At 39.0% G+C, this 69569-nt stretch overlaps 7 protein-coding genes across 11 annotated transcripts in view; 4 read left to right on the top strand and 3 right to left on the bottom strand.

Moving 5' to 3' along the window:
- Nucleotides 1-6031: 6031 nt before the first annotated feature.
- On the bottom strand, nucleotides 6032-12134 carry chst3b (carbohydrate (chondroitin 6) sulfotransferase 3b). 3 transcript variants are annotated; one of them, XM_005471387.4, is made up of 4 exons: nucleotides 11631-12134; nucleotides 9552-9607; nucleotides 8382-8590; nucleotides 6032-8222 (listed from the first exon to the last, which is right to left on the bottom strand). In XM_005471387.4, exons 3-4 carry the CDS (start codon nucleotides 8459-8461, stop codon nucleotides 7007-7009), a joined length of 1296 nt encoding a protein of 431 aa, XP_005471444.1. In that variant the 5' UTR covers nucleotides 8462-8590; nucleotides 9552-9607; nucleotides 11631-12134; the 3' UTR covers nucleotides 6032-7006. The 3 variants fall into 3 exon arrangements, with proteins under 3 accessions (XP_005471444.1, XP_019217633.1, XP_003441838.1); XM_019362088.2 differs by lacking the exon at nucleotides 11631-12134 and adding an exon at nucleotides 9700-11622; XM_003441790.5 differs by lacking the exon at nucleotides 9552-9607.
- Nucleotides 12135-13368: 1234 nt separating this feature from the next.
- On the top strand, nucleotides 13369-20021 carry ghitm (growth hormone inducible transmembrane protein). Its single transcript, XM_003441789.4, has 9 exons — nucleotides 13369-13527; nucleotides 13801-13962; nucleotides 15105-15207; nucleotides 15834-15945; nucleotides 16058-16199; nucleotides 16403-16511; nucleotides 16725-16913; nucleotides 19069-19240; nucleotides 19356-20021. Exons 2-9 carry the CDS (start codon nucleotides 13831-13833, stop codon nucleotides 19441-19443), a joined length of 1047 nt encoding a protein of 348 aa, XP_003441837.1. The 5' UTR covers nucleotides 13369-13527; nucleotides 13801-13830; the 3' UTR covers nucleotides 19444-20021.
- Nucleotides 20022-23501: 3480 nt separating this feature from the next.
- LOC100701351 (cadherin-related family member 1) lies at nucleotides 23502-39028 on the top strand. Of its 3 annotated transcripts, none has more exons than XM_005471388.4 (18): nucleotides 23502-23855; nucleotides 24099-24101; nucleotides 24304-24399; nucleotides 24752-24897; nucleotides 24987-25037; nucleotides 25293-25382; nucleotides 25516-25602; nucleotides 26833-26949; nucleotides 28409-28552; nucleotides 28640-28718; nucleotides 28837-28937; nucleotides 29966-30169; nucleotides 30818-30970; nucleotides 31544-31708; nucleotides 32347-32414; nucleotides 33640-33868; nucleotides 34550-34804; nucleotides 36724-37357. In XM_005471388.4, the coding sequence occupies exons 1-18, from the start codon at nucleotides 23795-23797 to the stop codon at nucleotides 36919-36921; spliced, it is 2247 nt and encodes a 748-aa protein (XP_005471445.1). In that variant the 5' UTR covers nucleotides 23502-23794; the 3' UTR covers nucleotides 36922-37357. The 3 variants fall into 3 exon arrangements, with proteins under 3 accessions (XP_005471445.1, XP_025765772.1, XP_003441951.2); XM_003441903.5 differs by lacking the exon at nucleotides 36724-37357 and adding an exon at nucleotides 37364-39028 and having other exon boundaries at nucleotides 23511-23855; XM_025909987.1 differs by lacking the exons at nucleotides 24099-24101; nucleotides 36724-37357 and adding an exon at nucleotides 37364-39028 and having other exon boundaries at nucleotides 23510-23855.
- A 2323-nt stretch (nucleotides 39029-41351) lies between these two features.
- On the bottom strand, nucleotides 41352-44347 carry LOC100701077 (leucine-rich repeat, immunoglobulin-like domain and transmembrane domain-containing protein 2). The gene is made up of 3 exons (XM_003441902.5): nucleotides 44133-44347; nucleotides 43134-43915; nucleotides 41352-42919 (listed from the first exon to the last, which is right to left on the bottom strand). Exons 1-3 carry the CDS (start codon nucleotides 44240-44242, stop codon nucleotides 42132-42134), a joined length of 1680 nt encoding a protein of 559 aa, XP_003441950.1. The 5' UTR covers nucleotides 44243-44347; the 3' UTR covers nucleotides 41352-42131.
- An 890-nt stretch (nucleotides 44348-45237) lies between these two features.
- On the bottom strand, nucleotides 45238-48607 carry lrit1b (leucine-rich repeat, immunoglobulin-like and transmembrane domains 1b). The gene is made up of 4 exons (XM_003441788.5): nucleotides 48330-48607; nucleotides 47554-48014; nucleotides 47001-47306; nucleotides 45238-46868 (listed from the first exon to the last, which is right to left on the bottom strand). Exons 1-4 carry the CDS (start codon nucleotides 48449-48451, stop codon nucleotides 45787-45789), a joined length of 1971 nt encoding a protein of 656 aa, XP_003441836.1. The 5' UTR covers nucleotides 48452-48607; the 3' UTR covers nucleotides 45238-45786.
- Nucleotides 48608-53739: 5132 nt separating this feature from the next.
- On the top strand, nucleotides 53740-61884 carry rgrb (retinal G protein coupled receptor b). Its single transcript, XM_003441787.5, has 7 exons — nucleotides 53740-54133; nucleotides 54431-54587; nucleotides 55946-56067; nucleotides 56500-56653; nucleotides 56799-56916; nucleotides 61089-61202; nucleotides 61390-61884. Exons 1-7 carry the CDS (start codon nucleotides 54058-54060, stop codon nucleotides 61528-61530), a joined length of 882 nt encoding a protein of 293 aa, XP_003441835.1. The 5' UTR covers nucleotides 53740-54057; the 3' UTR covers nucleotides 61531-61884.
- A 4622-nt stretch (nucleotides 61885-66506) lies between these two features.
- slc18a3b (solute carrier family 18 member 3b) overlaps nucleotides 66507-69569 on the top strand; it is a 3136-nt gene continuing 73 nt past the window's right edge. Inside the window, exon 1 of the mRNA XM_005471389.4 lies at nucleotides 66507-69569. This exon is cut by the window's right edge and continues 73 nt beyond it. Within this exon, the coding sequence (XP_005471446.1) occupies nucleotides 67320-68888 (1569 nt within the window). The 5' untranslated portion in view covers nucleotides 66507-67319 and the 3' untranslated portion in view covers nucleotides 68889-69569.

Genomic DNA, 69569 nt, shown 5'->3' with positions numbered 1-69569 from the left:
ATACAGTAGTATAATCCAGTAAACTTTGCTATGGCATCTATAGTCATAACTTAAAATTATTAAATGCATTTTTAAAGAGTTTTAAGACAAATATTTATATTATCTGTGCTGAACGATGAACATATGTGCTAAATGAACCAAACGTGTTAAATTACTTCAGAAAAATACATTTCAAATATGAAATCTCAGTCAAACTCAGACGATTTGAACTCACACCAGAGGCCAACTTGGCAGCAATCGACTGCTTTAGTTAACAGTTCTTTACCTTGGAAAAAAACTTCACGGTCGAAAGTAGCAACAACCTTTTTAAGCTGCGGAATAATTAACTGAACCAAGATTTAATTTCATCAAAAATAATATTTTCATTCATAAATAACAGCCAAGGAATGGTCACTAACTAAATTTAGTTTAAGCTGTTACTAGTGCTAAGTGCATCTATATAGTTACTTTTAAGGTTATGTTGAAGAAAGGTTCTTTGTTATTTTATGAGTGGCTCACCTTACCTTACTGACTGAGAATGGCCATGCAGCACTAGTAATGGTGTCACATTATTTAAAGTTAGCATAGAGTATAGCTGCTGTTGACTGGCACTGTATGAAAAAATATCTTTTGTCCATTTTTTACTAACTCTTGCCCTTTGTAAAGGATACAGTGTAGCAGATACATGCAGCGCAGCAGTTCTGCTGCAGTATTGTTACTGTAAACCACTTTGGCTTACGTAAGGCAAGCTTACTTCTTGCGGTGGGAATAATGTCAGTAAATCTTTCCAATGTCCTGTTCACAGAGCACTTCAATTTTTTGATAAGAATCTTTCAATAAAAGAAGGTAAATGTTGGCTCACTCAAAGCATTGGCTCTCCTTATATATAACGTGTTTTTCTCAAGTGGGTATTTTACCCAGCTTTATCGTCACCAACATACCGTATAAGACCACAGCCTTTTGCACTAGAAATAGGGAGGCTTTTGTGTATGAAAAGTGGCAGAGGGAAAGGTATGAAAATGTTCTTTTCCTGCTCCTGCAATCAGTGAGTAACCACTTTGTATAAGGCTGGCTTGTTTTCTCCCATGTTGACTCCTCAAACAGTTTAAGAGAGGGTATATTTAAAGGGACAGAGATAGAACAGGACAAAAGACGGCTGTCTGTCTGCTATAAAGCTTTCTTTGCAATTTCATTGTTTGGATTTTATTTGATTGGATGTCCTGAAATTACCTGTTGTGATTGCAGGTGGTTTGCTTTCTTGGCATAAATGCACAGAATGTGAATATAAAACATTTTTAGACTTCCTTTTTATTCCACAGTTTGACGTTTTCTAGATGTGAGAATGTATAGTCCCTGTCTGGCCCTTGTGGTTATTTTGGTCTGTTGGACAATCTTCTCAGTAAACCATGCAGTAGAATCACATGGGTCTTGCACACATGACTTGTGGTTTGTCAAAAAAGACCTGTCTTTGCACTGCTGAAGCTGGAGATTAATCTGTAATTGGTAAATGCATCAGCACCACTTCTTATAGGAAATGAGGAGATTCAGGGATGCATAATGTTTCTCATTAGCCACCCCTGCTCCTTATAAAACCTCAACTGTAATGCCTGTTTTATTGTGACTAGTAGCGGCAGTAGAAAGGCACTTTGTGTTTGGAGCAAAGCCAGCAGAGTGGGACAAATGGAGTGACCCATTCAGTAGCTCTAAATTCTTTTTAAAGACCTCCTCGTTCTAGCTTGGTGCAGGCACAAAAGGAGGTATTGATGTAAGGAAAGACTGAAGCTTTGTGGCATAGGAAGCCATTCTTTCGCAAACATGAATTCAAAATGCAAATGGTGGCACTTACAGTGGGCCCATTTTATTTTAGCTCTGCTGCGTTTCAAGAACAAAAAGTAGAGACTTGTAAGAAATAACAGTGTTTTTTGTGATTTGTGATGTTGATTGATCTAGCGAATGATTAAATTCTGGTCCTGTTGGCGGTTCTCATAGTTTTCTCAACTATTATGTTATGTTAATGTCCCCCACACAGTCCTGTTTTCCAACAGCACTGCAGTGTTTATGGCGTAAACTTATCCTCTGTGAAGCCTAAAGAAACAAAGTATATTGAAGGAAGGAAATAGTGAACACCCGGTGTTTTCCACAAGTTAGTTTTGTGGTTGTAAATTATATTTAAAAGCCATATTTCATAGTAAGTGCAACGAAAAAAGAATGCATGAGTATTAGCATGATACTTACTCACAGAAAAACCAAAGCATAGCTTTGTCAGCTTCTTTTCTTTGCACCACCTGCAGACCTCACCCCAAGTATTTGCTTTAACTCTCCCCTCACCCACACACCCATTGTTTGTGTTGCAGGGGCCCGACTGAAAGTAAATGCCACACTAGTTTGACATATCCATGAAATGTTTAAGCTGTTCTAAACTAGAATGGATATCTAAATTTGGAATGAGAGCCATGCTTTATGTTTTCCTATGGGAACGGGTAAGGGTTGGCAGTACTGTGCATAAATACTGAGGTCACAATCAAACGATAAAGGGTGTTCCAGAGAAAACAAATGCAAATAAAAGAAAACTAAATGAGGTAGTCAAAGATTGTACTGTATTTGGAAAGAAAACCCCTGGTGTTCATCTCCTGTCACATGCCCTATAACAACTGTAACCAAATGTTTTAGCAGCCAAGGGGTCATTCAACCAAAAAAAACCAACCAAGCATAAAAAAAATATATTAGTCAAAACACAACCCAAAGTTGTGTTCTGCTTTGATTTTTTTATGAATTCATTTGTTGTCAGAGTATTTTTACACTTATGAAAACACATCAGAGAAAGAAACTAGACACTTTACTGTTTTGAAAAGTGGATACTGCATTTTTTAAGCTACCACAATTCATCACAATTATTGTAATTTTGTGCCTTTATACATCCTGTCGACCATAATGGTCATACAGTGCGAGCTCATGCCCACATCTCTCAGTCACTTTTCACATGTTTTGTAAAGTCTAAATCCAGAGAAAATGGGCATTAATTTCCGTTCTGTCAAAGGCTTTTATGTTGTGGTCAGCCACAATGGAGTTCCTGAAAAACAAACTAAAAAAAAAAAAAAAAAAAAGCAGAAAAATGTTATGTCACACAGAAATTTGAAAACGTTGCTCAGTAGTTCAGTATATTGTGATTTCACAAGTCTTCCATGACACGGCGTGATAAAGCATTTCCTACCATCTTACTGGAAGATCAATGGACACGTACATAGATGCAAACAAAAAAAATGTGCATATGTACAGAAAAGAGAGAAAAAAAGGTATTTTTTCTCATTTTGACATTGCTTTTAGAAACATTGTTAACAGCAGACACACCAGTGCAGCTGTGGTACAACCACAGATCTCTGATGTCTGTCCCTGGCCGTATGTGGTAAAAAAAAAGAACTGAAAGCAGTCATAAACCCCGAGGTTACTGCACAAAATAGGTCTGGCTTTGCAGTGTCAATAAATGACAGATAAACCTTTCAGCTTTGCCTCTACAGCTAATAAGTTGTGTACTGAACGACTTCTTGAGTGAAATTCTGTTCTCACTTCACGTAGTCACTCATTATCACATGCAACAACCTGAGTTTTATGAATTGCATTCCTCAGTGTGAGATAATTTGCTGTGTATTTAGATTTATGTCTCCTGCTAAACCATCATTATCGCCTACAACAGTTTTATATGTTGCTCTGAGACATGTCTGAATTACCTCAATTTTGTGTCTGTTTATCACAGTTCTTACAACACGCTATCATTCGGATCAACGGCGCAGGGTTGTTTTGCATATTTCAAACCCCTCATGGTTGATGTGGCAAAACACCATATAACAGAGTGCGAGGGTGTGGTTACCTAAATGCCCTTATTTAACTGCTGAGGAGGGGGGCTGAGAAGGCTTTAATTCAGTGGAAAGTGGTTATTCTATATTTGCCCCAACCATACAGTGACTCCACCCTCCACATATCCCACATAAAGTCACTCCACTAAAAGAGTTTATGAATACTGAACCCATTAGGTTTGGACTCAGATGCTGCGGACCTGGCAGCTCTTCATTACTTAAATAGAACGACCAAAATAACCAGATAATGACCTGTTAATATGAGTGAATGCACTTGCAGTGAGTTGGCTTAGCTCAGCAGTAGAGGGGGAATGGATAAATGAATGATCCCTTTTTTTAAAAAAAAAAAATCTCTCTATTTAATATAAAAAGATGGATAGAGAATCTTTATAAACTGTCTCTCTGCATTTCTGTATGAGGGTGTGGTCAGGTGGACAAAAATGACTTGGACCACATTATATGTAAAGTTTGGGTAATTACTAGGTTGAAAGACATAAATAGCTGGGCCCACAGTGGTAAACACACTGGAAGTCAAGGCAGCTGCCTCTGCAGTATCCTTCCTCCTTGCCTCCTTAAAGACAAACATAATATACCAAAAGCTTAAATGTTTAGATATGACAACAAAGCAATGGTCACTTTAGTTAACCACTCATACAGGAAATAAGTGAGTGGTTATGTTTCACAACTCAAACAATGAAATTAACTGTGAATGTTTACCGACTTTTTTTTCTCCATGGATTACTTACATGTACAGATTTTTAATTAAAAAAAGCTTTCCAAACTCAAAAGAAAAGAAGCAGTGGAAGACAATTGCTAGAAGTGCTGTGAGGAATTCAAGTAACACCCTGCCACAGAACCACTGGAAGAAATAAAAGGTGAAAGAATGAAGCCAAATTAACTTGAATCTGATCACTGAGATATAGCGCAGTGTCATAAGTCAGTCTTGCTTGGTTCTTATTTATATCTCAAGTGCTGATTGATTCAGAGAAAAAAAGGCCAGACAAAAACAACAACAATAAAAACTGGGTTGAGACTGAAATGAGACAAAAGCATTTTCTATTGAGATTTATAAGAGAAAATAGTCAAATTGTTAATGATGTTAAGATAAGGTCACAAGAAGAAACATGCTGGATCTTTTTTTCCCCTTGTATAGTAAATGAATTAGATATTTTACAGCAAAATGTCTCAACAATCATTGTGTTTTCTATATTTATTTTTTTATTTATTTTATTTGTCCTGTATTCCTCCCATCATCCCCAACCGGACACGGCAGATGACTGCCCATCCGTAAGTCTGGTTCTGCCTGGAGGTTTCTTCCTGTTAAAAGGAAGTTTTTCTTTCCCACTGTCACCAAGCGCTTACACAAAAGGGGTCATTTGAGTCTCTCTATTATTATATGGTCTTTACCTTACAATATAAAATGCCTTGAGGTGACTGCTGGTGTGATTTGGTGCTAAAGCATTAAAAGAGATAGGAAAAAAAAGAATGTGTTTTTATTTCATTATTTTTGTCGTGTTCTGTCCCTTATATCCACAGATATCTGTACCATATATTCACTTGACATTCAACCTGACATTGAGTTACTGGCATGGCACCATCAGGATAATTTCTATGATTTTTCATGTAGCCCCAACATCTGGTCAAAGTTTCAATCAGTCCAGGGGATTTTTTTTAATGGTGAACAACTGTGCCCACTGTACCCACGCAAAGTCTCTTCAGATGATAGAATATTGTCGGAAACCATCTGGAAAACACCGATTTAACTGTGATCTTTTTTTAAAGACCGCAAAGAATCTTTCAGTGTCCACTTGTGTCCATCCTTCATCATTCTGCTAAATTAATGTTGCTGCATAAGCAAATACAGGATGTAGCTACAAGCAAACCCCCGCTAACACTGATTGAAGTGGGATTCTACAGGAGAGCTGTTTACTGTGTTTGTTTTATTTTACGCCATCTGTGTTGTTTTATTTTACACCATCTGTGTATGTATGGCTGTGATGTGCCATATTTGCTTCCTGTTACACTGTCATTGTTTAGCCTCTTTTAAAAAGATATCTGACAAAGATGACAAAATGGGATGTGCTCGTGCTCAATATGCTCCTGTCAGCAGAATGTAAAACTTTTTCAGACAATTTATTGAATTTTAACACTCCTGGATGGAGTGTTTTCATGTGAAAAATGTGTCCTCCTCAGAAATAAAGTGTTTTTCAACTGTAAAGATTTATTGCAACAAGCTTTTTCTTTTCAAAAATAAAAAAAAGAACAGGTTCTGTGTCAACAAATTGCCCGACAGGCCACAGTGTCAAGGCCTGTTACCACCAGCCAAGAGGCTTGTGTCAAATGACAGAGACCTCCTGACAAACTTTGCATGATTCTGCAAACCAGCTGCAGTTGGAATGCTAACATAAAGTAGCACTGTTACAGTCTGTTTTACAGGATGGGTGCTTATATTCCTGAACACATTTTCATGTACAAAAAACTACAGCATACATGTGCAAAAACACCCCTGCATAGTGGGGTAGAACCTGTGGAGCACATTCAGACACTGTGTCATAATGACCGTTTAGCAAATGGAAAAAATAAATAAATCATCACGGGACATTACCTGTAAAGGACACAAAAGTGAAGTTGCCTGGCAAGACACTGGTATTTCCTCTCAAGTACATGAGCATTGCTATACAAAGCAGTTTCTGCAAGGTTCTTTGGCATAAGAGCAGCATATGATGCTAACTAAGGAGTTACTTTACAAAAATAACTAATTGAGGTTCCTGGAAGTGTTTGAAACAGCTCATTGTTGCTCAAAAGCTCTCCCTAATAACTTTCTATATTTGCTAAGGAACAAATATGGGAGTGGTTTGCAGGACGAGCTGAAAGCACCATTTGTGTGAGACAGGAAAAGAAATTGTGCAGAGTGCAAAAACAAAGATGTGTTCTATGTTAAGGTTTTATCAAAACTCCAGACTCTTGCTTTCATAGTTAAAAGTTTCATGCGTATTTTCTGCTCAACAGTCTGTTTTCTTTGTCAAATTGTCTTAAATAGTAAAAAACTTTAAATAGGACATTATCAACAAATATATCCCTCTGTATCAGGATCTTCATAAAAATAATTTATCACAGAGGCTTTAGAAAGGTTGAAATTTTCTGCATCAAGTGTTGGAGTTAACATCTTTTAAAGTCTATAAAAAGCTGAACACTTTATCCTCAATGAGACTGATAGATTTATCTGTTAGCATTTCCTCACTGCTCACAAATTTGTACCCAAAAAGCTTCATTGTTGGTCCACAAACTCTCTGTACCACTTGGGCTATCTTGAATGGTAGCTTGAACCTCCATTTCTCCACTTGTTCAGATGAGTTTTTCTGTGTAGAGTAAACTCCGCTTGTCTCCTTCGAGGCCTGGGTGTTCTTCAGAATCCAGGATTTCACTTGTGGAGTGAATGGGATTCCAGTAAACCTGTACATCTCGGTCGCTTTCTTCATGGGGAACCGAGCAATGTCCTCATACCGCACCAGCATGTACCGCCTGCGCAGCCAAAATGGCTGTCTGAGGCCGATCTCGGCAGACATTCTGATATTGTCGCAATTTCCTTTCAACTTCCTCACCTCGTCATCGTCAATAGGAACATTTCCACCCACGGCCCACTCCTTCCAGTTCTTGTATTTGGCTGCAAAGGCCACCATGCGTGATGCCAAAATAGCCCGGGGATCGCGAACCAGCTGGATGAATTTTACATCAAGACGTGGGTCCTCAGCCAAAGGACGCAGAGTCTCGAGCTGGCGCACCCGTACCGACTTGATGGCAATGTGCTCTTTCTTAAGGCAGGACTCAGACGCCATTGTCAGGTTCAGGGGACCACAGCGTCTGGTCTTACAGCGATATCGTTCAAAAACCCCTTTGACAACAGGGCTGCAGACAGACTTCTCACACAGAGAGCTGCTGGACTCCCTGCGAAAGAGGGCTGGGGTGATGTGGTCCACGGGAAGGGGGTCGATGAAGGTTTCTAGCAAAGAAAAGTCACACAGGAAGAGTTTTTGGAGCACATCCCGGTATGCTTTGGCTGCTGCTGCAGCATTGGTGCCTTGAGTGTCCAAAGTCAACATCTTTTCCACGTGCCACAGAGGCTCAAACAGGTAAAACATGTTGTCTCCCTGCTGGTTGAAAAACTCGCCCACGAATGAAGAGCCTGTCCTAGTCGTGGCTAGCAGGAGAATGTGTTTTCTACCCCTTCTCAATGCCCCTCGGTGCTCGCTGTAGTCCTCCAGCCGCGGCTTCATTAGCGTGACATTCCTCTTGCTGATTGACAGACGGAAACTACTGTGCTTCAGCAGTACGTTGGACAAACTACTGGGTTGTTGAGAGGTTTGTGGGGTCTGCTTTAGCTTATCTGACACCCTGAAAGTGAGAGAGAAACCAAACGTATGTTACATTTCAGGTTAACATAAAGTCAGAGCTTTGACATCTAAAGCATTTTTTAATATTTAATTCGCGCTCAGAAAAGACGAGCAAACTGGTATAAATCCAATCCTCCTTTCACGATTGAAATGGACTTACCTTGAGATAATGTTGTTTTCTTTCTCAATGATAACAAGTGCCATAAAAAAGACAATGGGTATAGTGTATTTGATCTTCATTCTTGGATGCGGCTGAGCCTGGATATGCTTTTACAGACTGCTTCTTAATAGCTTCTGCCAATCTCGCCAAGTCACCAGTTGCGTTCTTAAAGAGTTTTTTGTGTTCCTGGTTGTAGACAATGTTTTATCCTGCAAATGAAATGAACATCAAACTGTCAGCTACAAATTTTGCACATTTGAGCAAAGCTGTGGTAGAACACTCCCTTCACTATTTTTGTAAATGGGGAACCTAACATTGCACTGTGATGCTGAGTCACAGAGGTTCCGCTCTTTTATTTCTGAATTTGTTAGTTGCATACAGCACCGCTGTGTTCTAGAAAACTATAATGAAAGTCACTTACTAAAACAACCCCACCTATAATAAGATTTTAAAAATATAAAAAGGTATAACACATTGTTTCCCATTGGAATTTAAGCTAGTCCTTGCCGTGAGGAAATACTTGTTATCTTTAAGTGCAGCAGTGCGTTTCAGGTACATGCCCACCCACCACTGCAAGTCTGAGGGATGGTGCAAACTGTATTTATGAGTTAGTCTTTGTAGAAGTTGCTTTCAAAAACGAGTGGATAAACAGCTATTAGGGCACAAAGAAATGTGGGTACAGACTGCAATCAAGGACAATTTTGTCAATTAAATTGCAATCCCACAGCTGTCAAGCTGCTTGCCAAAAAAACTCCAGAGTTGTCTGGCTTGGAGTGAGATCCTTTACCTCCCACTGATGTAGATAACAGAACAGTCCAAATTGCCAGCTACTCCTCCATGTCAACACCAGGAGGATATCTTACACAAGGACTGATACAAGTCCAAATGCTAACAGGTATAACTGCAGAGTCCTGGAATTGAAAGGGGAAATCCTGCTTGTCACTGAACCATAAATTGCCTTGCTCTGAGCCTGGAGGCCATTCAGTAGTTTTATAAGTCTGCAGAGGGCAAGTGGTGGGTAATCAAATGAAGATAAGGGTGGATTTAATGGGGCCTATTTGTGAATGTCTTGCACATTCTTGAAAGATTAATATTGGTTCACTTTTAAGATAATGGCAGCTTGACTCAGATCCCTGACTAATCTTGAGAATTAAGCATAATCCTGCTTACCTTGTCTGCTAGTGTTGGGTCAATACCACAGCAAGAGCAAATGAGGCAGCCTCCACCTGGAGGATATTTGCAAAGCATCATCAAACTGCTGTTTTTTGGGGGGTTGTGGGGAGGGGTTAATCAGCAGATCCACAAGTAACAGGCCAACCTTTTCATGTAACTGCATCAGGCTATGATAAGATGCCAAATCCTGTTGGAAACCCAGTTGGATGACCATTATTTTCTCAATTCTTTAATGTCTTTGCCTTTCTGTGTTTCACACCTGGAGGTCCGCTTCTCACATCCTGTTACAACTTCTGTCCAGGGCCATGTTTGAGAACAGAAGCCAGTTCAGATGACTGCAGTCTAAACACGGGGAATGGTTAGACACTCCCTGTGAAATTCTCTGAGTGGGAATGGGAAGTTTACAGCTCCAATAGAGCACTGTTGACGTGGAACGGCACGTAATGAAAAGGTGAACAGCCTGTGTACTGAGACACGTTTTCACTGGAAGGAAAACTCAGCGCTGTCTTGCACCACCTTGCCGCATGCCACAACCACAAAGGCCTCTTTACACATGGAGTGAGTTTAAACCTCCCTTTGGGTAGAGATTGCAGAACATAAACTCTCAGGTCATTCAGACGTCACAGGGTCAGTGACTAAGCTCGTGGATGTTCCAAGTCATCTAGAACTGGTCAGATAAGACAACTGCACCAAATTAAATGGGTGAGTCTTCAAACCCATGGGAGTTTTTAAAGTGAGCAAATGAATTCCCAATGCCTGACCAAGCCAACAGATCTTTAGCACATGGAAAGTTAGAGTACAGCTGTTGTGCACTCTGTGTAATACTGTTGTGCATTAACAAATTATGACATATAGCAAAAATGATTTAGCTTAATAAATAAGACACAAGTGGATGATTAGCAACAAAAAATGTCTCTTTCTGTAACACTTATAGTTCTATGGGACTGAGTGTGTAGTTCTCCTCATATATGATTCAAAATAAACAAAAATATTCAACATCAACCATTCATCAAGAAAATAAGTAGTCTGATGTTTTGTCATTTATATGGTAAATTAGATGTACACCAATTATCTCAGCCTATTGCATCTGCTGGGTAAAGTAGAAAAAAAGAAGCTGACATTCTTGAATATTCACAAACCACTGAGGCATATGACACGTTTGATCATCTGCTCATAACAAAACCGCCACTGCACCATTTATCATCTTGTTACAAATGCTTTTAATAGCTGCCTCTTATTTAATGTAAATCTTATGTGGAGACAAATTAAACACCAGCCAACCAAACCCATCTTGCTCGAGATTGCATTGCAAATGTGCACTGCGGTGTCCAACACATTTTTCTGATAGATAAAAAAAGATAAAGGGATTACAGTGGCAAATATTTTTGTATATATTTGGTTGCATTAAGTCATTATGGGAAGTTTTATAATCATTAGCGGAAATATTGTACTCTAAGTTATTTACTCAGTAACTAGAAACTTTTCCAATAGTTTATTGAATTAATAGTAAATGAGTTTGGGCTACAAACCTGTAGAAACTGTTAAAATCACTCGAGGTGTAGATGAGGGATGGAGGCAGCCCTAACTGGTTTTAGTTTAAGGGTAAAAGTCTGAGTAAAATTAAGGGGAAACGCAATTAAGATTATGCTGGGGGATATGCACGTGTGTTGAGTCATTGTGGTCATTTCAGAGCAGCTGTGGGGGTCATGCAGCACATCTGTAAGCCATAAACACATGCATGCATGTTTTACTGTAAATAAATTGCGCTAATTTGCCGGCAACTTTATCTGTTAGTTTATAAAGACGCCACACTAAAAGACAGAAATGCAGAGGGGGAGAGGAAGTCAGACTAAAGCAGCAGTGTCTCTGGAGATCATGTGCTGCATTAAAAGGTCACAAGGACGAACTGAAATCATACCTTCTTAATAAAAAAGAAAAAAACCGAATGAAAAGTCACGAGTCACTTGGAGTGATGTCGTTGTACCCAAGTGTTAATGGCGTGTTAGGTTTTCTTTATTCGTTTCTAAAATATCATGCGAATATGTAAAGAACAGCTTGTCCGCTCTCTGTACCCACCATTATAAATGAACTGCGGTCTCTGAAGGCGTCCCGCTTTTCATCCACTTGATCAGCCTTCCCTCAAAGAGCGACTCCGGAGAGAAATTAATTCCATTACTTTGCCAAGACTGCTTCACTTGTATGACAGAAAACAATCGAATTCAAAAGGAGAGGCTGGCCTAGTTTCAGTGAGCAAAACTCGTAGATGAGATGAAATCATGTTTGAGGGGGCTGCAGGTCAAGCCGCTCGCTGATCTGAATGACAAATCTATCCAACAGTTGCGAGTCACTGAATCACACGGGGAACTTTGGTCCAAAGGAGCGGGGCTTCAGGGAGCACTGGCGCACTGCCACGGCCCCTCACGGACCATTTCTTTAAAGTAAAAAGCTAACTTTGCACACATAAACCACATGGTAAACAATATAGGTTAAATATAGGGATGCTACCCAAATAATAGCCTATGTGTTCCTTTTGGGAGTCAGTTTTAGGTTTTACTTTTTAGTTTTTAATGTCGTCGCAACAAAAAGGGCGAGCACTCCACCTAGTGGAGAAAAGTATAACAGAGAGGTTACAGAGAGAACAAGGTGGGCTGCAAATAAACATGGTTTTCTTTTACATGATGTGATATCATAATAGCGTCGTTAAAGATAGGCTGGGTCAATCTTACTTTACATTTTTACTCTAGAGTAACCTAAAGAGCAATTTTGTATGGCTTCTTTGCAGGATGATATTGTTTTTGTATACATGGATAACGTAATATTTCAACATATGACCTTTTAAAAGTGGTTTGAGTACACAACGGTATGGAAGTGTCAATTTAATGTCAGTTTTATTTATATGACACATTTCATTACATGTAAACTTAGCATGGTTAATATCAAGATTAAAACTTAACATTTACAGTAACATTAAAGTAAAAACAAAAAAACAGAGGAATATAAGTTTACAAAAAATAAACGTAAACACACGCACACACAGTTATGTGTATCATCCGCATTGGATATTTTCTTCTTCCTTATTTATTATTCTTTATGATAGGACCAAGAGAGAGGTGGAAGATTCGAGAGTAATGGACCAAGAACAGACACTTGAGGAACCACTGATTGAATTTTTAAATTTGTGCTGATCTCAAACTATTAATCGAAATGTAGAAACCTCTACCCTTTAGATATGATGACATATCTAAATCAACAAAATCATAAAGACTTTGAATTAAGAAGTCAAGAAGTCAGTGTCGATCATGACTCTTCTAATCACTGCTGATCTTTAGGTCTTTAGGTTTTGATGGGTTTAATTGGTGATGAAATCTGATTGGTATTCATCATAATGAGTTGTTAGGTATGCATTCAGTTTTTTATAAAAAGATTTAAAAAATATTTTTCTGAGAAAAGATGATAAACAGTTTTTTTAGTAGCAGTGTGATTACAGCACATCAGAGATAAACACTGAAAATGCCACCCTCTAAAGAACTGTTGACAATAATTACTAAACAAATTGCATTGTTTTAATTAATTGTTCTTTGACCTGTTAAAAACAACATACCACATTTTTACTATTACTCTCTCAGTAGTAAACCTTATAAAAACAATGATGTAATAAAACAAATTATATAACACTGTCATGCCATGTAGCATTGTGTAGACTTAACCTCTGATAGGTTGTTGAATAAACACTTGCAGCCGCAGGTTGTTTACGGGAAATTTTACATGTACTTTATTCGCATTAAGATCATTTTCTCTTTATCCGCCGAATGCTTTAAAACGTGTTCGATCACTGCGTTAGAACTACAATTCCCATCAAATCTGTCGCTTAGTGATGACGCATAAGTAAAGAATTTTCAGGAAGGTTGCAAAACCGTTGCGTCAGAAAGTTGCGCACTTGTTTCTAGAACGGTGATAGACGACATTTCTCTCGGTATGTAACATTTACTTTGTATTTAGTATTTTGAACGTTGTGGCCATATAACAGATAAGACATATTTAGTCTGTAGTTAAATGAGTGTTTGTCCAGCGGTCGTTAGGCTAAGGGTTAGTCGCATGATATAACGGCGTTAGCTAGCTCAATTTTTGTGGCGTTTTTTAGTGCAAGAGCACATTTTACACTGTTTTTGTGACTCTTAGCTTAAAGTTTAGCTTTCTGTCACACGAATTCCTCTCAAAAAAATTCTTCTCCGTGTTTGTGTTTTAGAGTGACACGGGACAGTAATATATCGTGACGATGTTGGTGGCGAGGCTAACGTGCCTGAAGGCTCTCCCGCTTGCTGGGCTCCGACCAGTGCTCACTCAGGGCTCCCCAGCCCTGAGGTCACCCATCCTGAAGACCTGTTCACCCCTGCTCAGGCCCCAGCAGGTAATGTAAAGTTTATCGCCAGGCTCTCTCTCTCTCACTCACTCACTCACTCACACACACACACACACACACACACACACACACAGCTTTTTTGGCTTTTTTGTGGTTGCTGCATTCACCCTTCATTAGCCAGACTTTGTAGCAGTGGTTCCCAAATGGAGTGCCTCCAGGCAAGTATTTCTCAGCTACACACCAATGAATACATAGTGAAGTAAAATAAAGGAAAAATGTCAGTAGAAAATATGCCATCACATTTGGGCCTAATCTATGTTGTGTGGTCCAAATGTCATGAGTCAGGCTTTTTGCACGGGTTATTACATGTGCTGGGTCTCACAGCTGTGATAAACTGTATGTTTAGGAACACCTGACATCTGGCCTACATCTGTGGCTGAGTTGTAGCAGTAATGCTGACACCTGAGTCAGTGCTTTTAATATGAATTGTGGGTTGCCCTTGGGCTACATTGTCATTGTTTTGCATATTATGGCTTCAGCCGCATCACAGATGTCAGCGTTGTTTATAGGGAGGTGTTTGTGAATGTTGCCAATCAAGCCAAAGAAAACCTTTGAAAGAAAACATCTGTGCTGTAAAAAATCGTGGCCTTCAAAATAGTATTTGAACTGAGCTTTATGGACTAATACGGACTTTATGAAGCTGTCTGATAAGGTGGTAGAGGCAAGTTATAATCAAGTTGAGTAGACTGCAAAGCAACACGCTATAGGTTCAGATGGTCAATTATGCCTTTATTAACCAATACAATAAAAAGAAAATTTTAGGATGCTGTTTTGTACAGATCAATGCACGTATGGGCAAAACATGCCTGAAAACCATTGCTTTGTAAAGTACTAAAAATGCAGCTATGCTTAATTTTTCATCTTGGATAAAATTGGTAGAACACCTTATAAATTTTAGTCCTAAGTTTGTAATGATCACAAGGGGTGCAACTGCAAAGAACTGGTGCTTGCAGCTGGACTAGAAACAGTGCAAATGTCAGATTGCCACTGCTCTAATTTGTTATGTAAACATGGTGTTTTTTGAAACTGGGTATTTGCTGCTTCCCCAATTTTGATTCATGGTGGGTGTGAAACCCTAACTCATGTTCAGCATTTGAAGATTCATGTAAAGCTGCTGCTTCTTCTTTCAGGGTTATTCCTCAAAGGCCAGGTTTGGGTTTCGCCGTGCAAGGACAACCAGAGACCAGCTGAAGGAAGCAGCTTTTGAACCAGCCACTGATACAGCCATCAAAAGTAAATGCTTTGATACATACTTCATTTGGCACCGTTACATATTTTCTACTAGAATATAGCCTGAATTCTATGCTGTCTACTGACTTAAAGGTGACCTGTTAAGCTTTCACATATTTTTTTGTTATTCATGTCTATGGATAAATAAGTAAAATTTTATTTGTATAGCACCTTTCAAGACAAAGATGACTTAATTTATTAATGTTTCTTAAGTAATAAAAGCAAGACTGAACCAGAGATTTGACATGAACATGCAAAGTGAGAGTGGCATCAAAAGTTAGCCCAAGGTTCCTGACAGATGATTTAAAAAATGTCGAAAGGGGACCAAGAGCTTTCATTATCTTAGGTGCAAATCTGTCAGGAGCACATACTGTTTACACCATATGTTAGACATTCAGGTGAGGAAAAAAAACTGTCTTACCTGTGATTAATTGGCTGGGGGCGGGACTCAAAACCCAGTATTAGATAAATAACAAGTATTTTAAAATGTAAATCCTGCAATGCAACTTCATTTTTAGAGAAAAACGTGAGATCTCATGGTTTGAAATGGTTTTGTTATAGTAAACCTTGTTTCCTCTGAGGTGAAAATATAAAATGTATCTCAAATGATTTTTGTGTTGTGTCTGAAGTTGATAGCATGGGGAGAATGATACTGGCTGGAGGTGCAGCAGTTGGCCTTGGAGCTCTGTGCTATTATGGACTTGGCATGGCTAATGATATTGGTGCCATAGAGAAAGCAATGTGAGTAACAGATTTATTTTACCAACAGCACTTGAATTTTATTTTGAAATGCAGACCAGTGGAAAAGTGATGGTATCATACAAACTAAAGGCTTCTTTTCATCTTTGTACAGGATCTGGCCTCAGTATGTGAAGGACAGGATCCACTCTACCTACATGTACTTTGCAGGCAGTGTTGGGCTGACGGCTCTGTCAGCTGTAGCTGTGAGTAGGACCCCAGCTTTAATGGGTCTGATGATGAGAGGATCCTGGCTGGTAAGCTGTACAATACTTGCTTGCTTTTTTGTTTTTTAATGGTCTTCACTCCACTGCACCATTATTATTATTTTTTTAACCTTAGAATTACATATTACAGAGCTTGTTTAGTCATATACCAATTTTTAAACCGTAGTTTATCTGATGTGCTTGAATTTTTCAGTTGAACTTATTAATATGATGATTTGTTTGTTCCCACCTAGGCAATTGGAGCAACTTTTGCTGCTATGATTGGTGCGGGCATGCTGGTCAGGTCCATTTCATATGAGCACAGCCCAGTGCCCAAACACCTTGCTTGGATGCTCCACGCAGGTTTGTGTTTTTAAATATCTTTTAAGAAATTTCTCAGCCCTGTTGTCTCTGGTATGTAGTTGCCTTGGGTGAACACTAGAAGGCAGGCTTAGAACAGGTTAGAGGAAAAAGCTGCTTCAACACTACACTAGTTGATGGCACTAATATCATTTGGTGCTGTTTGTTTAAAAAAAAATGTTTTGTTTTTTAACCTTTCTTTTAATAATTGATAAGGTGTGATGGGTGCTGTGATTGCCCCCCTCACTCTCCTGGGAGGGCCTCTGATGGTGAGGGCTGCCTGGTACACCGCAGGCATCGTGGGAGGTCTGTCTACTGTTGCAATGTGTGCCCCAAGTGAGAAGTTCCTCAATATGGGAGGGCCATTGGCTGTTGGATTTGGAGTGGTGTTTGCCTCCTCTCTTGGTTAGTATAATGCACTTTTATTTCATCAATCCTGTTTATAGATAGCTATGAGTATTACAAGCTAGTTAGCATTCAGGCTGAAAAGGTTCCTGATAAAATTGCCTTTGTGTTTCAGTTTGTGGTCTCATTGAAATGAAAGTATAAGGAAGCGGCTGCTTTTGTTGTTGTTGATGTTGTTTATTTTATTTTTTTTTGTTTGTTTTTTTCATTGTTGAAAGTCTGATCTCCAACCTAATGTAATGCACTCTATTTATAGGGTGTCACATATATTTAAACAGCAGTGTCCTTTTTGCATTAAAGTGGTTCTGTGCTGAAGTGCTTATATTATGACAAACAATTCGTAAATGCACATCATTCCACTAAATGCTTTAAGACTAAAGGAAAATATTGAATGCAAGGTTTTGTATTTATTGTGTTTTTGTTCCTGTGGAACCACACAAAGCTTGACATTTTCATAATAACAATATAAATACAGCTTAAAAACCTAATCTGATAAGTAAATTAGTTTTTCTTTCTTCATCCAAATGATTTTTGATTCCCATGAGATAACAGCAGATATCAGTTTTTTGTAAAAATGCATTTTAATACTGTACAGTAATTAAATGCTAAAAAGTAATACATAGCACAGTGTTTGTGTGTTGTCAGGGGTAACACCTATGTTCAAATTAAACCGTAGTGGAGTTGGCATCCACTTAAAGGTGAAGTAAAATGTATATTGGGAAATTTACCTGTAAAAGGTCTTTTTCAGTCTTCCCCGTATCTTCTTATTGGATACTTTGTAAGAGAAGGTGTACACCTACGGTGTAGTTTGGGTAGAGCTGGGCGATATAAGATTTTTTCATATCACGATATGTTTTTTTTTTCATTTCAGGCGATAACGATATATATCACGATATAAGCCAAATAACTATATTTGTAAGATTTAAATGTGCCGTTGCTCACAAGTAAAATGTGAAATAATCAGCAGCTTGTTTTGATTTAAATATTTATTTCCCATAATAAGTTAAACAGGGCAGATGTACTTAAGGAACATGAGACTTCAGTTTCAGATAAATAAAGGCAAATATTGCAAACTACACAAAAGGCAGCCACTAAAGCGTTTAAGTTTCAACAGAACAGACAAAATTGACTAACTTTTGTCAATATCAAATAAACTGAGAACTAAAAGGAAATTCTCAATCTCTCCTTGTTGTATAGCTTAGCTTTTCAAACAGTTTTAACAGTTACTTTAGTCTGACAAAAGCCGAATGACAAATTAGCGCTTTCAGTCAGAGATTGAGCATGCACCGCTTTATTGTATTTCCAGACTTGCTTTCGGCACAATTTACAGTGCGCGCTACTGTTTTTTGTCAGACTTGAAATAGCTGAAATACCTTCACACTACGGAATTTCTGTGGCCCTTCCGTTCGACAATCTCTCCGGCATTGGAACCATCATTGGTTTTTTCTTCGGTAACCTTCGCTCACGCTCTCGGTTGATTTTTCTCTAGTCAGCACACTCATTTCCTCCATTACCTGGGCAGCCCGGCTGGCTGCTTCCCAAACAAATACACATGTGCGCCTTGGCGCTTGTGCTGTACGTAACAAGTCACGTGACGTGACGCTGCGGCTGTGATTGGTTCGGCTCTGCGCTACTTAATTTGGATTGGCTGTTCCTTTTTTTTTTTTTTTTTTAAAGAGGACAAGAGAGACGAGGCCTATCGCAATAGTTTAATTTTTCTATCGAGAAAAAGTTATTTCGCAATACATATCGTTATCGTTCTATCGCCCAGCTCTAAGTTTAGGTATAAGAAGAAAATAGAAAATGGGGTGGATGGTGTGCGTCTCTGTCCAGAAAAGCAAAACAGAAGGGATTTCAAAATTCAAATCCACCTTGCAGTTAAGACAGATTTATGAATTAACATAAATGTATAAATAACTGCAAGGTGGTTAACAATTGAATTTCCCAAGTTAAGGTCTGTGACAGTCAGCTTCAAGTTTCAAATGTTTGTTTCAAATGCCGGGCATTAGCTTCATACTCACGTAAGTGTTGTTGTGCAGTATTATAACTATATCATTACCTGCTTATTAGTTTTCTATATTGTAACTTTTAGTTGACAGCTGCACAGAAATTGTACTCGTCAGGCTCAATTTGAACTTTCTTTTGTCTTCTTCAGGATCAATGTTCCTGCCGCCCACCTCAGCATTCGGAGCAGGGCTCTACTCCATTGCTATCTATGGAGGCCTGGTCCTGTTCAGTATGTTCCTCCTCTATGATACACAGAAGGTTATCAAGAAGGCAGAGACGCACCCACTCTATGGCGTACAGAAATATGACCCTATCAACGCGTAAGTCACTTCAGAAATGAAAGTACACTAAAAATAACTGGTTTTGAAGATTATGGTTGGTAATCTACTTGTACCGATGTGAGGGTCTGATACATTTATTCATTTAATCTTACAGGTGTATGGGGATTTACATGGACACACTGAATATTTTCATGAGGCTGGTGATGATTCTAGCTAACGGCGGTGGCGGCAGGAGGAAGTAAACACCATCATGACTCAAGCTTCACTTTTATCTTCCACGGAGCCTGAGAAAGTCATGTTTACTGCTAGCAGCATAAACCAGATGACTGATGTTATCTTATAGAGACAAATCCTATCTAACTGCTAGATCAACATGAATGCTTTGAAATCATGTAAAGATGTGGATTGCACTGTGTGGTACAAGATACCTGTCAAAGTAAAGAAGATAACACAGATCTTACTTTGATTTTTGAAAGTATCTGGTTTATCCTGGGGCGCTTTAACAGATCAGTTAAATCTATCAGTTTAATTCTGCCTCCCTCAGAAGTCATTTGTATTATTCTCTGTTTTCTATTTATTTCCACTTGGTGGTGTTTCAGGTTTTATTTGGAGTGAAAATCCAGAAAAATGTCACAGAACAACCAAAAAGAACAACCACATATGTCAACCATAGATTGGTCCACGTTCACAGTACAATAAACAGACTGTGCTGGATGTAATTGCTGAAGAAATTCTCTGGTATAGCACTTATGTAAAGAGGTTCGTAATGTTGTTTTTTTTTTGTTGGTTTTTTTTTGGAAAATAAAGTAATTTAAACAAAGTAAGAAAGTCCACGTGATGTCTTTTGCAAGATGTTGCTGATGGAGATTCTTTGGAATTTTGTCTGCACTGGATAACATATTGGGAATGATAACTTAGTTAGGTGACATGCAGTACCGCCCACAGTCAAATAACTATACTTGTGCTGTTTATGCATTATATAATGCATTTTAGTAAACTATTTTGATCAAGTAATTATGAATAAATTATGATCAAGTAATGGATATGTGGTTTATATTTCAGCGTATGATATTGAAAAAGGACATTCTACAGGAGTACCTCTACTTCAGTTGCTGTACACACTGTCATGGCAGTTTGTAAAATTGTCATGACCTCTAGTCTGTTGATTGCTCATTCTGAACATGAATTTCCTATCCACCTTTTTTTTTTCTTCTGTGTGTCCCTGAATACAGTTTTTCTTTATCCAATCTCATGAAGTAATTTGTGTACGTGGGATAAATATTTTCTAATTTTAAAAGGCAAAAACATTCACTTCTGGAGGTTGTTACTGGAGCAAATCATGTTGACCTGCCAGTAATTCAAATTAGAGTCATGGCATGTTCCTTATTTCATAACAGTTTGGGTTAAAATACAACAGTTTTTCTACAGCTCTGGTTTCTTGGTTGTCACTGTGACATGTCCCTCCTTTGGACAGCATGCAAATTCATGCGGTTATGAAAAATATGGGGGGAAAGTCATGAACGTGCACAGACAGATCTTTTGCTGTGTGACTGTTTCAGATTTTGCAGCCCTTAGGATTAGGCCATAATCTTAAGTATATTTTGATTCTAAAACTTGCTTCTCTTAAGTAGGATTATAGTTTCTATTTAAGGTTCCAAAATACATGTTCTGTCACTTGACTAAAGTTATTAGATACAAAGCAAATTTTTGGATCCAATGCAATGAAAATCAGATATTCAGTTTCTTTGTGCCTTCCACCCCTGTCAGCCCACTGAAAACAAACAAAAAAAACAACCCTAAAACAAACAAAAAGTACATTAACATTATAGATAACATGAGTCTTATCACAGAAAAAGTTTTACATTTCACAGAAACACTGGGATAAATAGTAGAACCCTCGTTGAATTCTTTCTAGAAGTTTCTGTTACTGTTACAGCTCACAGGTGCACTCGTACACAATGAAATGCTGCTATTCTTAGTAAAACCTTTGCTTACGTGCCGTGTCGACGGTGCAGTAAAAATATCTGCTCTGACCAGTAAGTCAGAGCGATAAAGTTCAGTGACCTGTAAAACGAGCTTTCATTCAAACATTTAGGGCACTTCGTAAATTTAATTGTTGTAAGCTTTGGTCTAAAAAATTTGCCACTAAATAACCTCAAACTTAAATATTTGTATGTTTATTTAGCTCTCCCCACTTCAGACCAGACTGAGACCAGCGGGAGTCCACCTTGTATTTCCCTATAAACAGTCAGTGTGTTGCAGCAGATGACAAAGGCTTAGTGTAGTAATCCTCTTGTGTACCATCTGGCTGTTCCTCTAAAATTAAACCTTCAAACCAGGGCACTTGCAACAGATGCTAACATCTGTAAATATGCAGGTGTTTCATTAAAGCACATGCACGTGGCGCACGCAGCTGTCAGGCATGGTTTTAAATCTCACATAATGTTCACGTTTAGGACACATATGATTCATATATACTGTGTATTGAAAAATCCCACAGATGGGAGGGATAAAGAGGGCAATAATGGATGAGCTTGCACAAAGCTCCAGTTTGCAGAGACCTGCCATTACTGGGGATAAAAATTGGTTACTGCCAGTCATTTTCAGATTGATGACCAATATTTGGTAGAGTTCCAAGGCTGTTGCTGCATAAAATAGGCATGAAGCAGTTTGTGTTTAAAAGTTCAGATGACAGTAATCTGTGCTGGACTTTTTGTCACTTCAACCCGTGACACCGTAGAAACCGATGCGTCATCAGTGCTATTTTTATTCTGCTGTCAGTGTTTTGTTTTTAAAAAACATGATTGTCCAAGCAAGCAGCATGACTCTAAGGATGGCATCTGTTAGGTCTATTGCTATCTAAGCAGGGGCAATGTCAAGGGGTGGGGCATGGGGTGCTATAGCCCCTCCCCGGTTATCTCCTCTGTCAAAGCCACTGGACAAGACGACTGTTAATTGTACAATACCCAGCACCACTGGATAAGATGAATAACTTACTTAACAGAATTATTTAAGTAGTTTACCACAGTAAAAATTTACAGTTTTAAAATACTTACATTTTTAAGTGCTTTTATTTAATGTTAGTTGTTTGAATATTTGATTCACATTTTTAACTCCATCCAATTTATTTTAAAGCTTTATTGACTAATTATTTTACCATTTATTTAATAAAAGGCCTCTATGCTGTATTATTAGTATTATTATAAGCTATAGACAAAATGAGTAAATAAAATCATATTCAGCTACATTAGAGAGACAAACTAATTCATTATAAATAATAATGATCCAGTAATATAATGCAGTATAGGGCATATGCATATTGACAATTTTACTTCAAGTATATTTTGATAATGACATATTTTATAATATTATTTTGGTATTTGACAGTGGTACCTACCAGAATAATTTTTTTTATGTTTCTCTATTGGTTAATCCACCTCAAGCTCTTTAATCAAAATGTTAAAATAGAAAAATATAATAAAAAATAATATAATGCCACTGTACATCTATTATTGTGAATGTAGGAGATCTAATTAATAATGCTGAGTTTCTATGCTTGTGCGCCAAGATTTTTCTGCCTTAAATGAAAATGTTCAGCCAGGGACTATTTTTATACCTGTGAATACAGGAAGTGCACACTCTACACCTTGGAATACAGTTAACACGATAGCTCAAATGACAGGCAAACGTGCACTCACATGGCATGAAAAGGTGCAAAACTCTCTCTTTAACTGTTGTCAAGGTTGCAAGCTCAAAACGTCAAACTCGATTTTTCCACTCTGCTCTTCAGAGTGTCACTTTTTTTTTTCCTTTCATAAAATCAGCTCTTCTGAATCGAGCATTATGTTTGTCTTTCACCTGATTTTTCTGCTGGTAATTCATACCGGAAGGACATATTACAGTTTTAATTTTGTATTATTTATTTTATTTTATTTTTTATTTGTTCTTGTTTTTGTTTTTTGTTTGGCCACATGGTGTGATTGGCTTCTCTCCTTTTTATTTATAGGGTTTTAACAAGCCCATTAGTCACATATAGCCACGGTAGCCTAAACTGCCCGCTGTTGCCACCCTTGCCTGCTCATTTACCAACACTAGCCTTAGCTGCACTCGTGCACTTACAGCCAATAAGCTTTCTTTAGATCTTGCAGTCTACTTTCCCCAGGAAACCTAGTGACCTGCCAGTTGCCCTGTCTCAGCACAAAAAACATGACAAAACAAACTGCTGATAATAACAACCAAACAAAAATCTGAGCTGCAAACATTTCCTATCAATGTTTCCAGACTAAACATGGATTCTGTGCCTCATGTGTGCGCCTGTCAAATGTGTGGTGAGGTGTGATGATCGCACCATATTGTGTGAAACTTGAACTCTCATCCCTCAATGATCCAGGAGAATTTGGAGTGAGAGCAGTGTGGTAGAAGATGTGTGCAGAGAGAGGGATGCGTCACTGGATTAGTGCCTGAGACGCTGTCCCAGCCTCTTCCTACTTCTGAGCCTGCTGAGACGCCTCAAGAAGGGCACGACACTCACTGCTCGCTTTCCCTCCACCAAGCCTTCCACATGAGCCAGCCAAGCCTTACCTCCCCACCAGGATGAAGAAAGAAAAGAAAACGCATGCTTTACTGTTTCTCCTTATGCTTCACTTCACCTCGGGTAAGGCTCTGCTTTTCTTTTACTGTCTTTGTTGTGTGTGGTTAAGACTTCTTGCCTCGCACTTATCTGGTTAATCCTCTAACACAGAGAGGGCATGTCTGTCTTAGTGTGGACTTTCATGTTGCTTGTACTTCATAAATTTCAACATGCAATGCTGTTTTTGTCTGTGTTTTAATACTACAGCCTTATTATTTCTAATTTAACTCTTTCCTCCTCCCTGCTTTCAATTCCTGCCCTTCTTAGCAAGTGAGTGCAACTCTTCTCACTGTAAAAATAATAATTAAGGAGATTTTTCTATTAAAAAATAATTTGATATGGTGAGAGACATTTGTAGGGTTTATACAGTCTAAGCTTCCTTTTAGATTAGGTCATTGTTTTTCTTTTATATCTCTCTTTTGCTCAAATAATGTGAATCGTCTTTTTCTTTCTTGTTTTTTTTATCACAAAGGGCAATCAGACTATGCTCCATATTTTTACGATAATGGTCCCAGCAGTACAAATGGAAATATGGCCTTGTTCAGCATCTCTGAGGATACACCCGTTGGTAAGGCTCCTGTAAAATTAAACATTTTTTATTATTATTGTTATAATTTAATATTTTTAAGTTTGGTATAATTTGAGCATGTGTTTACACTTAGTGTAGTTTGAGATGTGCGCTTTAAGTGCCTAAGTGTTGTATGAAATGATCTCACATGGTGCTGAGGCTCCAGCTAATCGCTATAAGATCTTTTGGATTGTGACGTACATCACAGTCTTACGGGAAGAAAACATTATGGGTAGTGGCTCATCTGACCTAACCTGTCAAACGTGCCTTTTACACCAGTGCTGGATATAGACATGTCACGTTTCTGCCCCATTTCAAAGGTTTTGTCCCTGTATGTGTTTTTTTCTCATAGGAACACAGATATACATCTTGAATGGCACAGATCCGGAGGAAGATCCAGTACGATATGGTCTTACTTTTGAAAAGGGCTCTACAGAATATTTTAGAGTGGACCCAAATTCAGGAAATGTGACTCTAATTCAGGAGCTCGACAGAGAGGTAGGCATTTTAATAAAGACTCCTGGTTTGGAAACAGACAATAAAATCCACTTTGGCTCAAAGTGACGTGACATCTTTATTTTTCATAGAAACAAGATGAAATCTCAGTGCACGTGAGCATAACGGATGGCCGTAATAAAGTAAGCTCTATAATCTACAGTGCAATTCACTTTACAGTCACATTTTAATACTGCAATTTAACTGGAAACTCTATCACAAATACTAGGATTAAATAGTACTTCAAAAAAGTGCCATGACAGCCTGTAAAATGTGCATCATGATATTTTCTCTGATCGCTATTTAGATTATTTCTCTGCAAACAATGTCATTTTTTATAAGCTGTAGCAAAAGCAGCTGTTTTGGAAATTTGTAATTGCTTTTCACGTTTGTTTCAGGTTGTTGAGACAGTGAGAGTCTTTGTCACGGATACCAATGATGAGCCACCTGAATTTCAAAATTTGCCTTTTATTATTGATATTCCAGAGGTAAATTATATAAAATAACTATACAGTTATATGCATGCAATCTAGAATGTTTTTTCTGAATGTATTAAAAGTGTCAAAAAAATCGAAATTTAATAATGTTTGAACATTATTAAACTTGTTGCTCCTTTCCCAGGACACTGCTCCAGGAAGTAGCATCTACAGAGTCCAAGCAGTGGATAAAGATATGGGCTCAGGAGGAAGTGTTTCCTATTATCTACAGGTAACTTTACAACTTCACTGTAATGCGCTTTTATTACCATGGCAACTTCAAAACAACTTTAGTAGTATCTCCCAAATGGCAAATGTTTTTGACGTTGAATTGAAGTAAAAATGCACAAAGCCACCAGTACAATTCAGGCACGTTAAAGAAGCTGTTGTGAATTTTAAAAAGTTGTTGTTTAAACTCAGGTGAAAAATGCGAGCCACATATCACAAATTAGAAACTATATAATGCACACAGAAATATCATACTTGATTAATTTTGGCTACTGCATCTATGTTTACTGAGCCATCAGTCAGAAAAAAAGCACTCTCTAAAATGTAGCAGCTAGGCTTCTACGGCAACACGTGCGCTGAAAAGTGGCCTAGTGTAACCTAGGCTAAAACAGTTCAAGCTTTTTTTAGCCACGTTGCACATGGCGTCCAGATGAATACTGAGTTGATTGTAAGAGTGTACTTATCACAGAGAGGGCTCTTTATAGCTTTACACCTCTACATCTTCAGCTCTCTTAACTCTCAAATCCTGGAATACTCCCTGAAGTCTGCCAGCACCTTTATCCTCTTAGAGCCCAAAATGTATTTAAAACTGTTAACAAGTTGTTGTTGGTTTTTTTCATAATTTTAGCATTTCATTTTTTTCATATCTAAATTTTTCTGGTTTTTCTAGGGTTTTTTTATAAAGCTCTTCTATGGTTTGATTCAATTTCTGCTTTGCAATCCATTTAAAAATCAATTACATTTTTTATTACCAAGACTGCAATGCTATTAAGCAAATAGTGACACTTTTAACTAGCGTTGTATGACCCTAACACTCAGGGATAACCAGAGGTCGACCTGACATCACGAGCTCTGCGCAACCATGTGGAGGGAGGAAAAGGGCATTTGAGTGATGGGACAGTGATGCAGGGAAAGATTAATCTCATACCATAGAGCAGTCTGGAAATCGTGTTACTTTAGTGGATTAAATTTCAATTACATTTGAGCATGGCATTGAAAGCTTAATAGGGGCTTAGGTTTGGTCTGGCCAACAGCTGACAGCACAGTGGTTGTTAGTCTCCATGTGTCAATTGTGAGACAAAGCTACCCTGAAATGCCAAGGTTAAAATGAGCCAGGCTAAGATTGATTGGTACCATATCGGAAATTAGCTTTATTGGTTTTCATTGCTAAATTTAAGTAGAAATAAAGCACTCCTTCTACTATCCTTATTAACTGTGACTGTTATATTATCAGACCTCCCCATTCACCAAGTTCACCATTGATGGACACAGTGGGATCCTCAGAGTCAAACTCGGTGAGACTTTGGACTTTGAGACCACACCAACGCATTTTGTGACAGTAGTTGCAAAGGTGAGAGGTCACTGTGACACTTTTACATTTGGGTTGTGTCTTCATTTGCTTAATCAAGAGGTCTTAATACATGTAAACGCAGTAAGTAGCTTAGTTTGCAGGTATTTCTGTCCTCAAATGTAAAGGATTTTCAACTTTAAAGTCATGTATTTTTGACATGCAATTGCATCAATCATGGGGTTTGAAAAAGATAAACTGCAGTTTAAAATTATTTAATTCTAAGTAGAAAATTACATGAAATCTAAAAATTAGTTATTGGAGTTTATCAGTAAAATTCCTTCTGATACAATTTGTTCATATAGAAGCAAATCCTGCATATTGTAAAAAAACAACAACAGAAAAACCCACAACATTATACTAAATACACCCATAACATAATTATGTTCTATGAGCAACTACTTGCAGTGACTGAGAGGAAAACCTCCTTTTAATATGAAAAAAAACTCCTGCAGAACTAGATTCAGGCTAAAAGTCTTTTTACCTTCACTGATTTGGGTGAGAGAAAAGCAAAGAGTGAAAAAGGGGAACATGGAGCTAAAAAAAATCTGTTGGGAAGTGGTGAGATTTTAACTTGCTGCTCTGCTGACGCACTGAAAGTCGTGCTCCCAAAATAAGTATAATTTATCACTGTGAATAATAGTCGGTGGTGAAAGCTAGTTTTTTTTTGTAGCCTCAGCTGTTGGCTACTTAAATACCTGGCTGTGTAACATTTAGTAAATAACACAGTTATTAAAAAGGTAAAGCTATGATGTAACAAAAATAATATTGCAGTGTTCCCAATTAAAAATGAATTTCATTGCCTAGCTTGCGATTTTTATTAACGTGCAAGATTTTACTAGGTTTATTTTGGCCTTTTTCAACTTTAGTCGTTAGACACAGTGAAGATAGGTCAGGAAAGCGGGGGCAGAGAAAGAGGGGAAGACATGCAGCAAAGGACCATGGGTTTGACTCAAACCCGGGCCAGCCGCTCTCAGCCGTATGGCACGTGGTCACCTGCTCACTGCACTGAACTAAACTGGCACCCGGCACTGATTTTCCTTGTTTAACTGGAAATCAGACAATAATTGCTTATAAAATTATACTAAACCATGAACATGTATCTAAAATCTTATGTATGTTCTTCTCATATTTCATTCATTTTTTTCTGCACTTTGCGATTTTTAGCAAGTTAAGAAAAAACTAACTCTTAACTTCAAGCAAGACATCTCTTTAAAGTGCAAGTATCATAGCATTTATTAGGTTAAAATACTAAAAATATATATATTTTTGGTTAAATTTAATTTTTATTGTCTTTTTTTGGGCTGGCTTCAAGCTGTTGTGGCAGATAACATGTAGCAGAGACCCCATAATCCCAACATGGGCAAATGTAAAATGAACTTAAACATGTCTTTGATTAAATATAAAGGTGTAGCTAATTATGCCATGTGGTAACTCTGCTTTTGCCTTGTTGTTGTCACAGGATGGAGGTGGAAAGTACAAGGGGAAGCATCAGGTGTTGACCTCCACAGCCACAGTAACAATTAATGTTATTGATTCCCAAGACATGCCTCCATACTTTGTAGGAACACCATATTTTGGATACATCTATGAAGTCTCTGTCCCTGTAAGTTCTTGTCACATTCACTAAAGTAAATTTGATTACGGTTATTGCTTTTGTCTCCATTATGTTGATGTACTTTTTTACTTCTAGGGCTCTGAAATATATACAGTGTACGCTAAAGATGGTGACCAAGGCAATCCTAACCCGATACATTATTTCATTATTAATGGTAAGAACAATAGCAAAAAGAGAATTTAGTTGCTTGTTCGTAAGGCAAAGGTGTGTTACTGTGTCTTTTTTTAGATTATGATCAGATTTCAAACAAAACTTCTATCAACACCTTTCAGGTAGTGATGGTGTGTTCGACATAAATAGCACAAGTGGTTGCATCACCCTGACAACTTTTCCATCTTTGCTGAAAAATGAGCTGTATGAAATCAAAGTCAAGGTAACAAGTTATTTTCTACTTATTTTCATGTTTAAAAGAAACTTTTCACCGCAGTAGCTTTTGAAACCACCTTCAGCGGCAATAAGCTGAACGCATAGGGTTTTTTCTTTGTACGACTTTTAGGTCGTAGATGGTTGTGGATGAAGTTTGATCCACTCTTTACAATATTGCTTTAGTTCATTGAGGTTTGCAGGTATTTGTTTATGCACAGCTCTCTTAAGTGCCCATAAAGTATCTTAATCAGTTTTAGGTCTGGACTTTGAGTGGGCCATTGCTGCACCTTGATTCTTTACTTTTTCAGCCATTCTGTTGTAGATTTACTGCTGTGCTTAAACTCATCATCATGGTCCATGGCCCAATTTTGGTCAAGCTTTGTTTGTCAGGCAGCTAGGCTCACATTTGACTCTAGAAAGTATAGAAAGGAGTTCATTTGTTGACTCAATGACTGCAAAGTGTCCCGGTCCTGTGGCTGCAAAACAAGCCCAACTCATGACTCCTCCACCGCCGTGTTTCACAGTTGGTATGAGGTGTTTGTGATGATGTGATTTTCACCAGATGTGGTGCTGTGGATTATGGCCAAACATTCACTTTGATTTTGTCTAGCCAAAGGACATTGTTCCAGAAGTCTTGGAGTTTCTTCGGACACAACTTTGCGAACCTAAGCTGTTCTGCTGTCATCTTTTTAGACAGAAGAGACTTTCCTCTGGCAAACCTTCCAAAATGTGTTGGTCAGGTTTTGCCTTGGGGCGTATTTTCTGGGATGTCCACTCCTAGGAAAGTTGCTACATTGTGTTAACATACACCTGAGTGCTCCAGACCAGCAAAATTTCAAAACTTGTTATCGTACAGAGGTGGTCTCGCTGATGATCGGTTAAATAAATGCATTTGATTAGAAGCATCTTGCTGCTTCTTCTTCTGGAATAGTTTTTCACAGGACTGCATAGAGTCCTATGAAAACTTTTTTTCACCTGTGCTTCTTACTCTCATTGACAATAATTTTATTTACTTGTGTATCTTTTAAACTGAAGGCATCTGAGGTAGGCCCAAACAATGAGCTCCAGGACTATGATGTTACCACAGTGACTGTCCGTGTGGTTGATCTCAACAACCATCCCCCAACCTTTTATGGAGAAAATGGGCCACAGAACAAATTTGAAGTCACCATGTACGAGCATCCACCTGCAGGGGAGATCCTCCGCGGCTTCAAGATCACAGTCAACGACTCTGATCAGGTACATGAATTCCCAAATTGCAAACATCTCACTCATCTTTGATTCATTCCTTAGACATGCAGTAGCGTGTTACTAATTAATAACTGTGATCAAAGGTGGTGTAATAATATTAAAATTTAGAGAATATTAGCCAGTTGACAGATCCATTTAGAGAAATTACGTACAAAGTTAACTAAATATGTAAAAACAAGCATGATGTGCAATAATACAGCACCAAAGTTGCAAATGTCCAGCAAATGTATTGAAAGTAAAAATGTCACTCGCTATGCCACCATGGTTAGTCTCCACAACCTGTTTATAATGGCTCATGTAGCATGACATGACACACTCTTATACTCTTTTTTATGTGGTGGCAACAGCTCAGGAGGTACCGCAAGTTATGTTATAATCAGAAGTTGGTGGTTCAATCCCAGATTGCTCCAGGCTGCGTGCCAAATCCTTGGGCTAACTGCAAACTCCAAGTTGCATCTAATGGTGTGTCTGTGTGTATGAATGTTTGATAGAAAGCACTTAAGCATAAAAAAGTGCTTGGGTGAATAAGACATGTTGTGTAAAATGCTTTTAGTGCTCAGGTAGAGTAGAAAAGAATTATGAAAGAACCAGTCAGTGTATGTGATGGGTTTCTGTATTGTGCTGACATTTGTTTAGGGAGCAAATGCCAAATTTAAACTGAGGCTAGTTGGGCCGAACCGAGTGCTTCGTGTGGTTCCCCAGACAGTCCTGAATGAAGCACAGGTGACCATCATTGTGGAAGACACATCCGGCATCGACTATGAAAAGGGGCCAACTCTCTCTTTTAAGGTGAGGCGTCATATGGGCAATATTACAACATTACAATACATTATTATTATTAACGAGTGTTCAAGAAATAATGCTGTTAGTTATTTTACTGGGTGGGTAATTTCTTTTGATTGCTAGGAAATATGGATGAAGACCTGCTGTCATTGTGATTAATGGCTTTAGCCCATGAATTAATTGCATTTTCATTAACTTAAGCTTTGCCTGTATACTAATACTTTGCAAATGCTGCAACATAAATATATAGCTCACCTTTTGTAAATTGCCATAAAGATAATTTACTGCAATCATTTGTGCTTTATAAAGGACTCAGGCTAAAAATCCATCTGTTGATATGACTGTAGCAACATTAGTACATTAGTACACTAGCAAGTCTCTGATTTATTTCACTGACTGCAGTGACATTCATTTTTTAAAATCAAAAATCAAATCTGAAAATATTATCTTTGCTAGGTTTACAGTTACACAGAGTAGCCAGTGTGGCTTTAGATGTCTGTTTATCCATGAACTCATTGATTATGAGTCGACTAAGGCTTTCAGCACTAATTTAATCACTCTGAGTGTGTCTTCCTGCAGCTCCTGGCGGTGGAGATTGACACTCCTGAACGGTTCAGTGCAACAGCGGACATAGTGATCAACCTGCTGGACACAAATGACAACATCCCTAAATTCACATCTGAGTATTACATCGCCAGGGTCCCTGAGAACTCTCCTGGAGGCTCCAGTGTTTCATCTGTAACAGTGAGTCAATCACAGTTAAACTCAGCTTTAACCTGATCAAAGTGATTATATAATCCATCTTTCCTCTATTAAATGCATATTGCTCAGCACAGTTCATTAGATAAAAGCAAATTGGTGCCAGACAAAAACAGGCTTAGCGCTCTCTTGCTTCAGTTTGCTACTCCTGGTTATGAAATTTGTTATCTCCATGTCACAATCTGGCATATGTCCTATGTTACTCCTCATCGAGGGGGATTATTAAAAAAAATATTGGCACATTTGTCCCTTGCTTGTCATCATACTGTAGAAACCCTGCAACCAGGCAATGTGTCCAAGCTAAGCAGTGAGAAGTAAAAAGCTTAATTTTGCTTCAAGGTTAATCATGCTGACCCATGCTTGCTGAACATCCCCTTGCAACACACTATATATGAGCTTAAGACCCTATCTAGTTGTCCACAGGGGGTTTTAGTAAAAATAAATGACACAATAAATTATTTTCAGTCACCTTAAAGTAATCATATTTATTTAAGTTACATATCTATACACTATTATGATGTAATTTTCCAAATAAGTAATTAAGATTGTTTTAAAGTGTAATTTTTTAATATTTTGTTGTGTAAGCATGAGGTGTATAATCGCCTTCCTTTTTTTCTCTGTAGGCAAATGATCCAGATTCCGGGTCTTGGGGTGAAGTCAAATATACGATTTATGGATCAGGATCTGATTTGTGAGTATAAACCTTTCATTGCTGCCAGTTTAGGTTCATTCTGATCAGATATTTAATTCTGGCATTTCCACAAAATGCATTTCACAGCCTAAAGTTATTTTGAAAGTATGAGTCAAAAATTCTCAGAGGCTCAGGGTGTTTAGTGCCAACAGGACACTAGTCTTGAGTCATCTTTGTGTCTTTGATGAAAGAGGTAAGCGGGAAACCGGTTTGATTGGCCCCTCTGCTGCACAAACAGCTCGCTCTAAAATGGCTGCAAGATGCTGGCTAATCTCCTAATTGGATTGGTGGGTTAAAAATAGAGAGCCTGGCCCATCTCACATAGGCAGAGCCAATTAATATGCAATGTGACAGCTGGAGCCACAGAAACGGCAGCTTCGAGAAGCAAGGCAGCATACAGTGAAGGAAAAGTGAGAATTTATGCCTGTCTGCAGGCTGCAACCTGAGTTAATTGTGTGAAAGTTATCAGTTCCAAGGAAACTTGTGAAATTTCACAGCGAAAAACAAGACAGAAAAGTCTGCTGAATAAAATGGCTCCATGCCCAATGTTGAACTAGAAGGCATTCAGAAAGCTCCTGCCAAGCTTTAAAATTAGTAAACCTGCTGTGTGTACGAGCAAGTATTTATTCCTTATTGTATCCCTGAAATTGTTATGAATGTGTTTTTAGGTTAGAGAAATAATACACTTGGTAAAAATTAAGTCAGCCTCATAGCAGAGTTAGAATAGTTAGAAGCTATGTGGTTTCCGATCTGCAGGAAATGTATAACAATAACAATAAATTGAAAAAAAAAAACTTGGTGATTATTGTGTAAATCAATATTTCTCTACAGATGTATGTATGCATTTCATATACTGGAGATCTGTCTTTAAGGAAGCAAGTCATTGAAAATATTCTCCCTGCAAATCAGGTCCCAGGATTTTTCACCCAAATAAATAATGCTTCAAAAGCAGTAAAAATTTACAAGTTTGTTTTTTCTACATGTTTTTTAAATCAACTGGATTAACATCTGAAGTCTTACAGTACAACACGTCTGTCCAACGAAGGCTGTAAAGTTGTTTTTTTATAGCAAAGTGTGAGTCATGTAGAGATTCACAGGGAGCAATGAAAATCTGTCACTTGAGCTGTGAATTACGATGCCTGTATTAGAAACGCCTGGTTAGTTGAGATGAAGCTAAATGGACATCTGTGGTTGTGACTCATGCACTGTGTGATCTGAACTGCAGGTTTTCCATTAACGCTTCATCAGGCCTCATCACCACACAGCCCTGGACCAGCCTGGATGCAGAGGTCAGGTCAAAGTACAACTTTTATGTCAAGGCTGAAGATTCAGAGGGGAAGTATAGCTTGGCTGAAGTCTTTGTCACAGTCACTGACATGAACGATCACGCTCCAGAATTTGATGAAGTGCTCGTGGAGAAGACGATGATTATTGGCACGCCTGTCAAAATAGAGGTACATTTTGCTTTGAAATTGATCTATCTCTTCTCTTTTCGCTTAATCTGTGATTCTACTTCCACCAAGTTTCAGCTTTTTTGTTGTAAACTGAATGTTTTGGGAGCTTAGATAACACTAAACATTCAATGTATTGAGCTTTGGTTCTAGAAAAGTTATGATGGCATAATTTGGCATCAAAAGACTAAAATTTGGGTGTGTGGAGCTTTCTAAATTTGTTAATATTCCATGGCTGTAAATACAAAAAACACTATTTGCGCCTTTCTGATAAAGATTACAAAAAACAGCTGTTTAAAATGTATTCAGTTGTGTGGATTAACTAAAAACGTGTAACTAAATTAAATAAAATTTAATTTCAAATCTAAGGAAAATCTGCAGCCTGCAGTATCTGCATTAATACCTGGTTTAAAACACTTCTCAGAAAGTAATCAGTGTGACTAATTAAAATTATTAATAGGGAAACAATAAATCCATAGCCTTTTCTATTTCATAAGTACTATGGATGATAAATTGACTCACCTTAAAATATATGCATATATGTGCCAAAGCCAGGTTAAAGAACGACATGTTGCATGCAATATGTGAAATCTAATGCATTTTACAGAAACATCACAGCCTAAGAATAAAGATTTATTTGTTTGATTTTAAGTAAACGCTATTGATGTGTGTTGCTTTTTATAGGCCGTGGATGAAGATGCGGAGTCTCCAAACAACGTCATTGAATACTCCATCATGACCGCAGATCCTGACAATGCATTTGACATCAATGCCGACACTGGCGAGATCAAGCTGAAGCCTTATATTAAGTCTATGGAGATTGTGCAGAACATCACCAAGCAGAAGGACTGCAAGTGGTCTGTGGTGGTCCAAGCCAGGGACCGAGGCTCTCCGTCCTTCAGCACAACAGCTGTGATCAACATCGATATCACAGAGGCGGTAAGACCTGCTCTGACTCGCAGCATGCTTGCAGTGCTTCCTGTCCCAGAGCTGAGCTGTAGACATGCATTTTAACATGAGTCAACAGGGACTGTTGCCATGCTACTATATGCTTCTGCTAAATCAACGTCCTTGTTTCAGCTAGTCACATTTCACTAAGTTCATCTACTTTAAAGGATAACACTGGTAATTATAGTTTATTTAAAGATCAGAACCAACAATAAAGTTTCCTACTAACAAGTGATGTCTGCATTGTTGCACCCTGATTAAGCTAATCCTCTGTCGTTGTAGTTATTAATTGCATTTGCAAACAGTTATTTACATATTAAGAAGTCAAAAAGAACAGTATCATGCACTTAGAGCTAGAATTAGTTGGCATCTGACGAACAGTATTAACCACAGTTGGTACAAAATAGAGTAGCTTATTTTCCAGGTTTAATGGCCAGCAGGAGGGGACTTCTCTGGTTGTAATGACAGGCTAGAATTGCAGAACTATATTTATATCCTAGTAAACACTTCAAGTGATAAGTTCATAGTCCACATTAGTAGTTTGAATTTTATGTGAATGCAACCTATTGTTTATTTTGTACGTTACAGTTACAGTAAAGTAGACAATAAAGCAGGGTATTCCTTTTTAGCAGGCTTACCTTATGATTAAGAGTATCCCTCAGTTTCTCAGTCAAATTCCTCCCTTCAGTTTATGTCCAGTTTCGCTAATCAATAAGTGAGGTCACATCAGCTACATACCGCTTTTATAGACATCCAGTTGTATGACCTTTCAAAAGTCAGCTAAAAGCATTTTTAAAAATCCATTAATACTAACTGGAAATTCACTTTCTAAATGTAATCTAATTTGTTGCTTTAAATATGAATTATTATAGAGTTTTAAAACCCATTAAGTTTACATTTGTAGCTTTCCCTTTCAGAACAAAGTTTTATCATAAAAAATTGTTTGGACAGAAAGACAGTTTTAACCATTCTGGGAATGAACTACTGTACATTCATAGGCCACTTCATTAGTTACACTTGTTCATCTGCTGGTTACCACAAATATTTAATCAGTCAATCATGTGGGCTCACCAAAATCAGACAAGAGGACACTCAAAATATGTTGCCTAAACTGATGAGTCACAATTGTTGCTGCAGGATCCAGATGGTAGGTCAGAATTTGGCATAGGCGACATGAATGCATCAATCCATCCTGCCTTGTATCAACAGTTCGGGCTGGTGGTGGTGATGGTGGTGTAATCATGTGGGGAAATTTTTTGGCATACTTTGGGTCCCTCAGTACCAAGTGAGGATTGTTTAAACACCACAGCCTATCCGAGTAATGTTACTGAGCATGTCCGTCCCTTTATGGCCAACATGTACCCATCTTCTGATGGCTGTTTCCAGCAGGATAGTGTGCCATGTCACAAACCTCAAATCATCTCAAACTGGTTTCTTGGTCATGACCTCCACAGTCATTCAATAGAGAACCTTTAGGATATAGTGGAGCAGAAGATTTGCATCTTGGATTTGACACCAACAAATCAGCAGTAACTGTGTGATGCTATCATATCAGTACTGAGCTCTGAGGAATGTTTCCAGCACCTATTTGAATATATGCTTTGGACTATTACAGCAGTTATGAAGGCAAAAGGGCCAAAGCCAACCTAGTGCTGGCAAGGTGTGACTAATGATGTGGCCAGTGAGTATATATGGTCATGGCTACACATTTTACTTGTTTATGGAAAAATTCACACTCATTTTGATCCTTGAAATATGAATATAAACATTAGCATTTTTCTTTGAAGTTTTTGCTCATTTGCATTGATCCATATTTTTCTAATACTTTTTGTGTTGTCATCATGAATCCATTCTTTCACTCTCCATGATGTTTTTGGTTCTGTTTGTGTGTTGTGTATCGTGCTTTTCAGATAAAAGGTCGAGTTGTTTCATACTTCATGGGCCTCAGCAAGCGTCCGCTGACTGTTTTTGGAATTTTTTTGAGCATTCTCACATCCCTTGTTTTGCTAACAATCTGCATATCCACCATCCTGTACTGTAACGCAGTGAAAAAGTCCCGAATCAACCCTGAGAGTAACTACATTAAAGTGGTCCGCAGAGTCAAGTGAGAAATAACCAATGCCTGTCCTTCATTTTCATTCATGAACATTAAAATGATGTTTACTGGCTGGGTTAGGTCTGTAAAAGAGTACTGGAGTACATTGAAAGAAAAGTCTTTTTTATTATTTACTATTTTTACTTCCACAAACTTTTTTGGTCTCATGAACTTTCATTATTATTGTTTATCCCTCGTCAGTCAAAGAGAAATCCTAATGCAGCGCACTGCCAGACGCATTCCCAAACATTAGAGGCATATGTAGTTGCTAGCTCTCCTGTACTGTAGGGCAGAGGATGGATGTCTGGGTGCGAGTGTGAAAGCGCTAGAGTGTTCGTAGATATGCTGTTTGGGCCTCCTCTGTCAGTGCTTTGGCATCCACCTTTCATGTTTGCATGCTTTTGACAAATACTTGGAATTCAGGTTCAAACTGTTTTATTTATGCTCTTTTACAGACTCCTCTCAAGGGGCCTATGGCAGCCTTTTTAATGAAAAGTAGGGACAATCCTTTAAAAGCTCTAGGCATGGTCACTTTTATCATTAGTGTTTTGGTAGGAGTGACTGTCTTGATCTCTACGGCTATGTACATGCGCAACTCAAAGTCCAACAGGATCATGCCAGCACGCCGCATCATTAAGAGGCGACCCAGGGACCAGCAGCCGTGGACCTTCAAGATGCCTGTTATCAAATTCACCAACCCTGGAGAAAAGTTCCTCATCACTGACCCGGAGAGCAGCCCCCAGCAGAAGATAGGCAGCCCCCGGCTGAAGCCTCCACCTCCCATTGCTCCCTGTCTTCCGCCTCCACCTCCCTCTAACGCACGGCCCAATGAAAGGCCACGTGCAGTCCCAACAATATCTGGCGCACTGGCATCCAAAGGCTCCAAGAAGGCTAAGTCCAGCCGGCGTAAGGAGGGAAACATCAGCTCTGCTTTAGTGTCGGAGCTTAAAATGAAGCTTGAGCAGAAAATACACGAGAACAACCAAGGTTATTATTAACTTTAATGCACAAATGTCTTCTTTGATGGCTCTTAACTCATTTCATCCGAGTTCTGTGTGATGATGAGGTTACGTGAGCCTACCTTTGTGTTATTTACAAGGAAACAAAAGAAGAGGGTGGTTTACATACTTATGTCTTAAGACAAGATAGAAGTGGGCTGCAGTGTATTCTCAGTTGACCTGCTTTAGATAAAAACAGGAGACAGCTTGAGCCAGCAGTACAGTACTAGATAATTCACCACACTGCCATCTTGAGGAGGATTATCATTTTAACATTAGGAAATTGCACCGAGATGGGATTACTAAAACCTAAATACATAAATTCACTGCTTTCTGAGTGTAACATTCACAAGCCTGTAAAAATTTTAGCACAGCAGTATAATTTTCACCTAATACTGAAAAAAACGAGTTTTTGTTCATCAGAGTGTTAATTGAAATGTCATGATCATTAAAATAAAATCACCATCACTTGCAATGGAAGTGCTTAAAGAACCTCTGTACATATATATCATTTTACTTTGTCCACATTGGCCGCTTGAAAGCTGAGAAGTTGCTCTTTTGTATGATGAAAATGTGCCACTGTAGGTTTTCACAGTAAGAGCATCTTGCTTTTATTTTGTTGAGTGAGTAATTGTAGAAAAACGCTTTTATATAAGTGGATATGGATCTATTTTAAGTGTACAGCACTGTAAATATGGCAAAAAACCCAGCTGTATCATGATGCAGTAAATACCGCAAAGTCAAAATTAGACCATCTAACTCCTCTTGAAGGATGTTGTTGATAAAAATCAGTCCTATGCTTGAAATTTTTGAGCTCAGATTACTATTTATATAAGCTGCTTGGACACTTTATTCGTATGGGTATTTAAATGTAGTGTCAAAAATGTAGGGTCTTTGCACTGCTACTTTTCATGTTACTCTTAAATGCCTTCAAATGTAGGCAAATACAGTGTCATCACTGCAAGAAATATCATGTTCCTGATTCTATCTTAGCTTACTATTGTAAATAAGTTTAGAAAAACTATATATCTTACATATAAATAACACTTGCCTGGTATTTCAAAGTAACATATTTGTACTGTCTTTGTACTGTCTTGATTTTGAATAAATATTCTAAAATAATTTGGTCTGTGCTCGATTTTGTCCTTGTGGTTTGATTTAGTTTTTTTGGTTTTTTGGGTGGTGGTAGTAGTGGTACAATACATACATTATTTTTGCACAGCGGCACTGTCCCCGTAGTTGAAAAGGTCACTGCAAATAATGCATCGGCTTAAGTGGACTGGCTTAAGTACAGCACTTAATTTTGATGTTTTGATACTTAGAGTTTTTATGGTTAATCTTGTCTTATGAAGATCGTAGCAATGCAAGGGGTGGGGTCACTAGTGCAAACAAGCGTGGGACTAATGTCAGTCTGTTATGTAATGCAAATCGCAATGTTATAGCAGCTGTGCTTTGTTGGTCTCTCGTTGTTGTTGTGAATTTATAATGTAAATGTCACTGTTTTCATGGCTGAGGGTGGAACTCAACGTGGCTATCGATGAACCACCATTACTGTGACTACAGCAGTAAGTGGTAACATGTGGCCACCCTTTCCATGTCCAAATTCCAGTACAGTTGTAGCCATGGGTTTGACCAGTGCATAGAAGTCTTTACACTTTACCTTCTTTTAATTGTTGAGCCTATTTGGGTTATGATGGTAGGTTGTCTACCTCCATCCTATCCCTAGCTCTCTCTATATTCTGACATACCAATCATGAGTATGTCCTCCTCCACTACATTCACAAATTTTCTCTGTGGTCTTCTTCTGTTCCTTCTGTCTAACCTTTGCTCAGTATCTCCAGTATCCCTCCTCTGCACATGTCCAAACCATCTCAGCCTTGCCTCTCTAACTTTGTCTCCAAACTGCTTTCTAATCTTGTCCGTTCTAGTCACTCTTAACTAAAGTCTTAGCATCTTCAGCCTCACCACCTGTCTTCTTGTCAGGGTCACTGTCTCCAAACCAAACCCATAGCAGGTCTCACACCCCTCTTGTAAACCTTCTCTTTCATTCTTGCTGCTATCGCAAATCACCCCTGACACTCATCTCCACCGGCTTCATGGTGCCTACACTCTCTTCATTACCTCTCTTGTGCACTGTCCATTGCTTTGAATAGCCGATCCCAGGTATTTAAACTCATCCAGCTTCACTATCTCGACTCCTTGCATCTTTACCTTTCTACCAGCCTCCTTCTCATTCCCATACATGTATTTCTTCTGCTGACTTTTTTTCCTCTTCTCTCCATAGCAGACATCTACTCCTCCAGGTTTCTTGCACCTGCTCCCTACTCTCACTACAGATCATAGTGTCATCTGTGAACATCACAGTCCACAGAAATTCCTACTTGACCTCATCTGTCAACCTGTCCATCACTGCAAACAAGAAGGGGCTCAGGGACGATCCCTGATGTAATCCTATCTCCACCTTAAACCCATCTGTTACTCCAATAGCACCCTTCCCCACTGTCTTGCTACCCTCATGTATGTTCTAAACACCCTGTCTTCACTCACTAGTATATTTGCATCTCTAACCTTATTCACTTAATGTACTGCACATCCTTTCCTTTCTGCGTCTAGCCAACTAGTACAAGTCCTTTTCAAAACCTTCTTATAAGCCTTTTTCCTCTATCTTTGCTGAATGCCTGGTCTCTCTATATTCCTGTCTACTTTTTCTCATCTCTGCCTATCACACCTTTTCTTTGATGACTTATTCCATCAAATGCTTTCCTGTAGATCCTATATCCAATAACATTATAATATTGGATCTCCCATATCCTGGATTTCCAATATTATAATGTTTTGTGTGGCCTAGAAACCACCTAAAACTACACTAAAATCACAAAGTTACTGTAGCATGGGCATGTACTAGTTGATATAATGAATGTACATTTAGGTTTCCCATTGTTCTGCTAAAATAAGCAAAACCTTCACTAAAATGAATTAGCCTTGTTTTTTGTATTTAGGAATACATTTATTTGGAATAATTTGTTATACTGAAAAACGGGTAACAAAAAAGAAGAAGAAAAAGAAAAGTCAGCATTACATAACTTTTCCAGTCTTTTACTACTACTGTCCCTACATTTCATATAGCATCACTTTCTTTTTAACTGGGATGTATATATTATATTAAATCAATATATTAATCAATTAATCACCTTTTGGTTTGTAACTCCTTGAAACAACTATGTCTGGAAAAAATATACATTTCATATCTAATCCAATTTTATATATTAATATATTATCTAAATGAGAGCATGTTTCAATTGTTTTATTTATCTATTAAAACAGAAAATTATTGTAATATGCAGTAACTGATGCACATGTAAAAATCATGTGAAAATACAGTCACTGTGTGGACACAATCAGCTCAGAGGCATTAAATGGAAATATCATGTTCTGCTGACTAGGATTCAGATAGAAAATCGCTTTAATCTGCTTAACAGTGTATGTATAAATGCATGGGAAAATACAGCTTACGTAACAAATCCTCTGAGTGATTGTGTTAAAAAATCTGAGTATGTCTCAGCGTTTGTCTTTGACTTCTTTTTAATCCACATCAAACGCATTTCATTCAGTCATAATAAATCTGCAGTCCTTAAGAGAAAACACAAAAAGATTAAAAACATTTTCAAGACAAAGTAAATCAAAGCAGGCCAGAAACACACGTACAATCCACAACATCATATTGCAGTACTGCATGATAACTTAATTACACATGATTTTTTTTTAATTTCACAAAGTGACACTAAAACAGAAAATAAACCCTCCATTTAACAAGGAAGAAAGGCATCTCCATTTTCAGGTTACAGCTTGCAATATACATACATTCAAAGTGGATGTGTGCATATGAGTTTATATAAGCAGCAAAATCAAAAAGAGGAATTATAAGAAAAGTCCAACACTGAAAGGGAATAAATGTTTACCCCATGAACAAATATGTTATTTTACCACATAATAAATGTAAAATTCAAAGGTTTTTTTTAAGTTTTTTTTATGTTTTTATTTACGTGGTCAGAAGAGTCTTCAAGGATTCTGGAGTGAACCAGAAAAATAATGGTGCATGTATTTTAGAAAATAGTATACCTAGCTTTGTGATTCAAACGTAACACAAACATTTAGAGGCACAAACTTAAACTACAAATAAACTTAATGTAGAAATGTATTATGAATGCAGTTCTTGACTTTGATGCTAGTACAGGTAAGCTGCACTTCCTCCTTTGCACTTATCCTCAGACTTCCGTCTCTTTGTTGGCTTTTCCACCGAACTTTTGCACAAAGCTTCATCGCTGGTCGCCTGCAGGCTGTCAAAAGTGCCCTGCCTCGCCCCCTCCTGCAGGTTATCATCATGCATTCTGTGCATCCTCCACAGATCCACACACCGGTCCACACAGCTGAACCTGGCCTCTGTGGTGCAGGCATACATGCCAACCGGCACAGCCAGCACCATTGCGCACACAATAACTATAATGTGGATTAACCTTTCTTTCTGCTCCATCTCACTAATGTCACTTCCTGTTACAAACACAATGCACTGACCTTCCCTTGGTGGGTGGTTCTTCAGGGTCACACACACCTCATATTTGGTGACAGGAAGCAGATTACTGACTGAGTAACTGTTGATGCCCGGGCCAATGTAGATCATTTCCTTCTTTGGTGAATCGTATTTGCCAAAGTGGATGGTGAACCAAGTTTCTGCTGGGTTTTCGGTTGCTGCATGCCACTCTAGGGTGATTCCATAAACTGTCTGTTTGGCTATGTGTATATCGATGTAGGCATTCTCCTCAGATGACAGCATGGGGACAGGCGGTAGGAGAGGAAGGGAGGAATCAGTAGAGGCGATGTTAACTGTAATGTTGACAGAGGAGTTGCCGATGAAATTGTTGGCCATGCAGGTGTAGAATCCTCGGTCTGCCAGATGAAGAGAGGGGATCAGGAGCTGGGAAGAGAAAGTCTCCTCATCGATGTTTGTCTGTGATGCTGCAAGGTGAAAACAGAGCATCAGAGCAAATCACAGGATTTTTTTCACCTGGTAATGACATGCTCAGGTATTCTGGTATTATGCTGTAAGTATTGTCCCTATATCTTTTCAAAACACTGCAGCCTAGGAGTTCAATATATATACCTCGCTAAGTGCTCCAACAGCAGGTTCACAACAATTTAATGGATGGTAGTGATTAAAAAAAAATCTTACCAACAAATCCTCTTATAATCTTCAGACTGTACATCCACTGAATGGTCGGCTCTGGCCTGCCCTTCACTAAGCATGTTAGGGTTGCATTTGCTCCCAGAGGTAAAGTGATGTTGGTTTCTGGGGCAGAGGTCACTGGCCTCATGCATGATTTTAACTGAATCTCGTGGAAAAACTTGTCAGCTTTGAGAGCTGGACCTGAACACATCAGATAAGAGTTCATCAGGATGATGGGAGGGCTGACTGCCCTGATGAACTCCACAAAGCCTTTGAGACGGCAGTCACACAACCAGGGATTATCATGCAGCCCCAAAACCACATTTGACACCATCCCTTCTTTTGCCCAGGCTTTCTCAGCTATTTGGAAAAGGGGCCAATTAATGAAGACTTCTTTTGCTATGACACTAAGCTGATTGAAGGATAAATCTAAGTAGGTCAGTGCAGGTAAATATCTCAAAGCATGTTCGGGTAGCACATCCAGGTGATTGTGCTTAAGGTCCAAAATCTTGAGTTTTGGTGTATCCTGAAATGCTGTCCATGGTATTGAAGTCAGCTTGTTCCCTTGTAGCCTTAGCTCAGTCAAGTTAGCGAGCCCCTCTAGGCTTTTCATGTTCATCAGGGCGATCTCATTAAAATTTAGCCAGAGGAACTCCAAGGCAGGCACTTTTGAGAAGGATTCTCGGGGTAACTCAGTCAGGTGGGATTTTTCAATTCTGATTTTAATGTAATCATGTGGGATGTCCACTGGGATTTCTCCCATGGAGGTTTCCATACATAGTAAAGACCTAAAATGACAGACAAGAAAATTTGTGCTATACAAAGATACTGGTGTAGTACACTTAGCTTAAACACAAATTTTGGATAGTGTTTATTTGGGCATTTCACACTAGTCATGCTATAAGTTATGTTTATTGCTACACTTAACTTATTCAAATGAGGACAGACTTATAGCAAATATACAACCTAGCTTTACAATGTAGTATATTTTTAGTGGCCACTTACCTTCCTAAGATATCATCTGTGCAGGAGCAACCGAACAAACAAGTTGACGATCCAAAAGAGATGAACTGGAATACCAAAGTGATATGCAATGTGGCATAAAAGGCGTCCATGATCCTAGAGAAGCATATGAAATAGGCCTGTCAGGGCAGGACATGCCCATGGGCTGCGTGAAAGAAAGCCCATTACCTTAATCTCCCTTGACGTAACCCTTAAGAGGCCAAATGACATGTGAGACACAGGTGTATTTATAGCAATGGTCCACTTTTTCTAAACACAATGTTAGATCTTCTCAAAAGGACATAAAAAGTTAACATTCACAAGTGTTTTTCAGTCGAGAGCTATGAGTTCGGCTTGATTGTAGTTTTTGTCTCAGGTATGACCCCAAAATGCTTTGCATCAGACTAATTTAATTTATTTGTTCCCCGCTAAAGCAGCAGCATTGACATGACAGGAGGCCCATCTGTGTTAAGTGGGCCGGAGCCCGTCAGGCTTAGCAACGCTGAGAGGGAGGGCTGCACAGAGACAGAGACAGATGTCTGGAGAGGACTGACCTCAATAATCTAAACAGTTTGTCTCTCAGGTTGATAAAGGCCAAATCAGCATATACCAAAGCAAGTGTGAAAACAAACATCTACACCATAGCTCTGCAGTTTCACACAGTTTCATATCCTTTAATACCCAGAATTTTTATAGCATTATAATTTAACAGATAAACAGATTAGCCACGTGTTCAGCATTTCAGGAAATGTCTTTCACATAACTTGAATGCTGAGTTAATCATACAGAGACTGTACTAGTAGGCAATTTAGATGCTGGAGCACTCATGAGCACACATAATCAAAATGATAAAGACTGATCCAATGGAAAATATGAATATCAGTCAAAAGTTATGCCATTATATGTATCAACTGTAGTCATTCATATATTAATGCTACAAAAACTGCCTCGGATTTGCCTACAGCTGTATTAATTAATTGTATTTACTTAGTTTAAGCATGTTTTGTAGCAGTTTATAGATACAGGGGATATGTGTCGTTGTGTCGGGAAAGTAAAGATGTTGGAAAAAAGTAAGCATAAATCAATATAAAAATATTTATTTTTATGCAGTACATTCATACATACACATATATTTTAGGTTACAAATATTTACACGTTACAAAATGTACTGTATTTCAGGTTTTTCACCCAACAGTAGACCTGGCACACTCACATCATACTGACATATAAAACAGACTAAATAAACTGTTGTTTCCCTAAATACATGTAGAATAAAGATTTTCACACAAAGCATAAGTTAAATCTTAGGAAAAACAAAGAAAAGTGAATGTATTGGGTTTAAGAGAGTTTAGGGCATCAAGAGATTTTCCTCTTTTTGTTAAAAGTGCACAATGAAATAAAAAAAAAGTTATTTTTACACCATTTGTAAATTTACAATTGTGTTACTGTGTATATTTTCCCTTTTTGTTGCTTCCCACCAAATGAATGGTAGCTTTTACTCCCACAAGGCTGTAATTTATTTGAATAGATCCAGTCCTAAAAGAGCTACAAGTGTCCTCTGGATACCCCTTTAGAAAGAGGATCATTTGAATCTTTCTAACAGTGGAGCACAGCGGTGCAAAGTGCATCCTCTGGGAAATGAGGCATACGTTTGGTTTTAACAGAAGTACTCATTAGGTAGCCCTTCAGTCCTGGCTGTGGCCTCTGAGTCAACACTAGATCTTGCTGAGAGCAGCCTGTTGGATTCGTCAGGATTTAGCCTCGTTAGATACTCGCCTTCCATCCCCTTAGCTTTGGTCCCAGGGCCGAGGGTCTCAAACGTGACGTACGAGTCCTGTATTTCTTTGGATTGCCTCCCCAGCAGCTTTTGGCAACGTTTCTTTATTGCCCCACAGCACACAATCAGTGTAAGAGGAACAGCAATCACGCATGCCACCGTTATCACCACCACATTAATGAGCTTCTGAGTGCCACTGGCACTGGCTGCTTCATCGGTTGAGAAGATTACACACTGCTCCTTTTTTGGGATCAGACCTTTGACGCAAACGCAGGCAATGTACTTTGTCTTTGGCACAAGGCCGTCAATTGTGATTCTATTTCTTCCAGAGCCCACATTGATTCGACGCATGTCTCTCTCACCAAATATAGCATATAGGACACTAAACTCGGTGGTATTTGTGGCTGTAGGGGCTCGCCAGTTCAGAGAGACAGTATGGTCAGTGTCGCCAATCACCTTTACAGAACGCACTATCCTTTTCTCAGGAGCTTGCTGTAACGATGAGGCATTGGCCGATAAGTTACTTAAAGCATCCTGTTGCACGTCCAGTGGCTTCTGAGCATCTGAACCTTTGCCTCGTCCCTGAGAAACACCATCAGAGATGCTGTAGCTCTCAATCTCATACTTCCCAGTCACTCCTTTGCCATTAAGAGGTTCGATGATGGGCTGTGCAGCTGTAGATGTAGGTGGAGGAACGTATCTGGCAATAAGCTTTTCCTGGTATGCTGCTCTGCCAATGCCACCATTTTTCTTCCCCCTTGATCTCTTAGAAGTACCACCACCACCGCCACCTCCTGCTTCTTCTGACCGAAAGGAATCTGTGATCACCAGGGAGATGACAGCGTCTGCCGTGCCCACAAAGTTGGTCGCCTTGCAAACATATTTCCCAGAATCCCGGTAGGAGACAGCAGGCACGCTCAGAATCGACCAAATGATGCCTTCCTTTGAGATCTCTTGTTGAACTGAAAAAACAAAAAGGTAGAGATCCACAGAGATAAGCAGATTGACAAAAAAGAATAACTTTAATCTCATTGACACTTGTGCAGAAATAAATCAAATCTAAGCAGATCTGGAACAAATTCAGCAAAACTCACCGGTGCCGTTCATTTTCTTGCCATCAGCGCGGCTCCAGGACAGCTCTGGGATGGGGACTCCAACTGTGCCGCAACGCAGCAGCACATTGTTGCCCAGTGAGCTCCGAACACGAGCCACAGCCGTGTGCACTCGAGGGCCTTGGCACCTCTGCAGCTCCGCTTCAGTGAAAAGAACCCCTGATAGGCTCTCGGGATCAGCGCATCTCAGTCGAGTGTCAATGAGAGCCACAGAGGACGAGGGGGACTTTTGAAACTGAACCAGATCATAGAGTCGACAGTCGCACAGCCACGGGTTATCATGAAGACCTGCAGAGGAACATGTAGAAAGATTTTATTAGTGAAAACAATACATTAAGTTCTTTTATCCAACATTGAGTCATTTTAAGACTAGACCATTACCTTGGATTGAGTATAAATAAACATAATTAGCCTAACAAGTTGACACACTGCACATACAGTATATTTAGACTAATCCCTAACTGAGCTCTAAAGAAGTAGCTTCATATAAGGCAGATTACAAAGAAATCTTAATACATCAAAGTTCAGTCCTCACCAAGTATTAGTTTAGAAGAATCAGCGTCCTGGGGTGGCTTCACACTCAGCCACATTGTGAGAATTTCACCAGGAACGGTTGTGAGACTGTTGCTCGACAAGTCCAGATAGGTTATGTTCCTTATATACATCATGGCTTCTGCGGGCATGCTGGAGATCTTGTTGTTGTGCAAGTCGAGGAGCCTCAGGTTTGGCATGTCTGTCAGAGACTCCCAGGGGAAGGAGGTAAGGGAGTTGCCATCCAGCCTGAGCTCATTAAGGTTGTAAAGACCCCGGAAACTGTCAGGAGTCAGGGAGTTCAGGGAATTGAAAGACATCCAGAGAAACTCCAGACTGTTGAGGTAGTGGAAGGTGCTGCTAGAAATCCGTGTGATTGCCGTCTTCTCAATGCGGAGCTTTGCCGTGTCGGTGGGGAAATTTTGAGGAACCACTTTGATCTCCGGATCATTGCAAAGAACACTTCTGCAAGAAAATAACAATAAAAATATGACTACCTGTGAAGAACATGTAGCAGTAACAATATTAAAGATACTTTTAAATTCAAGATGAAAGTATATTTTAGACGTTAGTTTTAAATAAAAAATAAGTTTAAAAAGTTCAGTTTGTTAAAGAAAAAACGTAGCAGACTATTTTTGAGTTATAAGCAAATGGGATTAAGGAACAAATCCAAGTTAATTCCAGCACACGGAGTCACTGAATATAGCAAAGGTATATTCTCACTTTTACCGCAAACCATAATAATACAATTGTGCTCTGAATTCAATTGACAGAGTTTACCTCGCTTTTGATCCGTCGCTTAGTTTGTGAAAGAAACAGCTGCACTGGGCAGGACACGAACTGCTCATCAGAGGAAGAAAAACTAAAGCCAAATAAAAAGCTACAGGAAAATGTCGACTCATTTTGCAAGCTACTGAACACTGTGCAACTAAACTACAGTTACAAAGCACGCGCCGCTACTCGGTCTAACGGGACGCGGGATGCATCGTGGTGATTTGCACGCTCACAGATCCACTCTGCTCCGACTGGTCTGAATCCTGAGATAAAAAGGATAGGCAGGGATTAGAGAAGGACTTGGGTTATTTTCATTCACACGATTAGGCTATTGCTTCCTGGAAGCTGATAGGTTACAGAGTTTTCGCTTTCATTCTTAGACATACTTTCCAAGCAATGATTGGATGGACAGTTATGACACAACGACCTGCAATTATAGGATAATAAAAAGTAGCAGGTGGACGAACTACAATCGCTAAATCTACCATACCTGAGCGAGCACTTGCTTCTTTTTTCTTCGAGTAAAGGGGGCAATATCTGAACACATTTAAAAGGTTATTCTTATCTTATCCTTTTTATCCATCTCAACGATTTCTGCTCCACGTAAACCGACCAAGTTTCACCAAATAAACAAATAAACTGAATAAATTCTGATATGAAACCACAAAAAATCCTCTCGATTAGGTTTAAATGTCCTCAAACCGTCATTTTTGTTATAAACTTCATTTACAGACTGTAGTTAAATAGTAGCAGTGAGCGACCACTAGATGGCAGTGGGGAGTCACTGAGAGTAAACAATTGTTAAACACGTATACTGCCTGTCTCCATCCAGGTAATCAGTGGGTTTGAATACAATTTTAAAACTGTTTTTCTTATGGAGAGAATTTCTAATCTCTCCAAGACTGCATGAATCTACTTCCCCCCAAACGAACATTAATAAAACCTTGGATTTCATCATGCATTGTGATATTTTATTTTTTCTCTGTGCCATTAATACATGTATTCACACATCATTATATGTAGGCTATCTGAGTATGACATACTTTGTGGATGACAGATGTATTGTCACAGTCTGAGGGTTTTTTTCACAGGTAAAGAGGTTTAAAGACATGGCTGCCCGGCAGGATTTTCAAATCCCTTAATCCAGTCATCTCTCAGTCTCTTGATAATACAACTTTGTTCCATTTCTTTCAAGAGGGCTGTCCCAGACAGGAAAACCTCCAACCCCGCATCTGTCCCTGTAACATTTCCCCATATGACCCCACATCTTGGATCGGGGTGTAAGGCGCATGTTTTAATAATGCCTTTATTGCAATTAAGATTTATTTACAAGAATATGATCTACCAAACAGAAAGTGTTATAATAATGAAAGAAACTGATGCAAAATGACATTTTTCATTTTTAATTACCAAAAATATACATTTTAAATAAATGCAGTTATTAATTTAAAAAAAATATTAAGTCAAAATGGAAACAATTCTCTACATTATGGAAAAGAAAACATGTTCCGTTTTCACAGGACTCTATGCATAGATTTTATTTGAAAACAAAAGAATTAAGAGGGCAAGTAGCAGCAAGGGGCTGACAGTCAAATGCTCTTGATTAGTCACAATCAGCAAGTTTGAGTACCTCTATAAAAGCAGATGTTTTGGCAGTTTGCTCATCAGGATCATTCAGCTAACAAATTTTAAGGAGAAAGCCTTTTCTATGTTAAAAAAAAGAAAAAGAAAAAAAAAGAACATGGCAGCCTGCACACTAAAGAAATAATAAGACTTCTAATACAATATCCTTTCGACAGGGAAGGAAAGATATTTGCCAAAATGCACAGTTCATGAAATCTTGTCCTTGACCAGTTCATGAACTCCTCTGTCTACCAAGCAATACAAAGTATTCTACAGTCAAATTTGGGGCCATCTGTCCGACAGCTGAAGCTTGGCTGAAATTGGGTCATGCAGTAGGACAATGATCCCAAGCACACGAGCAAATCTACAACAGAATGACTGAAAAAGAAAAGAATCAAGATGCTGCAATAGCCCAGTCAAAGTGAAATGCTGTGTTAGGACCTCAAGAAAGCTGTGAAGAAATTAATGTCTGCAGACCTCAGTGAGCTGAAGTATTGTTTTGAAGAGGGGTGGGATAAAATTCCTCCACAATAACATGAGAGACTCATAAAATCACACAGAAAACTATTACTATTATTGTTTATAACGGTGGTTCTACAAGCTCTTGCTCATTGGGTGTTCTTAGTTTTTCACAGGATTGCAGAGTCCTGTAAAAACTTTTCTTTTCACATGCCTGCAAGTACAATACCTAAAGTAAATGCTATATGTAAATACAGTATATTGGCGCGTGTATGTGCACTGGGGTGGGGGGCATTTCCATCTGAGCTGTTTATGAGAAAAAGGTAGAAAAAGACCAGTGTCGAGAAAATAGGAGTTATCACATTTAACTGCTTCTAGTTTTAAATTAGGAAATATATTTTAAAAATGCTTTCAGTTCCTGGTCATTTGTACAAATTGAGTTTCAACAATAAAGCCTTTGTTTCATTGCAAAACCAACAGATTATGCTGCAGTAATTAACTATTTGTCAACGGATCAATGTTTAGCCTTTGCAGGGAGTTTTAAAAAAAATCACAGCTAGAGGGGCATTCAGGTCAGTTGTAGCCTTGTGTTTTATGCAGCTAAACACGACGAATACTCTCTGACTGAGATGATGTTAATTAAACAGTTAAATTAAACAAAGCTACAGTCCTGATCTCTGGCATTATGTTAAGTCTGGCAGTGCAGGTTGTAATGCAGCTGGTAAATGCTGTTGGACTAAAACAACCTCAAAATGCTCTTTAGTTACTTCAATGCTCATATTTTAAGCCTATTTTCTTCACACTCAGCCCCAGCAGATTAACAGATTGTGCTATTAAATATTCTGAATTGAGAAACTGGCATTGCTTTATGTTCCTGAATGGCGTCACACTGCTCCACCAGCTTCTAACAAACACCTTGCTAGGCCTTTTGCTGGGATTGAGGGCAGCACACAAATATTCTGCGATGTGATTCAGCTGCTCCAACTTGTCAATTTATCTGTGAAATATTGGCATTTCCACCGCCCCATGTGTCCAGAGCAGCAGATGCCAGCAGATGACAAGTACACATGTCATAGCTTTTTTTTTTGCGCTGAATGTGAGTATGGACAGAGCTTACAGAAAAGACAATATGGACAGTTTAGAAAAGGGTATTATAAGTCCATTGGGACACTTCATTACTTCTTAGTTAATGAGTTTGTGGTAATCTGTGGCAAGCTTAGTGGTGCAATCAGACTACCCAAATGTTACATTTTAAAAGTTTTAGGCTGCCACAATAGCTAAAGGTAACTTAGGACAGCTGTGACATGGGATGACAACATGCCATGTCACAGATCCTCAAATCCTCGCAAACTGCTTTCTTGAACATAACAGCAAGTACACTGTATCCAAATGGCCTCCACAGTCACCAGATCTCAATGGAGATCGAAAATGTGACGTCGTTTCCGGGGTAAAACCACAAAGGATTGTAGGTACAAGTGGCTAGCGCGCACCTTTGGGATGTGGTGGAACAGGAGATTTGTAATTCCACACGTGCAACCAATAAATCTGCAACAACTATGATGCTATCTTGTCAATATGGACCACAATCTCTAAAGATTTTTTCCAGTACCTTTCTGAATCTATGCCAAAAAGAATTAAAACAGTTCTGAAGGTAAACGAGGTCTAGTTCCTGAAAATGATGTGTAGGCTGGTCTGGAAAACAGATAGCCTGATGTAGTCATGAAAGTGGGTACTGGCTTTTGACAATAAAACTTTTTGGTTTTCTGAGAAACAGCATTAATGGAGGTTTTTTTTGTGATCTTTCACTTGTCTTGCTAAACTTCAGTAGCATTATATACCTCCAATCACAATAATTTACAATAGAGATTAGAGTACACCAATGGTATCAAAGTAGATGGGCTGCTGTGGTATCTATCTGATAGATTTGAACTTGCTGATCTAAAGTAGTCCTCTTCACACATGAAAGTTAGTCATGGAGTTCCACAGGGTTCTGTGCCACAACCAGTACTATTTATATCATTCATGCTTTCCTTATTCTTATAAAACACTGCATACTTTTTCAGTGCCATGCAGACAATATTTAGTTATATCTATTCGTGATGCCAGATGGCACAAATCAATGTCTTAAAGACATGATTGAGTCATATGGATGACCTTTAAATTTATTCACCTAAATTCAGACAAAACTAAGGCCCTTGTGTCCTAAAAATCTTGGAAACATGGCGTCTAACCAGATGGATAACATTACCTTGGCCTCCAGTAACCCTTTGAGGAATCTTGGAGCCATTTGTGATTAGGATATGTCCTTAAGTGCACATGTTGAACAAATATCTCATTCTTATTTCTTTCATTTGGACAGTATTGCTAAAAAATAGAAATATCCTGGCTCAGAGTGGTACTGAAAAACTAGTTCATGCAGTCATTACTTGTAGGCTGGCCCAATGTATTTCATTATTATCAGGCTTTTTAAGCAACTTTGGGTTGTTCCCAAAGTTGCTTGAAAAGCCTCCAGTTAATCCAAAACCCAACAGTGACTCCCTGTTAAACCCAGAATTGAATTTAAGATCCTTCTTCTCACATACAAGCTCTTGAACACCTCATACTACCTTGTTATCCTAACAGAGCACTTTGCTCTCAGAGTGCAGTCTGCCTTGTGATTTTCGAAAAGAGCTAAAAGTGGAATTGGAGGAAAGCCTTCAGCTTTTACGCTGCTCTCCTGTGGAGCCAGCTCCCGGTTTTAATTCAGGAGAAAGGCACCTTCTCTACTTTTAAGATGAGTCTGAAAACTTTCCTTTTTAGGCTTATAATAAGTACTTTCCACAATACTTAGTTAACACAAGAAGTCACTTGGATGAGTGATGAAATGTTTCTCCCACTGAAAATGCTACATCCAGATGAACAGATTCAACCTTTTTGGACAAGAAAACACACTTTAGACTTTTCATATATTTTTAAAGGGAGTTTTTTGGGAACCTGGAATGTAAAGGTCTCTTTTTCCAAAGCACTTTGGGTCAATGTCTGTAATTTGAATGTGCTATTTACTATAAATAAAACAGAAAGGACGGTCAACACAAAAAGTGCATGTTCGAGGTATATTTTTGTCATTTCCAAAAATTTCATAGATCCGCCCACCTCTATTCTCCACTCCCCATGTGTTTATACACCATTATTACATTAGTCTGTGCTTCACCTTGTCTTCTTATACCCACCCCAATCGGTGGGGTGAGTCCTAAAGTGCATTTAAGAGTTATCAGTGTAACTGCACAGACTGCCGGTCAAAGTCTGCGTAAGAGTACGCTACTCTTTTTAGTTAAAAGACAACATTTCCCATGTTTCCTTTCTCTTATCGCTTACCAAAAAGCTGTAGGTTGGTCTCACCACTGAGTGTACGGCAATAAACTTTCTGAGCCTTTAGATGACAGAATTGCGCAGAAAGTGTTTGCAACCACTCACTTGCAGAAAGTGTGCAGGAAGTCTGCTTGTTAGGACATTCTTCGGGGGATTGTAAAGAGGGGTTTGCTAAGATTAGCGCGTCCATGCTTTTTCACGTGAAAGCGCCTTTATAAGGCCTTATTGTGGCACAGACTGTGGGTGGCTACGCTGCAGGAAAACGACTCGTCTTTTGTGCAAAGTCTAATTTGTGCGCTTCATCATGGCAACATATACGTTACCGGAGGGATTCACGGAGTTTGACATGTTTACATTTGGCTCAGCACTCCTTGTTGGCGGTAAGTGAAGCGTGCTGTATGGTTATACAAGAAGGAAAGACCCAGATAACCAAAAATGAAATTGGAAAAGCGATATTTTTAGGGGGATTCCTTGTTTTTGTTTGGGGGGGGTTAATCCTTGAAAATGAGTTAGATGTTAAAAGTTCCAAACCAAAACTACTTAAATTGCATTTTGTTGTTTGCACACTTTGTGGGCCAAAAAAACCAATATGATCGGCCATGCAGACAAATCCAGCTAGATGTTAAATGTGAAACCAAATAATAGAAACGTAATTTATTCGTTGTTTTCACTTTTAGGGATGCTGGGATTCTTCCTCAATGGCATCAGCATCCTTTCTTTCCTCAGGGTGAGGGAGATGCGCAATCCCAGCAACTTCCTGGTGTTCAACCTTGCTGTAGCTGATCTCAGTTTGAATATTAATGGACTCACCGCTGCTTATGCAAGCTATCTCAGGTAACAAACATGCTCTGTTAGAAATGTATTTCCTGGCCTTCTACAGTCACTTTAAATCTGAATCTTTCAGCAGAAGTTTTCATATTAAGCTGTCCAGCACAAGCTGACTAAGCCTCGGGGTTTCATAATCCAATCCACAATCTACTTTGTTCACATTTCGCAAGAAAATAGGTTGAAAGTGACCAAACAGCCCAATTCTACTTGCTATCAAATAATTAGTATTTCCTATTTATATAACTTAATGTGTACTGATGTTGTGAGACATTTACAGCTTGACCTATTAAGAAAGCTGATTTTTCCTTAAAATTATTATGTAAAGAGTTACGCAAGACAGTTGTTTTTGTACAAACCACAGTGGGGGTTTTTTTAATTAATACATTTATTTAAGTAAAGTCAACTTGGTTTTTGCATTTATCTTCTCATTTTTTTGTTTTTTGTAAAAATGTCAACATGTTTAATTAAAATCCAGTTATCAAGCTAACCACTTTTTCAAATATTTGAATCAATTGTTTAAGTTTAAGTGGGATAATTGGTAAGTACTTCATGGGTTTCATGAACCCAGCAACCCATTGCACTCGTAGTGTCACAGCTATCATAAAATGAAATCAAACTTTTTTTAGTTTGTGCAGTTGAACATAATGAAACACAAAAACAACGACTTATTATGATACAGATGTGTATACTGACCCAGTGTAATTAGTCATTTGATATTTCATATGATGCTTCACCCAAATTCTCCTCAAGGTCAGAGTCACATTTGTTTTTACATTGGGACTTTTCCTTTTTCACAGTATAAGCTTTATGGATTTTATTTACAGTTTGAATTTAGTGTGCACAGAATGATAAAGAAAACTGCATGAAATACCAAATGAGGTGATAGCTTGATTTTTTGCTTTGCCTCACATGTGCCCTACATGGTGATAATGATGTTATTGTTCATAATTATGGAGGGGGTGACCCTACTGGTTGACTCCCGCATTAGGAAGCTGCAGTTAGGGCCTTTCTGTCACCACTGTCTTAACATCAGTGATATGGTCACATATATTTATGCTGTTTACTGTATGGCCATGTAGTCATAACACTCCTCAACTTAAACACTTTTATTTTGTGTTGATCTACATTAATATGTCCTGTATATGATTATTTGTGAACCTTTTTGACTTCTTTCAACTTAAATTCTCATTAGAGAACTCAATGACAAAAAAACTTTCTGTGCTTCACAAATTACAACAACCTATGAATTATGATGGGTTGTGACCAGAATAGCCTCTACATCAATGAGTAGAATAAGTTTGTGTAATTTTAGGTGCATTTTTCTGCAAGTTGTAGTATGACACATGTTTCTTTGTCTTCTTCAGATACTGGCCATTTGGTCAAGATGGTTGTGCCTATCATGGTTTCCAGGGGATGATAGCCATACTGGCATCCATCAGTTTCTTAGCTGCAATTGCTTGGGACAGATATCACCAGTACTGCACCAGTGAGTAAAGGCACTACAAATAGGTGTTCAAAATGTTAGTTAATGGAGTTTTATACACAATTGAAATGAGATATTCAGAGAAAGTCAGTCTTAAAAAAAACTTAAACATGCATATTTTTATCTGCCCCTGGAAAATGGTACAACTTTTTATTTATTTATTTATTTATTTATTTATTTTTTGTTTCATGTTGGGCAGGGGATAAGCTGCTTTATAAGCTGCTTTGTAAACCATGTGGAGCAACTCTTAAACTTTTACATTTTGTATTTCTTCATATTTTTGTCAGCTGAATCGACTTTATATTTTGTCGGTGATAACCTTGTGATATTTAGTTTAGATTCCCAAAATAAGACTAATACTAAGTTCTGCTTACGTCAGAAGTTTGTGACTAAAACTAAATCAGATTTTTCTGTTACAAAATTAACACTGTGTAGGACAGAAGCTTTTCTGGACCACATCTATCACAATCAGCAGCATCATCTGGATTCTCTCCATCTTCTGGTCTGCTGTTCCTCTAATGGGATGGGGCATCTATGACTTTGAGCCCATGAGGACGTGCTGCACGCTGGACTACACCAAAGGGGACAGGTAAATGTGTAAATATTAAAAGATAATCTTAGCATGGACAATAGTTTTCTGTTTTCATCGCTGCCAGTTCACATGGAAAACAGGTACATAGACTTTTACAGCTGTTTACCATATTCTTTATTGTTCTTGGATATTTTTCTAACAGGGACTACATCACCTACATGCTGAGTCTGGTGGTGCTCTACCTGATGCTCCCAGCTTTTAACATGTACTCATGTTATGATTCGATCTACAAGCACTTCAAGAAGATCCATTACCACCGGGTAATACATGCTGCAGTCTTACTAAAAATCATTGTGTATTAGGACATCCAATTGTGCCTTCAAAATATTTTGTTTTGTTAAGTATTGGACAGTTGTACAAAAGAGTCTGATCACTGGCTGCATAGAAGAAAGCAGCTTAAATGTCATTTTGGAAAAGGGGCTCTAATCAAACCACGAGTTTAAGAAGATTAATTTTATACATAATGAAACAAGACCTTTAAACCTGTGCTTTTCTTTATCTTATTTATTTTATTTATTCTTTAACAGGCTTATTATTTCTCCATTCTTCTATTTGCATGCCACTCTTTATTGTAGTTTCGTATGCTGAGTATAGAGTGAGACTAGTTTGGGTGTTATGGTTGCAATATAAAAATAATCCTTATTATTATTAAAGCTATCAGGTACAGAAGGATAATAAACTCAGGCAAAAAATTAATTTCCAAGAATAAAGTTATGAATTAAAACAAACTGGGTAACTTACAGAGGAAAATCAAGAAAAACATAAATATTCCATATTTATTTATTTTTTCTGTTAAGGGCCAAAATTGTATTATTTTGCTTAAAGTCCACAGACAATAAACTGGAGAAAAGTTGTAAAGAAGAGAATCCTACAACAGTGTGAGATACTGAGACATTTATATACAAAATGAAAATTATGGCCTGCTAAAGGCATGGCACTTATCTGGGCGTCATGGGGACAGCAGTCAAAGCAAAGAAGCCCAGATTTCCCTCACCCTAACCACTTCCTCCAGCTCATCTAGGGGGACATCCAGATGTTCCCAAGCCAGATGAGAGACATAATCTCTCGACCCAGTCCTGGGTCTGCCCCAGAGCCTCTTCCCTGTATTACAAGCCCAGAAAACCTCACCTAGGCGGTGTCCAGGAGGCATCCTAGTCTGCCCAAACCACCTCAACCGGCTCCCTTTGATGTGGAGGTGCAGCGGCTCTATTCCAAATCCCTGTTGAATGACCAAGCTCCTCACCAACCCTGAGAGAAAGCTCAGAGGGCAGCCTTGGCAGTGTCCAACACTAATCAGAAATAATGCAATACAATACAATACAATCTTTATTTATAGAGCACATTTAAAAACCAGCGGTATACCAAAGTGCTTAACATAAAAGACAGAAAAGTAACATGAGTATTATAAGGCCTCAGCAAAGTATCAAATATACTCACAGGTCATTGCCACTAATACACAGGAGTAGCATAAAATGCATATTAAATAAAGACATTGTAAAAGCACAAGCCATAAAAGATATGTATAAAAAAAAACCAGAGTAAGTCTAAGAGTAAGGTACAAGCATTAACAAGCAGGAAAAGCGAGATTAAACAAATGGGTTTTTAACCGTGATTTAAAAGATTGGATAGAATCGGACGCCCGGATCGCAATCGGAAGGTTATTCCACAACTCTGGTGCAGCCAAGGCAAACGCACGGTCACCTCTAGACTTCAGCCGAGATCTAGGCTGCACCAAGAGTAACTGAGTAAATGATCTTAGTGCTCTGGCGGGAACATACAATTTAAGGAGTTCGCTAAGGTAGCTCGGTGCTGTGTTGTTGGTAATTTTAAACGTAAGCAGCAGTATTTTAAATTGAATGCGGTATTTAATTGGTAGCCAATGCAGGTCATCTAGAACAGGGGTGATACAGGCAAACTTCCCAGTTCTGGTCAGAATGCGTGCTGCAGCATTTTGGACTGTCTGCAGTCTATGAAGAAGGGCAGAATGAAGACCGAAATACAGTGAATTGCAGTAATCCAGCCTAGAGGTCACAAAGGCGTGGATGAGCTTTTCCAGGTCCTTATGCGGAACATAATGCCTAGCCTTAGAAATGAGACGCAGTTGGTAGAAACTAGATCTAACTACAGCAGACACTTGTTTATCGAATTTGAACGAGCTGTCAAGCAACACGTCCAAATTGCTAACAGTGTCAGAAAGGAAGCTGGTAAGGAAACCAAAGGCATCAGGAAGTTGGCCACGAGGAACGTTGCTGCCAAATACCACGATTTGAGTTTTCTTATCATTTAGGATAAGAGAGTTTGCTAAGAGCCATTCTTTGACCTCGCGCATGCACTCTTGAAAGCAGTGCAAGAACAAAGCAAGATCATCATTTAGTTCAAAGTAGATCTGTATATCATCAGCATAGCAGTGAAAAGCGGTGCGGTATTTCTCAAAGATTGCGCTTAGAGGGAGCATATACAGTGAGAAAAGAATAGGGCCCAGCACAGATCCTTGAGGCACGCCACAGCAGACAGGTGCAGCGGAGGAAGAGCAGGTGCCCAGGTTGACCGAGAGGGACCTATTGGAGAGGTATGATTTAAACCAATCAAGGGCAACATGCTCAAGCCTCGCTAATAAGATGTTGTGATCTACCATATCGAAGGCCGAGGATAAATCCAATTAAACTAGGACCGCAGAGCGTCCAGTAACAGCAATTAGAAGAAGATGGTTGAGGACTCTAAGCAACGCTGTTTCGGTGCTATGATGTGGTTTGAAGGCAGACTGGAATTTATCATTAATGTCGTTCTCATCCAGGTACGCCTGGAGTTGTAGAAGAACTATCTTCTCGAGGATTTTAGACAGGAACGGGAGCTTAGAGATCGGCCTGTAATTCACATAATCATTATAATCAAGGTTCCTTTTTTTAAGAACAGGCTGAACTATAGCGTGTTTGAACGCTGACGGGACGCAGCCAGAGAGTAAGGTAGAATTCAATAGCGATAAAATACTAGGTCCAATTACATCGAAGCAGTCCTTAACTATGCAAGATGGGAGGATATCTTGTATAGGATTAGTATTATTCAGTTGTTCAACTAAACGCTTAAGAGAAGGAGTGACATGGGCTCAAACTGATGGAAAGTAGACGAACAACCAGGAGAACAAACAGGGCTTGACATTAAAGGAAGCGAAGACTTAAGAGATGAAACTTTATCTAAGAAGTGATTTAAAAATTGTTCACAAAGAGCCGGAGAGCACACCAGCGGCATAACAGGGCAGGGATTGACCACTGAGTTAAAAAATTTAAATAGCGTTCGGGGGTTGTGACCATTAGCCAGGATAATTTTTGATAGGTCCGACTTACACTTGGTTAGGATTCTGGTGGGGTCCTGGAGAGTGCTTCACCAAGGCACTCTAAGAAGGCTGGGTCCTCTGAACTGTCATTTGGCATATAGGTACAAACAACAGTCTGGATCTAATCTAAACCCCAAAGCATAGGCAGCAAACCGCAGGGATACAAGTATGGAACAACATTAAGCCTGACCGTGGCTTCTCACTGAGGGAAACTCCAGAATGGAACAGAGTCAAACCCCTCAGTGAGAAGGAAACTGGTTCCATACCCCAAGTTGTACGTTGAGTGAGCCCGACTATAGCTATATCAGCTTGGACTCGTCCCTCATAAGTGAGGTGATATTGAATCTACCACAAACCAGTTTTGGGAGCCAGGGATCAGAGTACCAGGACCTCTGCTCTGACTGCCTGTCAATCCACTAAGCACCGAACTCCTCCTCCTGTGGGTGGTCAACAGGAGGACGGACCTATGTTGCTTTTTCAAGCTGACCCCAGCCAAGCCCCATGGCTTAAGGCCTGGCCATCAGACGATTGTCCTCGAGACTGTACCCCAGGCTTGGCTCCAGGCTAGGACCCCAGTAACCCTATCTCGGGCAGAGAGCACAGGATCTCTGGATTGTTACACTGCATAGGTTATGTGTACCACTCTTTTGTCATAGGTAAGGAGTCAGACAATCTGCCATGGCAGACCCTACCAGAGCAAATTGCCCCAACCACATAGCTCCTAGATCACTGGGAAACACAAACCCCTCCACCATGATAAGGTGGCGATTCATGTAGGGAATCTCAAAAAGATGGCAATCATAAGTTGGAATGTCTGAAAAGCAACCCATGTAAGGCTCTGAGTTGGTTTCCATCCTATTCAAGTGTGATCTGTTATCTATTAATTATTCATCCAGCAGTTATGCCACATTCTAACCTTGTCTTGACCACATACTTTTGGTCACGAAACCACTGAAATGCATCTCTACTTCATCTCTTGTTTCAGCAACTACACATAAGCTTGATAAGATTGTTATCACTATTATTATTAGACTTATTGTGACACACTCTTTTCGTTTTTGCAGCCATGTTGTATGTAACACAATGGACTTTATTTTACAGTTTAACACCAGTTTGCCTTTGAGGGTACTGCTGATGTGCTGGGGCCCCTATGTCATCATGTGTGTCTATGCCTGCTTTGACAATGTGAAGTTGGTCTCTCCAAAGCTAAGAATGGTATGTATTTATTTTGTTTTTTGCAACCTAACACTATGTGTGAAAATGAAACAGTTAAACACCAGGTTATACACCTCTTTCTTCTTATTATTGTTGACTTTTAGTTTAACGGTTTGTTGCGGTTTCTTAGTTGCAGTTTCAGTCATCATTTCAAACCTTTGCTTTTTGTGTGCCTTTTCCCTTGTAGATGCTTCCAGTTATTGCAAAGACAAATCCTATATTTAACGCTCTCCTCTACTCATTTGGAAATGAGTTCTACCGAGGGGGAGTTTGGCATTTCCTCACTGGACAGAAGATTGTTGAACCAGATATTAAGAAGTCAAAGTAAAAGAAAGCCCAGCAAAATCGGGCAAAAATCCAAGATCATCAACTGCTTTCATGATAGGTTCCTCATTCAAACGTAGTAGGATGTTTTGAAATAAACATTGCCAGGTCAGAGATGTACAGTTGTGTTATTTTCATATTTCATATTTGGACAGTACATGACACTACAGGACGGTCTGTTTGCTTGGAGCCACCATACCTCATGTTGGACTTGGCTCAATCAACAACAAAACATGCTGCAGGTATTCTGACCATTTTAAATGTTCATGCATTCTTTCTTTCAGCAGCTTGACTTTAACCTGCACTGCTCCCCCATCCACATGAATCCACTGACAATAAACACAGATGTTGCTCCTCTTCTGCTGTTTGTGCTTTCTATTTTAATCCCATTAATGGAGATGCTTGTAAGCAAGAAGCCTAATTGCTGCAAGCACAAATGCGCCTTTTATTACATGTCAGTGTCAAATCTAAAGCATTTTAATAAGCAGATTGTGTTTTTGTTTTGTAGACAGCTAAATGATACAGCCCCTCTATACAGTGAGGAAATATTTACTGTGTTAAGCCTGTTGCGCAATTAAGCTCCTTCTTAGGCGACGTGGACTTAATCACATTTCAGGTTAGCTACTTGTCTAAATTAGGAAATGCATACACTAAGCTACACAGAGTTTGGTAGTGTTTTGTCTTCATTTCATATTAACTTACATTGAGCTAAATTTGATAACATATTCAGATTTATTTAAACTTATTTAGCAATTTTGTTTTTACTTTTCAGTGCGCTGAAAAGTTTTAAAACAAATACTGTAGTCTTTTTAGTAAATAGGCAATAGTTTGCATTTTCTCTCTGCATGCACATGAATAGACGCTTCAGAGCAGGAACATATAATCCTACCTGTAACAGATTTTTCTTATATTAAATAGGATTAAATTTCTATTTAAACTTCTTTACACTGACAAATAGAGGAGTTTCCCTGGTTCAGCCCACTTCAGATCAAAGTGGGCTATACGTGGCCCACGATGTAAAATGAGTGCCATTTCTGCTGTAGAAGAAACGACTCCAGCTCTGATGCTAAATGTATCCACAGCAGAAATAATCCACTGTGAGACGGTCCTTGTCACACTAACCTCCGAGGTGTGACGTTGTTGCCAGCAGGCTGGGCGTAAGGGGATTAAACCCTCTCACCATCAATAGCAGCCTTCTTTAAGGGAGAAGGACTCAGCCTAATGAGCAACAGTGTAGCAGTCCTGAAATTAGACTGTTGGCTGCTTAAATTAGAATGATGAACCCCTGCATTTAAATGTTGAATTGCATGAAGTCATAGACCTGATCATTTTTACACCAGTAAGGCATCTCTTAAAGTTGCTATTGGAACGTTTTTGTTTTTTAATACTGCAGACAGAGACAGAAGACTTGAGTCAACCCAGAACTAATGTACAGTATGAACAGTGACAATACCTGCAAATTAAATGGCATTCCCATTTGCTTCAGCTGCACTTTGAGTAGCATGCCAAACCAAAAAAAAAAGGGGTGAACATTGTGCACAGTTAGCAATGTCTTTGTGAGTTTGTGTTTTGTTTTTTTTTCTGTATCTTTTCTTGAATGTAAAAATGTGACAAGTGGGGATAAAAGTAAGTTGAAAAGCTTGAGCAGGGAAAAAGAATGCCTCGCCTAATCAGAAGCTGTCTCGGGAATGCTGTTATGCAGCCTGCTCATTAGCATCGGATTTCCTTCCAGTATATTAGCAAGCTCTGCTCATTAGGAGGAGTTAAATGTTTGGCACAATCATGTCCTTCCTCCAACATCTCCTGCTGCGATCAGGACTTTTCTTGAGAAAGATTAAAGAACTAAAAGATCAGCATCAAGTTCTTAGAAACAGTTGGCTGATTGTGAGGTTGTGTGTGTGTGTGTGTGTGTGTGTGTGTGTGTGTGTGTGGTCTAGTGATCTAATTTGGTCAGAGCTGTAGATAGACACTGTGGTAATAGCAGCAAGTTCACAGGAAGAAAGTAGAACCTGTCACAGACAGATAAAGCCTGACTGAGCCTTCCTCCAAAACAAAGAAGCGATTACAACCCTTTTCATCCAATAGAAATGCTAAGATTTGGGATCCACCCACCAGGCAAGCTGAAGGTTAATAGAAAATAGAGGTGTGCTAAATGTATTACTATTCACAGACGATGTTAGAAAACAGAATGATGCCTGTACTTATTTGGCAGCTTTCTCTAATATAACTGGATGAGGATAATAATAACTTCAATTTTTTTTAAAAAAATACATCCCTAGAAAATAAAAGTCCAAGATATTTAAAGAAGAACCTTAAAAATCTACCGTGTGTCATTTATATTTGGCTGGAAAAATAAATTAGGTCACTAAAATACAGAGGATATCACTGCTTTAACAACATCTCCAGTGCTAATGAACACTTATTGACCTACCACGTCAACACCAATCAATTGTAGGCTTGCTTAATGAAAAAGCTTCATAACTTCCACAGTGTTGTAATCTCGTGTGAAGATTGTTCTTTTGAACCTCAGTTTGTTACATGCCCTCCCCTACTATACTATCCTAGTTTAAATTGGCACAATAGTGTAAATTGCAAAACAGCAAGCCAGTATAATGGAAGTGTATCATTCCAAAAGCATTTATTTGTGCAGCTGAATTAAATTGGTGAAAACATTTTGAAGGATTTTGGTTAAAGAACACTCGCTTTGCTAAAAGACCCTAAAATATCTAAAAACAGGAAAAGTGAGTGATGCAAAATCATCTTTGAAGTTTAGCCACAAGGGATGGCTGAGTAAAAACACTATTTGTATAACCTCCAGAGACACTGATTAACACTATATGGACCTAGCTGGTGAAGTCCTGCATGTTTACTGCATTAATACTGAGCATGTGTTTACTCATGTAAGAGACAAAGGTGAAAGCTGCCTATCAAAGAAGAAAACCAAAGGGCAACTAGACCCTCCATTAAATATTACACACTACAGTCCAGAGGTCAGAGCATATCAGAGAGTGGAAGGAAGCACGTTAGATGCTAAAACCCAAGCTCTTCAGCTTGGCTTAGTGTTACATAATACTATCTGTTCATAATAGTTTCTGGGTCACAAGTGTTATCATAAATTTTGATGCCATTAGACCACGAACTGTGTCAAAGATGTGACATATCTGAAGTGGATGTTTCATGCAACGATTTTTAAAGGATTAGATCACGCCTGCGTCACTAGGCATCTAGAAAGCCTTCCCCGTAGTCTCATCCATTAAGCCTCTCTGTGGCACTGTCTTCACGTCAGAGGCCAAGTCATCATCCATAATTCAGCTCTGAGGATTAGGCTGACACTCTTGACTCTGCCAAGTTACTAGAATGAGTTAGCAAAGATTACCCATGTAGTCCCATCTCTGCAAAGTCACTGATATGATAACAGCATTTTAAACACTTCAGCATGAATGGGGTATAAGGCTATAATAATTTTTTTTTAAAGTGTTTATGTAATACAACGCCAAACCTCTTTCATTAGTAAAACTGGGCACGTGTTTTTTTCTGTAGTATTTTAATCCCCCTGTTGATGTACTCACATTCCCTTTTCAGGTTCAAACTAATCCAGTGAACATACTATGTGCTGAGTACACAATCAAATCGCATAAAATGTAAAAGTCTGCAATACAAATAACATGTCACACTTAGGAGAAAATAAAGCAGCAGAAATGTATAAATAGCAAGTAGAAATTGGTTTAAATTGCTTTAAGTCTTTATTGTTTTTTTTTTCTTATTATGATTTTTATTGGTAAGGAAAAAGAAAAAAATAAATGTGATACCCTATCTGTCTGTTTATCTCTCTCTATGTGTGTGTGTGTGTGTTCACGTACACATATACATATATGTATATAGATCACTTAGGCACAGTCACTTACATAAAGTACATACTGCTTAATCTTTATCCAATATTTAATAAATAATCCAACTCATATGCATACATTTATATTCATACACTTTCCAGTGCAAAACTCCTGAGCCACTTCTCCCATCTCCTCATTGCCTGTTTCCAAGCGATAGAGCAGAATGATTTTTTTAAAAGAATGACCAAGAACGATCTGGGCCTAATTATTATTATTATCATTACTATTGTTGTTGTAGCAAATTTTCATTTGATGAATTTAAATATTATTATTTTTTTAAGCCAGATTGCTGTACTTCAATTAATATTAGTTTTCTAGTTCCAACGAAGAGGTGCCAGTCTTGTGGTCTGTCCTTTAGCGTGTGCTACCCTGTTCACTGTAGGCTAATAGAGTGATTATTTTAATCATTTGTAGGTCGTTATCGCCCTCTACTGTCAAACAGAAAGAAATCTTTTTGAAATGCATGTATTAGAATCCCACACAGACAGAAAGTAAGAATAACAACTATAAAAAAATTATTTTGCAGTTTCTTTTGTAGCGTCATACAACGAACAACAGACTTAAATAGCAATGGGACTGCACAAGACAAATATTTGAAAGAAATCGAAACTAAAGCATTTAATTGAAATTCTTTTAATGGGTCCTTTGGGAGTATTAGCCTGTAAATAATTCTACAACTGTATAAAATGTCAGGACTGCAGTACTTAGTAAAGGTAATGCAATGATTTCCACTTCTGTTGTTTGTACCGATGAATTTTCACCACGAGGTGTCGCCAATGTTACACTTGTACCCTGCACAGTGTCTGCGCTGAGAGCTTCATGCGATACTCTTCCGTGTAAATGCAAACGTTAACAGGCGCCATGACTCTTGGGAGTTTAGGCAACATTTTTAAGAAGGCCATGAAAAGTATCTTTCTTTCAAAAAATGAGTGAGAGACTCAAACTTGGCCGTTTAAAGAGCCCGTGGGGGCGGAATCTGTCCACGGTACTGGAGTCTCTTTGGGTGCAGAGAAGGGCAGTGTGACAAACTTTAAACAATAAGGTCAATGACGTTACTGGCAAGTCTAAGAAATGTTGTAAATTTTGTGTTGCGATTGATATGGATAGATTTTTATTCTGAAAACATGTATCGTCTCTTGTGCGTATATACTAGTGATGACAAAGCGCAATATATTTTTCTATATCTCCAAAGTCTAGAGTCACACACTGAGAGCACGAAACGATTTTTCTTCTGCGCCTTTGTAATAGTGCTCACCAGCTCTTATTGGTTGAAGTGATTGCTGCCAATGGTTGGAGATTAACATAAAAGAGGCAAGTGGCGAAGGGATCCACTTGGGGGCAAGCTGGTGATGCGTCATAGCACTTGCTGAAAAGAGGAGACAAAAAAGGGACTAAAATAGCGCCGAACCTGCGGGTTAATATGCACCAATGGCCACGGAGTCACTCGTGGTCTCGGAGCAGAGCGCAAAAGTGCCACAGGTGATAGGAGGTATGACAACAGAGATGAGCGAGATTGAGTGTTCTCTGTTGTGCAAATAACTATCAAAATCTCTCCAAACAAAAACTTTGAAATGTAAGAATAGAAGCTGAAACCTCTGCAAGGTGCAGAAAATCTACGATTTCACCACGTCACTTCTCGGGAGATCATGAAACATCATCGGACGTGGCTGAGCCGAGGACAAGAGGAGAAAGCTGAAGAAAACCATCTTCACCGATGAGGCAGCCAAGTTCATCTGCGCCTCTCCCTTTACGCACAGGCGAGGTGAGGACGGAGAGCGTTACTTCAGTGTAAAGAAAGCACCAATGAGTCATCCGAGGTGTTAAAAAGATCGGCATCAGACGGAAGAAGCACAACTACAGTTCTGAATCGAAAATCCTTTTTTTTTTTAAAGAAAAGCACACCATGGATGGAGAAGGAGGCTCTTCGGGGCTGGCCAAATCAGCCGCTGTAAAACTGTCCGAGATGGGCGAAAGAACCAAGCAGTTAGGCACCGCGATGCGGGATCCTCACCAGCAAAGACGGATCATACTGGTGATTGTTTGCGTGGCTCTCCTGTTGGACAATATGCTCTACATGGTAATCGTGCCAATTATTCCAGACTATCTTGCTGATCTGGAGATTGAGCAGTCAGAACACGTCCACGTTGTGATGCACTCCAACACTTCAGCAAACAGCACAAGCCAAGACAAAAGCAACAAGGACAATTTAGATATCCAGATAGGAATACTTTTTGCATCAAAAGCCATCCTCCAGCTCTTAGTTAACCCCCTGTCGGGAACTTTCATAGACCGGGTTGGATATGACATTCCACTTTTAATTGGACTGACTGTCATGTTTGTCTCTACCTGCATCTTCGCTTTCGGGGAGAATTACGCGACTCTCTTTATGGCCAGAAGTTTGCAGGGTCTCGGTTCTGCTTTCGCAGACACCTCTGGAATCGCGATGATAGCTGACAAATACACGGAGGAGGCAGAGAGAAGCAGGGCGCTCGGCATTGCTCTGGCGTTCATCTCTTTCGGGAGTCTGGTGGCGCCTCCCTTCGGGGGCGTCCTGTACGAGTTTGTCGGCAAACGAGTGCCGTTCATCGTGCTCGCCTGCATTTGCCTGGCGGATGGCTTAATGCTGCTGACCGTGATCAAGCCATTCTCTAACAGGACTAGAGAGAACATGCCAGTCGGCACCCCCATATACAGACTCATGATTGATCCCTACATAGCTGTGGTGGCCGGGGCACTGACAGTGTGTAACATCCCCCTTGCCTTTCTAGAGCCAACTATAGCCAACTGGATGGAAACCACCATGCACTCATCTCAGTGGGAAATGGGGCTCACCTGGCTCCCAGCCTTCTTCCCTCATGTTCTCGGTGTTTACATAACGGTTAAATTGGCAGCACAACATCCAAATTTGCAGTGGTTTTACGGAGCTGTAGGGATGGTTATCATAGGGGCGAGCTCCTGCACAGTTCCGGCATGCAAAACTTTTGGGCAGCTTATCGCCCCGCTGTGCGGCATCTGTTTTGGCATAGCGCTGGTAGACACTGCCCTGCTACCCACACTTGCATTTTTAGTTGATGTGCGTCATGTTTCTGTGTATGGTAGTGTTTATGCTATTGCAGATATTTCCTACTCTGTCGCTTATGCTATGGGTCCCATAGTAGCCGGGCAGATAGTGCACAGTCTCGGTTTTGTACAACTTAATCTTGGTATGGGTCTTGTCAATGTGCTTTACGCACCAGCCCTGCTGCTGCTGCGCAACGTGTGCCAAATGAAACCGTCCCACTCAGAGAGAGATAACCTGCTAGACGAAGCTCCGCAGGGGCTGTACGACACAATCAAGATGGAGGAGAGGAGAGCGAAGAAGAAGGGCTACAGTTCGGCAGGGAATTGCCTGTCGGTAGATGAGAATGGGTTTGACCCCTTCAGAGCACAGCGGTCCTTGTCAGAAGAGTCCTCCGGCCCGGAGTGCACTTAGACCGGTTACAATCCGACCTACAAATCAAAACATTTGTGAGATTTGTGAGGCAGACAAATTACAATCTAGTGATTTAAACTTTTATGTAAGTACCGATGTGCAATATAAACACCTAGTCACCAACGTCACAACTGTGTGACTCGTTTTTCAAAGTTTTTTTTTCTTCTTTTTTCTTACTGTGGTTTCATTGTGTCAACAAACAAGTCTATGTAGCGTTTGTCAAGGATGTATAACTCGAGTTTTGTGAGAGATCTTTCAGCTACCGTTGAATTTGTGTGTACTATTCAGTATTATATATACAAACTATATAAATAGATATAATGTGCGTATAAAATTGTATGGGACCAACTGTAAGCAGCACATTTCTCCCCTTCACAAAATAGCCTATATTTTTAGTCTCGGAGGAAACTTTTTTCACTTGCACATCAAAGGCCTCTTTCTTTTTTGTTGTTAAAAATTGTGGATTTTAATAAGTAGGCCTGTTCGTTTTATTTTTATTTTTTTTTGTTTGAAATTAAATGTATCATAATAAATGGATTTTGTACATATGTGGATACACGCACAATGTAAATTATTCAAATAAAATATATACATATATATATATCCGTGGATCTCTACAAAGTATGTATGCCGTTGCGCGCGGGTGTGTGTGTATGAAACATTTTGTCAAGACGTAGCTAA

This window comes from Oreochromis niloticus, linkage group LG8 (assembly GCF_001858045.2).
Source record: "Oreochromis niloticus isolate F11D_XX linkage group LG8, O_niloticus_UMD_NMBU, whole genome shotgun sequence".
Taxonomy (NCBI): Eukaryota; Metazoa; Chordata; class Actinopteri; order Cichliformes; family Cichlidae; genus Oreochromis; species Oreochromis niloticus.
Note: the sequence above shows the minus strand (reverse complement) of the source record. Positions and strands in the feature narration are given on the sequence as shown.

What these genes read in the sequence shown, in the direction of transcription:
- chst3b (XM_005471387.4), bottom strand. Translation starts at nt 8,461, where the DNA reads ATGAAGATCAAATACACTATACCCATTGTCTTTTTTATGGCACTTGTT. An exon ending in GAAAACAACATTATCTCAAG is followed by an intron (nt 8,223 to 8,381) that starts GTAAGTCCATTT and finishes TCTCACTTTCAG; the next exon opens with GGTGTCAGATAAGCTAAAGC.
- ghitm (XM_003441789.4), top strand. Translation starts at nt 13,831, where the DNA reads ATGTTGGTGGCGAGGCTAACGTGCCTGAAGGCTCTCCCGCTTGCTGGG. An exon ending in CACTGATACAGCCATCAAAA is followed by an intron (nt 15,208 to 15,833) that starts GTAAATGCTTTG and finishes TTGTGTCTGAAG; the next exon opens with TTGATAGCATGGGGAGAATG. An exon ending in AAATATGACCCTATCAACGC is followed by an intron (nt 19,241 to 19,355) that starts GTAAGTCACTTC and finishes TTAATCTTACAG; the next exon opens with GTGTATGGGGATTTACATGG.
- LOC100701351 (XM_003441903.5), top strand. Translation starts at nt 23,795, where the DNA reads ATGAAGAAAGAAAAGAAAACGCATGCTTTACTGTTTCTCCTTATGCTT. An exon ending in CTCTGAGGATACACCCGTTG is followed by an intron (nt 24,400 to 24,751) that starts GTAAGGCTCCTG and finishes TTTTTCTCATAG; the next exon opens with GAACACAGATATACATCTTG. An exon ending in CCAGTGTTTCATCTGTAACA is followed by an intron (nt 31,709 to 32,346) that starts GTGAGTCAATCA and finishes TTTTCTCTGTAG; the next exon opens with GCAAATGATCCAGATTCCGG.
- LOC100701077 (XM_003441902.5), bottom strand. Translation starts at nt 44,242, where the DNA reads ATGGACGCCTTTTATGCCACATTGCATATCACTTTGGTATTCCAGTTC. An exon ending in ACAGATGATATCTTAGGAAG is followed by an intron (nt 43,916 to 44,132) that starts GTAAGTGGCCAC and finishes CTGTCATTTTAG; the next exon opens with GTCTTTACTATGTATGGAAA. An exon ending in GATTATAAGAGGATTTGTTG is followed by an intron (nt 42,920 to 43,133) that starts GTAAGATTTTTT and finishes TTCACCTTGCAG; the next exon opens with CATCACAGACAAACATCGAT.
- lrit1b (XM_003441788.5), bottom strand. Translation starts at nt 48,451, where the DNA reads ATGAGTCGACATTTTCCTGTAGCTTTTTATTTGGCTTTAGTTTTTCTT. An exon ending in AGCGACGGATCAAAAGCGAG is followed by an intron (nt 48,015 to 48,329) that starts GTAAACTCTGTC and finishes ATTTTCTTGCAG; the next exon opens with AAGTGTTCTTTGCAATGATC. An exon ending in CAAGAAAATGAACGGCACCG is followed by an intron (nt 46,869 to 47,000) that starts GTGAGTTTTGCT and finishes TTGTTTTTTCAG; the next exon opens with TTCAACAAGAGATCTCAAAG.
- rgrb (XM_003441787.5), top strand. Translation starts at nt 54,058, where the DNA reads ATGGCAACATATACGTTACCGGAGGGATTCACGGAGTTTGACATGTTT. An exon ending in GCTTATGCAAGCTATCTCAG is followed by an intron (nt 54,588 to 55,945) that starts GTAACAAACATG and finishes TGTCTTCTTCAG; the next exon opens with ATACTGGCCATTTGGTCAAG. An exon ending in GACTACACCAAAGGGGACAG is followed by an intron (nt 56,654 to 56,798) that starts GTAAATGTGTAA and finishes TTTTTCTAACAG; the next exon opens with GGACTACATCACCTACATGC.